Source organism: Mytilus californianus, unplaced genomic scaffold (assembly GCF_021869535.1).
Source record: "Mytilus californianus isolate M0D057914Y unplaced genomic scaffold, xbMytCali1.0.p SCAF_3, whole genome shotgun sequence".
NCBI classification, from domain to species: domain Eukaryota; kingdom Metazoa; phylum Mollusca; class Bivalvia; order Mytilida; family Mytilidae; genus Mytilus; species Mytilus californianus.
The window spans coordinates 87,796,203-87,868,291 of record NW_026262679.1 but is presented as its reverse complement, the minus strand read 5'-3'; the positions used below and the strand labels follow the sequence as shown (position 1 = coordinate 87,868,291).

The 72,089-nt window shown below is 32.2% G+C and overlaps 1 long non-coding RNA gene across 21 annotated transcripts; it reads right to left on the bottom strand.

The window, feature by feature from the left end:
• Nucleotides 1-21,201: 21,201 nt before the first annotated feature.
• Nucleotides 21,202-42,863, bottom strand: LOC127735320 (uncharacterized). Of its 21 annotated transcripts, none has more exons than XR_007998284.1 (13): nt 42,717-42,863; nt 38,192-38,396; nt 36,383-36,587; nt 32,917-33,064; nt 32,070-32,136; nt 31,154-31,518; nt 30,352-30,435; nt 29,453-29,825; nt 28,693-28,776; nt 27,642-27,728; nt 26,744-27,116; nt 25,076-25,460; nt 21,202-21,518 (listed from the first exon to the last, which is right to left on the bottom strand). It is a non-coding gene; the product is annotated as an uncharacterized LOC127735320 (long non-coding RNA). The 21 variants fall into 21 exon arrangements; XR_007998285.1 differs by lacking the exon at nt 42,717-42,863 and adding an exon at nt 41,812-41,972; XR_007998302.1 differs by lacking the exon at nt 42,717-42,863 and adding an exon at nt 40,908-41,055 and having other exon boundaries at nt 32,066-32,136; nt 32,913-33,064.
• Between the last annotated feature and the right edge of the window lie 29,226 nt (nt 42,864-72,089).

The following is a 72,089-nucleotide window of genomic DNA, read 5'->3' as shown; positions in this document are numbered from 1 at the left end:
CTCATTTGCAAATCCGGCGCCGCACTTTCTTGGACCTGCAGTGTCATGTAAATAACCAAAATGTGCGGAACGACATGGGATTTACTAAATACCAAGTTTTAAAGCTCTAGACTATAAAGTTCTTTTGCAATATGAATTTAAATAAAACTGGGATTTTATAATCCCATGGGTTTAAACATAATCCCATGGGAATCTGCATTATCCGATGGGATTTTGAATAAAACCCATGTGATATTTTTCAGTCCCATGGGACCAAAAAAATCCCATGGGACATAAAATCCCATGGAACAAATGAAATCCCATGGGACAAAATAAAATCCCATGGGATTCAAATTATCATAGTAAATATGCAGTAACATGTATGTTTCAAATGAATTCTGTTTGGTAGTAAACTAAAATATAAAATAGTTGATGAAATATCAGAAATGCAAGCCACTAAACTACAGTATAAAGTGTTGAAGGAGTCTATTGGAAGTCAATTTACTAAACTTAACTATTACTTATTTCTGAATTTTAAAACATTGCATATTAATATCTCCTTCCAAATATTTCTGTCAATAGCTACATTTGATCTTTATTCAATTTACCAAGATGGCAAAACTATATGCTAAAACTTGAGTCAAGTTCATGTCTTAAAAATAAGTCTTTAAAGGATTATTGATAGTTTTTGATAAATAACAAAGTAAAATGACTTTTTGACAGTTAGTTGCAATTTAATTTCAAAATTAAATGTTATGTATCAACAGATTTGTGAAAAGTCTGTTTAGAAATCCGTTAAATTTAAATAGATTTTCAAACTAACAAGATTGTAACTTTCTAAAATGTAGGTGTTAGAGCCATATCATATGCCCTAGAGTGTTCCATCCTTGAAGTTTAACTTATGTACTGTTATAATAACATACTGTTATTAATCTTGATTCAATATTAGAAATTGCATAAAAATAAATGTAAAAGATTGTTTTTTCATGAGTTAATAAATGATTCTGTTTATTTAATAAATTTATGTTGTCTTTCCTGTGATGCAGCATTGTTTGTTGGTGATATATTGTTTTTCCTGTGATGCCGGCAGCATTGTTTGTTGGTAATATGTTGTCTTTCCTGTGATGCAGCTTTGTTTGTTGCTAATATGTTGTCTTTCCTGTGATGCAGCATTGTTTGTTGCTAATATGTTGTCCTTCCTGTGATGCAGCATTGTTTGTTGGTAATATGTTGTCTTTCCTGTGATGCAGCATTGTTTATTGGTAATATGTTGTCTTTCCTGTGATGCAGCATTGTTTGTTGGCAATATGTAGTCCATCTTTTCATTGATTCTTCTCGTTGGGCTATTCAGCAAAGAACATTATTATAATTGTCGTTTTCATTATTTTTCGTGTCTTTTGTTATTTACAACGTCAATTCAAAACAAGAACTGATCTGACTTTTGTCTTTGAATTCATTCTGTTCTTGTTTCTGTGTTTTCTTCCTTTCTTCCAAGTGATGCACTTCAAACTTTCTCAAAAAGAACCAAACAAATTTTAATTTTGGATAATGAAAACAATTTTGCATGTAGCAACGACATATCATTTTCAATAAGATACCATGTTAGTATAAACCCGGTAAATAGTCTAATTCGGTAGGTCACATTCGTGAAAAGGGAACGGGATTGTAATTACGACATTAGGAACATATCCGCTATCATCTCTGAAACGGTTATTCCATATCGGTCAACCAACTCGTGATGGCGTCCGTAAAATTTACTAAGGGATGATTTCAACTTCACCATTTGGAACTCTTTGTTTGATAGCTTCCTTGTGAGCTGCAACCCTCTATCAAGGAAATCATGACAGGAAATACAAGCCCGGGAATTTCGTATCAATTTGGAGATATATACTCTGTATGCAGGCGCTGCGGGAATGTTGCTACATAGAAATGGAAAGTTCACAATTGGGAAGCTGAAATCATCTCTTTTGTTGTAAAGTTTTGTTTTCAACCGACCCTCGATCATTGTCAATTTCTAGATGTAAGTCAAGATATGAGACAGACTTAACTGTATCTGTTGTATCCTTTATCTCTAGTTTGATGGGATGCGTTCAACATAGTCACCAAACTTTGAATTATTAAGTGAGAGAACATCATCTATATAGCGGAAAGTAAAGTTAAAGGATACTGTTAACTTCTTTTCTTTCTTCCTAAGAAGTTCCTGTATGAAGTCAGCCTCATAAGAATAAAGGAACAAGTCGGCAAGAAGAGGGCACAGTTGGTTCCCATGGGAATGCCGATAGTTTGTTGAAAACACGTCCTCCAAACGTAACAAATATGTTGTCAATCAAGAAAGCAAGAATCTTGATAATGTCAGTTTCAGAGAATTTTTTGTATGAATTAGAGTGATTTTTTTACAAAGTAAGATTTATCTATCCTCCCTAAGACAAGATACTTGTATCTACGTTGGACATTCTTTTTTTATGAAACAAAGCAATACCAACTCTTTCGATTTGTCTTTTAGTTTGGAATGAGGAATACTTGTGTAAATCGTAGAAAAGTCAAATCATTTTTATACTGTTGAAAGATGAGTCTTAAATTGTATGTACTCTAAAAGATCTTTGGATTTTTTTAGTATCCACATCTGACTCACATCATAATAGCCCAATGTGTACTTCAAGTTTTTAGCTTATAAATCTCTAACGAGAACACCTTATCATAAACACCAAAAGAAAATCTAAAACACTGAATTTTGATATATTTTTTCAAATTGTGGGTACTGACTAGCTATATGGGGGGGGGGGGGGGGGGGGGGGGGGGGGGGGATCAAAGCATACATAAAGAAGGACATCGATTAACAAAACCCAAATGAATTGTGTTAATACCTCACATTATATAGTAAATATTTGATTGGCTATTACCAGAAGTCCATTACTAGACACGAAGTGTGCAACCTGTGCTATATAGTAAGGTGATCACGATGTCCCCTTTATCAGTAGAAAGCGCCATTGGTGGTCCCCTCAAATCTCGTTTTATTTTATAACTATGGAATCACGGGTAAAAATGTTATCATCAAACAGATAGCTGTAAATTAGTCTCCATGAGCGTTTGATTAATTATCAGTATGTTGTAAATAAAGTGAGCCCGGCGACTTAGTGCGCGGTTGTTTCATATTGCCAGTTATTACACTTCTTCATTTTAATTCAACATTTATAAAATTATATAAAATTATATAAAATTTTATACACGAATTCATTGGTACCATTTTTCATCGCGCAAAGCAAAATGAAAATTTTAAAATATGCCGTGTCGGATTAAAAATGTATCGTTTATTTAAAAGATATAGTTGTTTTTGCCAAAATATAGTCATAATTGACTCTTTTTTTTAAATGGAACGTTGTGTTAACGAATTATGTCTCGGTTATTTTCGGCTTCAAGGAAGCTATATGCGGTAATGTATAAGCTTCTACCGAAATACAATAATATCCGACCATTTATTGTAAATAGCAAAATCAATAAAAAGCAAATGGAAATTAAGAAATATATGCATTATAGGGACAGAAGAATTCTGTCTACCAGAGACATATATACACATGTGTATATATGTCTCTGGGTCTACTAATACTCCAGTGTTACTTGTACTGAATATGGATACACAATTTTCCGACCTAATTTTTCCTTGCCAACTTTTTAATGACAATTTTTTAACTATAAAACTAAACGTTTAATGTACTAAGAAGTGAGCTTTTTTCGTTTGACAATTTTTCTACGGTTATAGTCCCAGGGTTATAATTGTAGTTTTTAAATTGATAAATTATACAAACATTTTTATCGTTTAAGGTAGATAGGGTGTCTTCCTCCATCTTGGATTTTGAAATACCAGAAAATAATCGGTCTAGACCTTTAATAAAATGTGCAAATTTTGAGAGTAGTGGGTAATTCATGTGTAAGAATTTACATTTCAATATAGAAAATGACATGTTTAATTATATTTATGGTTGTATTTTACAAAAAACAGAATACTTTTGTTTGATTCAATTTTTTCCAACTTTGCCACATAAGGGGAGGCAACTCAAATGTAAGGGCAGATAATTCAAATATTGTTACTTTTACAATAGAATGTGTTAGGAATTTTTCTATTTTATTATGTAGCAAGAAAACGGGCCCGGTGACGCCATTTTTTCTTTTTCTTATCTGAAAGTATAATATTAGAGCTATCTTCTCATATTTTATCTCAAAATTCTATGGTGCAGTTTTCGTTTTATGGCAGAAAATTGCGTTTTCCATGCATAATCTATACAAAATCTGTCAATTTTGCACAACCTGTAGCGTGAAAATAAGCCCCGTGACCCATTCTTTTTATTATTTTTTCCAAAAAAGCATGATATAAACTACATTTTGGCAAATTATTAAAAAATTCTATGGATTATAATTTAGACACATCATCTACCTTAATATTGAAACCATCATAATGACTCATGACACTGATATATTATGGCATCTATAGGATCTGTTATTCATTAACACGTCGATGGTCAAACATTATTTTCAACTGTGTGCTAATTTTAAAAGTTATAGGGTGTTTTTTGCATAAATTATCTCTACCCAGAATGCATCATTAAAAATTTGGCCATTGATTTTTGTTACTATTAATAGCAATCTCGCTCAAATCCCGTTTCAATCACAGTTGGAAGTACGGGGACAACGTGATCGCCATACTATATAGCGGGTTGCACACTTCGTCTAGTAATGGACGTCTGCTATTACGGAATAACGTGTCATAGTTTAATTTCGATGTTTTTTCCCAAAAATGGCAGGAGTGGTGAATAACCCCGACATTGAACAACCCTATTAATTATTCCCCGGTGAAAAACCTTTTCAGCCCCTTGGTTTTTGCACTAGTTATCTCCCATAAAAAATGACGTCATTTACGCCTGTAAACAAAATGGCAACGACCAGCAGGTAATTAAGAAGCCCACCAAGTGACAAGGTAAATAAAACAAAATTAAACAAGGCTTGGAAAATCATATGGTACAAACGTTCCTTTTTAGGGCCATCATCTATTTACATAGTTTTAATTCTATATATAGAGAGAGAACGTTTTAATTTGTTACATCGAGTCGGTACATATCCAAAATTGCTAACCCGAGTAAGCGTTTCCTGAATCAAAGTAAGCGTTACATAGATATAGGAAGATGTGATATTAGTGCCAATGAGACAACTCTCCATCCAAGTTACAATTTATAAAAGTAAACCATTATAGGTCAACATATAGGTCAAGGTACGGCCTTCAACACGGAGCATTGGCTCACACCGAACAACAAGCTATAAGCACAGGGGTTTGTTACAATTTGCCGGGTTTACTATTGTAACAAACCCCTGTGCTATAAGGGCCCCAAAAAATTACTAGTGTAATTAAACCATTCAAAATGAAAAACCAACGGTTACATGTCGATTTTCAGAAAAAAAGGTGAATAGATCTGATATCAATACAATATTCGTGGTCTTATATTTTGTATAAAAAGGAAACTTTTGTTGATAATTGTGGATAAGATTGTTAACCCTCTTACTGCCAGTAGTTTTTATACGCCCGTTTACGGGACGTATTATGTTATACCATTGTCCGTCCGTCCTTCTGTCCGTCGTCAACATGTCGGACATTAACTCAAAAATGCTTTCACCAACTTGCATAAAACTTTGGTGAATTGTTTATATCTATTGACGTGAGCTCCCTTTCATTTTTTTTTAAATTTAGATTTTACGTTCCGAGTTATGGTGTTTTATTCATAAAAAAAAAGGGGATTTTCCAGTTTTCGGACAATAACTCAAGAATGCTTTCACCAACTTGCAAGAAATTGTGGTGAATTGTTTATATCTATTGACATGAGCTCCCTTTTGATTTTTATAAATTTTAGATTTTACGTTTCCGAGTTAATGTTTTATTCATAAAAAAAGGGGGATCTTCCAGTTTTTCGCAAAAAACTAAAAAATGCTTTCAGCAGTTCTTATGGAACTTTGGTGAATTGTTAACATCTATTGATGTAAGCTCCCTTTAGAATTTTATAAATTTTACATTTTACATTTCTGAGTTATGGGTTTTTTTTATATATATAGTAAATATTTGATTGGCTAATACAGAATTACGTGTTATAGTTTACTTTTCAAAAAATTTGCAGGAGCGGTGAATAACCCGACATGTTGAAGCCTCCATTGACAGGGATTGAAGTTAAAATTTTGGCATGGTAGCCCACAGCTTAAATTTTGTAATCCACATATATAGTCCTATACAAGAAAAGCAAAAATTTAAGTAGCCCACACCACATTTTAGGGGCCATTGGCGAGTGGGCCCCTGCTAATTTCAAACCGTGATTGAACAACCCTATTATTCCTCGGTGAATAATATTTTCGGCCCCTTGGTTTTTGCACGAGTTATCTCCCATAAAAAATGACATCATTGACGCCTGTAAACAAAATGGCAAACGGCCGGCAGATAAGAAGCCCATTGAGTGACAGGGAAAACAAGATTAAAAACAAGACTTGGAAAATCATGGTTCAGAGGATATCTCTTGTAAACGGTCCTTTTCAGGGCCATCAATATTTTAAAGGAAGAGTCTACCTTTGTTGTACCAGAAATTCTAGGGGCTAGGATGAAAAATTTGGTCTTGCATTTTTATACGACTGCAAAAAAATTTTGTGGTCGTATATTGGTATGACGTTGTCGTTGTCGTTTGAAGACACATTGGTTTTCGCACTCTAACTTTAGTTTAAGTGAATGGATCTCTATGAAATTTTACCATAAGGTTCAATACCACAAAAGGAAGGTGGGGATTGATTTTGGGGGTTATGGTACCAACAGTTAAGGAATAAGGGGCCAAAAAGGGGCCAAAAATAAGCAGTTTTCTAGTTTCATGACAATAACTTGTGTGTAAGTGTATGGATCTCTCTGACATAATACCACAAGGTTCCATATCACAAAGGGAATGCTGGGATTGATTTTGGGGGTAATTGCCTCCAAATTTTAGGAATTAGGGGCCAAAAAGGGGCAAAAAACAAACAGTTTTCTAGTTTCATGACAATAACTTGTGTGTAAGTGTATGGATCTTTATGAAATTGTACTACAAGGTTCCATATCACAAAGGGAAAGCTGGAATTGAGTTTGGGGGTAATTGCCTAAAACGTTTAGGAATAAGGGGCCAAAAATAAGCATTTTTCTAGTTTTTAGACAATAACTTGTGTTCAAGTGTATGGATCTCTCTGACATAGTACCACAAGGTTCTATATCACAAAGGGAATGCTGGGATTGATTTTGGGGGTAATTGCCTCAAAATTTTAGGAATTAGGGGCCATAAAGGGGCAAAAAAACAAGCATTTTTCTAGTTTCAGGACAATAATTTGTGTGTAAGTGTATGGATCTTTATGAAATTGTACTACAAGGTTCCATATCACAAAGGGAAAGCTGGTTTTGAGTTTGGGGGTAATTGCCCTAAAGGTTTAGGAATTTGATGCCAAAAAGGGGCCAAAAAACAAGCATTTTTCTAGTTTCCAGACAATAACTTGTGTTCTTGTGTATGGATCTCTCTGAAATTGTACTGCAAGTAACATACCACAAAGGGAAGGCTGGGATTGAGTTTGGGTGTGATGAATCATAAGGGGGTTCAAAAAATTGTGGGGGGGGAGGGTTTCCTTTTTTTTCTTTAAAATTTTCCATTGTAAATTGGTTATTTCTGATTTATATATAAAAGCAAATAATAACGATATGATTTAAATAGGTAAATTAAAAAATTTTAAGTTCTTAGACCACATTCATTCTGTGTCAGAAACCTATGCTGTGTCAAATATTTAATTACAATCCAAATTCAGTGCTGTATCAAGCTTGAATGTTGTGTCCATACTTGCCCCAACTGTTCAGGGTTTGACCTCTGCGGTCGTATCAAGCTGCGCCCCAGCGGAGTTTTTTATTTTTAGTTGTAATCTGTGTCATGCCTTTTTATTTTTCACTCTATTCCATCCTCCCTTTATTTTTATTAGTTTATCCTGACTTATTTTACATAAATGAATTTTTAAATTGTCATCCTGCCTTTTTTTGCCAAGTCCTGTCCTACCTTTTGTTTCAAATTGCATCCTAGCCCCCCCTCCCCCCTTCCCATATTCATGGTCTTATATTTTGTATAAAAAGGAAACTTTTGTTGAGAAAGTTGATAATTGTGGATCAGATTGTTAAAATTTGGATATGTTTGGCTGCAAAGTTTGTCACTAGTTAGACAATGCAATTTTTGGTGTAAACGAAATAACTTTCATTATCATTCGAAGAAACAATAAATTATGAAATGGATACCTGGTAGTCCAAATAATTATAACGCCTTGCAAGGCAAGTTTATTTTTTGCTTTGACGGCGTCACAGCCAAAAAATAAAATAGCCTTGCAAGACGTCATAATTATTTGAACTTTAGGTAGCAATACACAGTAGAAAAACTTAAAATTGACACTCATAATTTTTAACCACCCTCTTTCCCTTGCTTTCTAACAAATAAGGCTTTATGTTTGTGTTATTCATGTGCATATATATGGAATCAGCATATTCCATAGATTTGATTTCCAATAGTTATAATGGTGAATTTGGTGTAACCATGGAAACAATCTGCATTTATTTGATACAAAATATTGCATAAAGGGAGGGTAAAAATGTCCCAAAAGTCCCCAAAATTTGGTTCAAAGGAGAATTTCAATCCATTAAAGTGATACCTTTCCTGAAACCATAGACATTTATCTATCAAGAGGCCCAAAAAGAAAATCATATGCATTTCTGCTCATTTTTCCATAGATTGAATTGAAAAGTTTGAGGTTGAAAAACACTACAATAATTTCTGGATCTATGGGCGGTACGGATGTGAAAATACGGAGTGTCAAACAGAAAAATGGCCTATAAAACATGCAAAAACAATATTGATGTTCATATAAACCCACTTGGAAAGCTTTAATTTAAAATAAATTTTATTGTACAAAAACTTTCATATTTAAAAAATTCACCATGGCCAAAATGCAGAACTAAACTTCTAACTGTGTATTGCTACCTTACACCATGACTATACGGTAGTGTTTATAATTTTGATAATATTTTGTATATAACATAAAGATGATGCACACAATATTGGTGTCTCTTTGGAAAATGCGGGTAACATTGCCAATAGGACTAAATGTGGCATTAAACACCAAAAATTCAATCAACAAATCTGCTGTGTGTAAATGTTCAATTTTTGTGCATATTAGATCTAAAATTTTGTTCCATCTGTGCAGGACGTCAAAAAAAAAAAATGGCTGGAATATTGCTTTTTGTACTTGTTATTTAAAACAAAATTAAAAACACTGAAAAAAAACCCTGAAAATAACCCGTTTGAAATGGACGGCCTAAAAATGTCAAAGAAAATTTAGTGTAAACCGATACCCAGTTATATGTTGTAATTGGAAGCGATAAAACAAAAACAACTTAAAGTATGAAAAATACACCAAATGCATTTACTTTGCTAATAAAGTGTCTGTGGATCAAGACTTTTTTTTTATCCATCTGATGAGTTAAGCCTCTTTCAACTGATTTTTATAGTTCTTTCTTATGTTGTACTGTTACACCACTGTCCCAGGTTAGGGGGAGGGTTGGGGTCCTGCTAACATGTTTTACCCCACCACATTCTGAATGTATGTGTCTGTCCCAAGTCAGGAGCCTGTAATTCAGTGGTTGTTGTTTGTTTATGTGTTACATATTTGTTTTGTACATAAATTAGGCCATTAATTTTCTTGTTTAAATTGTTTTACATTTGTCATTCTGGGTCCCTTTTACAGCTGAATATGCGGTATGGGCTTTGCTCATTGTTGAAGGCTGTACGGTGACCAATAGTTGTCTCATTGACAATCATACTACATCTTCTTTTTAATATGAACAAATATATCCCTCTATATAGGGATAATTGTATCCCTCTTGAGAAGGGTTATTCCTCTATACAGGTATGAACACCATATAGAGATTTGTTCCCAACCTGTCCATAATATGTCTTTGCAGAAAACATTGAACCATGTATTTTTAGGAAAAAAATTACTTATCTTTTTTTTTATCTTGTTTCTACATAATGAGTGTATTTAAGAGCTAATCTGCCAGAAAACAATGCAAAAGGTTCCAAATGCAATGTTGTCATATTGACCTGAAATTTTGCATACATGATACTTTCATAGCAACTACTTTCTGTGCAAAATATTTTTAAAAAGTATTCAATGTTATTATGTTACTCTCTATATGGAGCTCCATCTATAAATAGCCATTTATGGTCCAAAAAAAGATGAAAATTAGCCAATTTCAGCAGTTTTAAGCTGAAATTACCAGTGTTTAGCAGCATGTAACTGTTTTAATTGGTAATAATTAAATATGTTGTAATACTGTATTTTAACTGCCAAATATGTTAATACCTGAGGTTAATTTTTTTTCCTATATTTTGCTCAATTCTGGTCCAAATATCCGAGGTTTTATGAAACGGTTAAAATGGTGAAAAAGTCTATATTTTCTAAAGTGGCAAAAATATTTTAATGCCATTTATTTTTTCTTAAACCCTAATCATATATATCTACAAAATATAAAAAATCTAATTTCTGCAAATGATCTTAGTACTCAATGTAAATTTATTAGTTTGGAAGGAATTGTGGTGTAGCAGGTGTTATCTATATTAATGATACTTCTCTTAGGGAGCTACCATTTGATTTTTATGATTTTATGGGGGGCTAGGATCAAATTTGAAAAAAATAGGCAGGACAGGAGTTTTGAGTAAAAAAAAAAGACAGGATGAGACACTTGCTAATAAAAAAAAAGTCAGATGACAATTTAGGTAAAAAAAGTCAGGACCGAATAGAGTGAAAAATAAAAAGACAGGACAGAGATTACAACTAAAAAAAAATGCAGGACAGAATTTTTCAGCCTAGCCTCCCCCCCCCCCCCCCCATAAAAATCAAATGGTAGCTCCCCTTATTTAGAAAATAAATATATGACTTACTAGTTTAATAAAACTAAAATATTTAATTAGTATCTCATACAACTTTCACATTAAACCCTTTAGTGGTTGTAGAGGAGTTGCGGACTGCAGGTAGTTACACTACACCAATATTGATTATCCAAAGTTTCCCCCATATACCCTCAATGGGAAAAAAAACATATGGTGCACAATTTCACAACCCTCACAAAACATATCATTAGTTGGATTTATATATATTCTGTTCTTTGAGAGGACATAAGGATTGTAGATATATTACAAACAAACGGACAGACAGACCGACCGACATTATGAATATTATATATCCCCCAGCTATCAATAGCATGGGTATAATAAGTCTCTTTATAAAAGGATCAAATGGATTCTGCACAGCCAATAATTACAGGTCAAGCTAGCCCTACTGGCCTGTTAAATAATTTATTAAAAGAAGAACGCTTAGGGGATATGGTTGGGTCACTACTGTGGATATGCGTATGAATCTTTCCAATGGAATAAGACATGTACAGAAAGTTTATCAAATCACCAATTAATATATATATCTAAATTAAAAAGGAGGGATATGTTGTATATATTCATGATATTACTTGATAAAATCCCAGCAAACTAACAGAGCTATTATTGCTGTTCTTCCTCTAAAAGTCACAGTGATGCTTTCAACATGTACAAAAAGCTCACAGTAAGTTCAAAATGACCCCTTAGCAATTTTTAACTTCATTTAGACTTAAACTGTCAGATTCTTATGTACATAAAATTAAAATACCATGTTTCAATCATTTTCATTTTATATTTATTCAAAATACATGTATCAAGGGAATTAATACAGGAAAGTAAAACACTAAATTGACTAATACAATGACGGTGGCATTTTTTTGTTGTTACACTGTACTGTTTTTGCAACAAGAATCAATATTAAGTTGAAATGTCTATGCTATCTGTATGTAATATATGTTGCCAAGTCTGTAGAAACAGCATGTACCAGTATGTCATCACTTGACATTTTGCTTTGCAAATCTTTGTCATCAACTATATTCAAATTCTCAATTTTAACTAATGACGACTTTGCTGGACCTCTAGTTCCTCAATAGTTTAGTTTATAAAAAGTTTGATTAAAAATTGGTCTTTTTTCTGTTGCACTGCATTCTATGTATATATCATGTAAAAATTCCATAGCCCTACTATTAAAACGTTTCAATGGCTAATAGAAACTGTAAAAGACCATCATTCTGCAATATTCAAATTTGTTGTCAAAACTGATTGTAGAGAAACCTTTGTGCTCATGACACATGTCTCAGCCTAGAGAAGTTTCACTATGTAGTTACTATTTTCTTTGTTGGCATACACACCCTTGCCTATGCATATATGATATTTTTCTAAGACATGAGGTTTTTGTATAAACCTTTATGCAATTTCACTCAGGACAAGCAAAGAAAGATTCATCATCTGAAATATCATCAGCTATTACATGTACATTTGCTTTTGGAAAATATTCTGTTTCTGCTGTTAGAAAAACCAGGGGGGGGGGCTTTGGACACATGTATCATTGGTCTGCTCAAGACTTTTTTATTTTTGTTTGACAATTCTATTATAATGTACAGTTTGACATGTGACTGCTTCCATTGGCAATTTGTTACAATTTCATGTGATCATTCATAACAACATGCAGGTATTTGATAAACCATATCAAATTCATGAACGTGTGCTAGTAAATTTCATTTAGCCAATGTCACAGTACTGACCTGGACCTGAAAATAACCAAAGATAAAAATCATCAAGAATTTGGTCCACCAAGACAATGCATACTGAATGGTGGCATCATTTTTACCATTCTTGAGTTATGCCCCTTTTTAAACATAAAAATTGCTGAATTTTTGGTTTCCGTTCTCTTATTATAATATTAAACTTTAGTTTTCTCAACCAAATGTTATGAAACTTATACACAATGCTTATAATCACCAAAGTTCAGAATACGAAGGGGGGTATAAGTTTTTATACGACCGCAAAAAACTTTTGAAGTCGTATATTGGTATGACATTGGCGTCATCGACGTCAGCGTTGTCGTCGTCGTCCGAAGACACATTGGTTTTCGCACTCTAACTTTAGTTTAAGTGAATGGATCTCTATGAAATTTTACCATAAGGTTCAATACTACAAAAGGAAGGTGGAGATTGATTTTGGGGGTTATGGTACCAACAGTAAAGGAAAAAGGGGCCAAAAAAAAGCATTTTTGTAACTTCCAGACATAACTTGTGTGTTAGTGTATGGATCTCTCTGACATTGTACCACAAGGTTCCATATCACAAAGGGAATGCTGGGATTGAGTTTGGGGGTAATTGCCTCCAAATTTTAGGAATTAGGGGCCAAAAAGGGGCAAAAAACAAGCATTTTTCTAGTTTCATGACAATAACTTGTGTGTAAGTGTATGGATCTCTCTGACATTGTACCACAAGGTTCCATATCACAAAGGGAATGCTAGGATTGATTTTGGGGGTAATTGCCTCCAAATTTTAGGAATTAGGGGCAAAAAAGGGGCAAAAAACAAGCTTTTTTCTAGTTTCATGACAATAACTTGTGTGTAAGTGTATGGATCTCTCTGACATTGTAACACAAGGTTCCATATCACAAAGGAAATGCTGGGATTGATTTTGGGGGTAATTGCCTCCAAATTGTAGGAATTAGGGGCCAAAAAGGGCCAAAAAACAAGCATTTTTTCTAGTTTCATGACAATAACTTGTGTGTAAGTGTATGGATCTTTATGAAATTGTAATACAAGGTTCCATATTACAAAGGGAAAGCTGGAATTGAGTTTGGGGGTAATTGCCCAAAACGATTAGGAATAAGGGGCCAAAAAGGGGCCAAAAATAAGCATTTTTCTAGTTTCCAGACAATAACTTGTGTTCAAGTGTATGGATCTCTCTGAAATTGTACTGCAAGGTACCATACCAAAAAGGGAAGGCTGGGATTGAGTTTGGGGGTGATGAATCATAAGGGGGTTCAAAAAATTTGGGGGGGGGATTTTTTTTTCCTTTTTTTTCTTTAAAATTTTCCATTTTAAATTGGTTATTTCTGATTTGTATATAAAAGCAAATAATAATGATATGGTTTGAATAGGTAAATTAAAAATTTTAAGTTCTTAGACCACATTCATTCTGTGTCAGAAACCTATGCTGTGTCAAATATTTAATTACAATCCAAATTCAGTGCTGTATCAAGCTTGAATGTTGTATCCATACTTGCCCCAACTGTTCAGGGTTCGACCTCTGTGGTCGTATCAAGCTGCGCCCCAGCGAAGCATTTTATTATTACATTGATCTTTTGATGTGGTCTTTTCATAGATTCATGACGAGGTCAAGGTCAGATGAAATCTGCCAGACAGACATGTACACTTTACACCAAATATAGTGACCCTCATGCTTATAGTTCCTGAGAAACAGATAAAACCATGTAAACTTATTTAAGGATCTGGTCTTGCTAATCATTTTTGGTATATAAATTTTCTATCTATTATAGTTTTCAGGCTAATAGGCATAACGGAAAAAAATTGGTGTCATTTTCTCTATCTATAGTGGTTTTCAAGATAATAGACAAATTCTCCTTTATCCTTATGTTCTATATTAAACCCATGTTGCCCTTGTTGGTCATCGGACACATTTTAGTGATTAATCAAATTTGGCCTAGAAGTTTCAGAGGTGAATATTTGTGTAAAAGATAATGGACGGTGACAAATGCCAAGTGAGGAGAAAAGCTCACTTGAACCTTTGGGACATGCGAGGTAAAAAATTAGAAAACTGACGTAGGAAACCTCTCGCACATAAACAAAAATAAATTCAGATACAAACTAAGCAATATATTTAATCGGGTTTCAAGTTTCGGGAATTTTGTCACAGGATAAAATTTAGGATATATGTCCTATGTAAATATAAAGTGTCTTACAAAAAACCTAACTACTTGATGAAAAACACAGCACAAACTTATTTTTATGCCCCACCTACGATAGAAGAGGGGCATTACGTTTTTCAGTCTATGCGTCCCTTCGTTTGTTTGTTCGTTCGTTCGTTCGTCTGTCCCGCTTCAGGTTAAAGTTTTTGGTCAATGTAGTTTTTGATGAAGTTGAAGTCCAATCAACTTGAAATTTAGTACACATATTCCCTATGGTATGATCTTTCTTATTGTAAATGCCAAATAAGAGTTTTGACCCCAATTTCACGTGACAGTCCACTGAACATAGAAAATGAGTGGAGCATCCATGTATTATGGACACATTCTTGTTTGTTGACTAGCTTGAGTACTGCATTTTGTGAGCTGCCAGGTTAATAAGACAAAAAAATAATATAAAGATATTGAATTGATATTGTATAGTGTATAGTGTATATCTTTAGGTGTAATACCACCAAATCATAGCAAGTCACATCCGGTTGCATACAAAAATAGGTTGAAAAAAAATATTCCCTTAAACATTTCTGGGTCATAAACATATACCTTGGGTATTTCAAAGCACCATTATTTTTTTATTTGGGGTTTCTATAGAATATTTTGGAAACTTAAGTGGATTGATTCTCCAAAACACATTTTATAAGAAAATTTCCTTGAAATAGGACTTTACCATGAATATTAGTTGACAGAACAAGCCATACTTAGAGTTTTGGGGAGCTTTTTCTCCCTATTTCTTGTATTCTGCTATACTAGAAAATTTTTCCTAAGAAATACTTTTATAAATATATAGTTTTAAGTAAATGAAATTATTTTTAAAGCAGTAACAACAAATTATTCACCAAAAGAGGAGCTTTTTATGTCCCTCTCTGGAACGCGGTGTAAATTTAAGTTTTATGTAAGGACTTATTGAAACCTCCTTGGAGACAGTAAACTTTTATACGGATAGTTCATTCAGCTTGAATACTTCAATTAATCATTTATTATAACATTTCTATCATAAATGAGTGAAAGTTACCAAAATTTTTATTTATTGGCCTAAAAAGTAGAAATTTTGAGGAAATGAGAGGTATGAATCGACCAAAAGAGACCTTATAAGGAAGACAAAGAGGTCCATTAGTAATATTTATCATCCTAAAGTCATCTTTTGTATCATGTTCAACTGTTTGTAGGCAGATGAGATAAATATTTGATCATTTATTGGTCCACACTATATTCTATCATGATGCGGCTTGGTTTGGATTTTTCAAAGAAAGCTGTAGATGTCGTCTTACATTATACTAGATTTTTCTCAAACTATTGAACTGATTATGACAGAACTTGACAGGAATGCTTGAAATAACCAGTATTACAAAAGAAAAAAGTCACATTCAGTTTATTTAACAAAAAAGTCTTCTTTAGGTGTAGTACCACCAAATCATAGTACGTCACATCCGGTTGCATATGAAAATAGGTCGAAAAAAAATATTCCCTTGAATTTGACAGTTGTAGGTAATTGATCCTACATTTCATTGCAGTAAAACATTTCTGGGTCATAAACATATATCTTGGGTATTTCAAAGCACCATTATTTTTTTATTTGGGGTTTCTATAGAATATTTTGGAAACTTGAGGTTACATGGTTACTAAAGCTTGTATATATACACAGGTTAAAAAAGTGAAAATTTAATTAATTAACTTCCAGTGTTGGTTATTTTTTTATATGCCATGAAATGTTATGTGAAATATTTTTTATAATACTGGAAAGGATAAAACTTTACTCATGCCAAGTATTTCTTTATTTGAAACAGATAAATTCTGCACAATTTTTTTAAAAGTGCAAATTTAACAAAGACTAATATGGGAAAATCAATGGTGGTATTACACCTTTATATTATTTATATACACTATACAGTATATATAATACACTATACAATATCAATTCAATAACTCATACTATAAAAATAATCTCATCTTAACCTTATGTATTTCATTTTGAAAAACTAAATAACTACATTCCAATGATTCGTGGCTGACCAGGTAAAAACCCACTTTTAGGAACCTGAGTCATTTTGTCAATGCCAGCTAAATTCTAGGGTAGGACCTTACTAGGGAATGAGAAAGACAAAAGATGATTTTGTGCATTAACTACAAATATAACACAACACAAACATAATCTTACTTTGCTGACAGCCTGTTATGCTCGATGGATGCCAGATTGTATTATATAAATATTCACAAATACTATTATTGCAATGCATACATAATTCAAAATCATACAATTCCTATGTATATTTATTATCCTAAATACAACCAAACCAACTTTGACTAAATACACCCCTTCATAGACGGTCATGGCCGGCCAGGAACAACTAGAGATAAAAAAAAACCCCGATATAATCGATCAGAAAAAAAAGGTCTCCAGGGTCAGGTGCTTGACCTACACCTTGAATCTTGATTACAGTTACAGAATTGATCACACAATTATTTTATGCAGGCACAGGAATTGTTATCTGAAAATGAAATAGACACTTTTCAATTTCTCTGCCTTATTTTATGAAATTGAAAAAGGAAAACACTAATTAACTGGGAATTACAATTAAAGATTAACTCTTTTATTATTCTTATTAAAGCAGAGACATATATACATGTATATATGTCTCTGATTAATGTGATTCATTGTCATACATTTTAAACTGCAAACAAGGAATTATTGGAATCTGAAATAAATTTGAATTCTGGAAAATTGATAAGAAATGTATGATGAAAACTAACCATAAGTAGATATAAGATGTGGTATGAGTGCCAATGAGACAACTCTCCATCCAAGTCACAATTGTAAAAGTAAACCATTATAGGTCAAAGTACGGCCTTCAACATGTAGCCTTGGCTCACACTGAACAGCAAGCTATAAAGAGCCGCAAAAATGACTAGTGTAAAACCATTCAAACAGGAAAACCAATGTTCTAATCATATAAAAACTGAGAAACTAGAAACACTTATGAACCACATCAACAACGACAACCACTGAACATCAGGTTCCTGACTTAGGACAGGTGCAAACAAATGCAGCGGGTTTAAACGTTTTAATAGGCGCCAACTTTCACCATACCTGAAACAATAGTGTAACATCACAACATAGAAACACACTATAAAATGTCAATTGCAATGGCTTAACTCAATCAAAAGACATATCAAGGGGGTTAGATGTAAAACAATATCCGAAAGACAACGCTAACCTTGGACAAAATGCCACCAAATAAAATAACGTACACAGGTAAATAAAAATAATTTTGTTGTAAGTTATACATAAGGTTCATTTTACTATCACTGATATTTCAATATGAACTAACTAAGCCCACTCAGCCTTGTATGCATGGCCAACCGTCCTTAATAGGGTTAGTTTTCATCATACATTCCTTATCAATTTTGCAGAATTCAGAACTATTCCAGATTCCAATAATTCCCAGACACCTAGCTCCTTATGGCTATATGCCAACATGCAGTTGCGTGCACATCGGCATGCTGAAAAAAGGGCAAAACAAAATATGAATAAATATGAGGAGGCCATGTGGTCGACAGACTACCAGAGCCAATCACCCTGCAAACACGCCAAAACAGTATTGGAAAGTTTCATTATATTTTGCGTTCATAGACCACATGATAATGAAACTGGAGTCGCGTTTGATATCTTCAGAAAATCGCTTCTTCGCGCAGTATCTGCTTTCTCGTGTTGTAGGAAATATAACCAATGAACAAATCGCAACATTGTTTGAGACATACAAGACTAACCTGGCATGTAATTTAGAAGAATTCAATCGGGAGGTCATTCAATGGCGAACATGCTCGATTGCGAAAAAAATGTCCTGATTTTCAAGAATTTAGAAGAATTCATTCGGGAGGTTGCCCGATGGCGAACATGCTGCCGCTGGTGTATAACACCTCACGATCAGATGCCAACCTTCGCTGCGCTACTCGCGATGTGGTAAGCCCAGTGCTGTATTCTTCTTTATATAGATACTATTTTGAGTATTATGATGACAATGCCGCTAGTTTTCTGTGTTGCAGATTTTGAGACTTCATATGCATGATTCAGGATATAAAACTACTTTTGGCAATTTTTTCCCGTATGATTTATAAAGAAACTAATTCCTATCATAGAATTTAACCAAATGCCAGCTTCTTAGTCAAAATTTATTGGTTTTAAAGTAAATTTTACATTGAAATGTAATGTGTCGCTCAGGGTGTCATATTTTGCATCTCTGAAGGGGAGGCATTTATATAAACAAGGATAGATTTATCTTTAATTCGGTCCTTATCCGATAATTTGAAATTCAAGCAGAAAAAAAAGATATCTTCAGAAAATCGCTTCTTTGCACAGTATCTGCTTTTTCATGTTGTAGGAAATATAACCAACAAACAAATCGCAACATTGTTTGAGACATACAAGACTGACCTGGCATGTAATTTAGAAGAATTCAATCGGGAGGTCATTCAATGGGGCGAACATGCTCGATGGCGAAAAAAATGTCCTGATTTTCAAGATGTAAGCCATTTAAATTTGGCAAGAAATGATTCTGTAGAATTTTCATACATTTAACATTGGCACCTTTTTTCTTTTATCAAAGGCGTGACATTTTTCAATGTACCTCTTTAGTTTATTTTACACAGGCATATTAAGGAAATGTAGTCCAGCAGAGTTCTCAATAAGTGGTGGTAAGAAGGTTTTGCCCTCCACCATATTCAAAGGACTGACTATTTTGTTGTTTTTCTATAGCAGTCTTCACAATGAACTTTTAAATCTACAGGCCCGGAACTCAATTTTTGGCAAATTTTAGTTAGATTCTGTTGGCCTGTAGAGATGATTTTTACAGGCCCGAGAGCAATTTTACAAGCCTGGGCTGCTGGGCCTGTGGTTCAGTGTTAAGACTGCTATAGTGAGGATCAGCAGATTATCTTCAAGGACTCTCTGATGAAAACCAAACGTAATATGTTGATATTTATATTTTCATGCAGACAACATTGATTTATTCAAACATTTCTTAGATTTCTGACGTTATTCCCATGACTTTTGTATGTGATCATGTATGTTGAACAAAAAATATTAGACACTGTGACTCTGAAAAGAAACTATCTCTGAACTAAAGATATTTGTAAACAATTTTTATTGTAATGAGCATGGTCTTGACTAGAATAAAAACTACATATAAATTATATTGAGTTATCATATGATTTGTGTATTCCTAGTACAATACATAATTTTACGTATGTATTAATTGGTGTAATTCTGAATTTTACAAGTTGGTTCTACAATATCATTAAAACTATATGATGGTTCACTCTGCATTAAAAGCCACAATAAATCTAAAATTAAAACTATATGATGGTTCACTCTGCATTAAAAGCCACAATAAATCCATGATTTAAATATATGTTAAAAGTTTAAAATTTGTATCCCCCCTTTTTTACTAGTATGACACATACTGTACAACAAGAATGTACAATTTGTTCCAGAATATTTTGTTTACCTGGAGTACATTTGTATATGGGAAACACTGTGAAGGCAATTAATTAAGGGTTTGTATATCGAGACTATGAAAAAGGGTAGGTACATGTAACTAAACATGCTATAGAATATATTGACCTAATTGAAAGGAAATGAAAAAACTATGAGTGACAAGCATATAATAGCAAAACAAGTTGTGAACAGTCCTGTTTAAACTAACTTAATTCTTGATATTCTAATGTGGCTCTTTATTCCAGGCTTGTGACTGGCAAGTTGTACTGTATTCATGATAATAAGCACCTTGGTTTTATTTAGAAATTAAAAATGGGGTATCTTATATCAATAAAAATGATAAAAGATGTAAATATTGGTCTGCTCTAGATGATGATTGTAAAGATAATTTTTAAAATAGATTTTCTGAATGATGAGGTTATATTATTGAATCACAAATTTTTTAGGCAAATCTAAGAGTACTATCACGATTGTGGGTGTTATGGTGCATGAAAATTGGCGAATACAGTATTACTTGGCTGCATTACCCACCTCCCTCCTCAAATATTTTTTTCTTTCTTTTTTTTTTATTTTCCTTTCTTTTTTTCTCTTTTTTTTCATTTTGTTTATTTCTATTTTCTTTTCTTTTTTTCTTTCTTTTCTATTTTTTTCTTTCTTTTCTATTTTTTTTTTCTTTCATTTTGTTTTCATTTTGTTTTCTTTCATTTTTTCTATTCATTACATGTACCGGTATGTACACAAGTTTCAAGCACATGCATTATTTTTTAATTTGTTTTCCCTTTTCTTATATAAATATAAATATAAATATATACATGTATGTACAGTCTTCTAAACCTTGTAGAAGATTTTGAACAATGTTTTTAGAAACAGAACTAGGTACTGATGCCCCAACGTTCCATTAGTTGTTTTGTTTGTTGATGCATTTTTTGTCTTCATTTGGTTGTATTTTCCAAGCGGTTTAAATCCAACAATCATCTTGGCTCTCTCATACTGTTCAGTAAAAGACCTGTTTCCTGGATTTTCCGTTGCAAGTCTTCTGTATTTTGTAAAACTTTTAACTTCTTCGCCGGTTCCTAGAATTGTATCAACCAGTGTTGATGTTATTTTGTCTGGAAAAAAAGATTTATTAATTTATAACATTAAAGAAGACTAATGATAAGACTCATCAATGATTTGTAGATCAAACAGAATTTTTTTTTTTATATATTTTATTGTTTAAAGTTGATTATCTACATAGGGAATCATTTAAATTATATTGGGATATTATGACCAAAAGGCTAGTTTAGCTAGTGCATTCTCAGATAGTAGCCTGGAAACTCCAGACCAGTTTAACAAAAAAGTTTTTGGAGCAATGCTTCATTTAAACCCAATTCACATTCAGCTGTGCATATGTTTGTGTACATGTACTTTAATACAGGGCACACATGGGCACTCACCTAGAATGTAATTGGGCTTGCATGCACTTTCTTGCAATCTCTTGAAAAATTGGTAAGGGTTCCACGGAACCCAGTGTCTCGCCTACTTTTGCTGTTAATCGCAGGCTCAACAAAAATGAGGGAAAAAAATCAATAAAAATATTCCTTTAGATACTATCTTTTGATTGTAAGAAGCTTCTGTCAAAGTTTGGTATAAATCCAGGATAGTTTATGAATCTAATAAATGTTTTAAAAACTTTAACTGCAGACTGTATTTAATGTTAACTGGAAGAAAAACTAAGTCCATTTATAAGTAAAATACAGATAAACAGGTACAAATTTGAACAAAATTTTCTTCTTGATACTAGCTTTTGATCATAAACAAGCTTCTGTCCACATTTGGTACAAATCCAGGATAGTTTTAGAAAGTTATTAAAATTTTAAAAACCAGAGTGAAAATATTGTTTCCTGGCATAAAAACTAAGTCCATTTATAAGTAAAATACGGAAAAAATGAAATTTTTTTTTTAACCAATTTACTTCTGGATACTATCTTATGATCATAAACAAGCTTCTGTTCAAGTTTGGTACAAATCCTGGATAGTTTAAGAAAGTTAAAAAACTTTAACCACAGAGTGAATGTATTGTTTCCTTGCAGAACAACTAAGTCCATTTATAAGTAAAATACGGAAAAAATAAAAAAAATTTTTTAACAAATTTACTTCTGGATACTATCTTATGATCATCAACAAGCTTCTGTCCAAGTTTGGTACAAGTCCAGGATAATTTAAGAAAGTTATTAAAATTTTAAAAACTTTAACCACAGAGTGAATGTAATGTTTCCTGGCAGAAAAACTAAGTCCATTTACAAGTAAAATACGGAAAAACAGGAATTTTATTTTTACAAAATTTACTTCTGGATACTATCTTATGATCATAAACAAGCTTCTGTCCAAGTTTGGTAGAAATCCAGGATAGTTTAAGAAAGTTATTAAAATTTCAAAAACTTTAACCACAGAGTGAATATTTGTGGACGCCGCCAACGACGACAACGACGCTGACGGAATGTAGGATCGATATGTCTCGCCTTTTTGACTTAAAGTCGAAGGCTCGACAAAAATCATACATACTGTGGATTCATTATTTATAGTTGGATAACAATTTTTGTGGATTTCGTGGTTTACCTTTTCGTGGTTATAGGTTTACCTTGAAATGAAATTTTCAAAGAATGGCAAATTCGTAAGGGCTCCGCGGAACCAAGTGTCTCGCCTACTTTTGCTGTTAGTCGCAGGCTCAACAAAAATGGGCTTCTGTCCAAGTTTGGTTGAAATGCAGGATAGTTTAAGAAAGTTATTAAAATTTGAAAAACTTTAACCAAAGTGTGAATATTTGTGGACGCCGCTGCCGACGGAATGTAGGATCGCTATGTCTCGCTTTGCGACAAAAGTCGCAGGCTCGACAAAAACAACAAAATTAAATATCCACGAACATGCAAGTTTTCCTTAATCCATGAAAATCGGTACCCACGAAAATAAATGAATCCACAGTAAACATTTAGAATTAGTAGAATTTAGTGCTTTCAGATTGTGGTAAAAAGTACCCCCATCTTTCCTTAAAATACATAATACATTAATGGAACAGTAATTTTGCACACTGTTGAAGCATGTTTTGTTTAAATACTACATACAGCATACCTGCCAACATTTCAAAATGCCCATGGGGGTTTTCTGTGTGAGATGGGTCTTAATAGTCCAACAAAACCTTCAATGGGTCCTTCAAATGTATTTTAATGTTGTTTTTTTTGCTTCTTCATACTTTTACTATCCTATAACCATGGTAAAAATGATTGTTTTGTTTTAAATTGTTGACAAAATTGCTCTTTCAAAATTTCCATTTGGGAACTGTCATGGGGGAAATCCCCCACAAATAGTGACAGTTGGCAGGTATGCATACAGATATATATCTACCTGTTAGTGTACATATGTTTATAATGAATTCAGTTTCTTCATGTTCCTGACAATCTTTCAAGCCAAAAAGATCCAAATCTTTAGGCCACACCAATTTGATTTTTAGTTCTTCGGACAAAAGCTCCAAAAAATATGGGGCGAGCGAGCGAAATTTTTTTGATTGTATTTATTTCTTGAAAATGAGTTTTTGTTGAGGCGGGTGCTCTACAAGTGGAGCGAGCGGTATAATATTTTTTTTAAATTGTGCGATTTAGAATTTTATGTACATGTAAAACTGGTTACTTCAAAGAAAAAGGAAGATAAACATGCTCTTATTCATATAATTTGATGTATTTGTGCCTGTAGTACAGTCTGTACCATACACAACTCTCTGGTTCGCTTTGGTTTAGTGTAATTTTGATTATTTTTCGTCAAATAAGCTTTGACTGCCGCTCTGCGTGAATTTTCATTAACAATTAAATTCATACATGTGCATATATTAAGGAAGCATAGCAGATGCAGTTAAGCAAGAGGAATTATGTTAGTGAGGTAAATTTAAATGAAATGTGTTGAATACAATTAAAATATGTGTATATATTACAAAACTGAATGCCCTAGAAAATATTAATTATCTTTTAATTTGATATAGTTGTTTTTATTATATGGTAATGATTGTTTAATTGGCTGCTTGACATCCAGTTGGAACTATTTATCCATAATAGGATCAACATAATATGTAAGGTGAATAGTTCAACAACATCCTCAGTAAGATAGTTATATTGCATGTAGATCTCAATTTATTAAAAAATTCCCTTAAAATACACATGCATTATTCTGACTTAGCAAAATACTTTTTCCTTTTGACCCTGAAACCTGCAATGTATTTTAAACTGTAAGTGGTTGCACCAATAACACATCCCTAATTATTATTAGCATGCCAATCCCAATACCACCACTTTGGTCTCAAATGTTGGAACTTTTAAATTTTCCCTTACAAAAGAGTTCTGATTGCATGTCAATAGACTAACAAGGGGATATGAGGTTTTCATCAAAATAAGATAAATCTGTCATTTTTTTAAAACTCGTGTGAATTTAATATTAATTTCATCCAAGACTTCTACTTCTACTTCTACTTTTTATAATTTTTGTTTCTGATTGTTGTTAACATATAGTTAATTTTTTATGCCAGCACCGAAGCTGAGGGGGCATTAAGTGTTGTCCATCTGTATGTACATCCCAAAAGTGGTTACCATTTTTAACTTTGCCTCAACCAAATGTTTTGAAACTTATACACAATGCTAATTACCACAAAACACTGTTCAGCTTTGAATTGAAATGGCGTCAATTTTACTGTTTGTCCCTTTATAATGTTATATGCAAGCAAAGGCATCATCTGTGTCCCATGGACACATTCTCCATTTATTTTGAACAATTGTTTTTAGTATCAGAACTATGTACTGATGCCCCAATGTTCCAATAGTTGATTTGTTTGTTGATGCAGTGCATTTTTGTTTTCATTTGGTTGTATTTTCCAAGCATTTTAAATCCAACAATCATCTTGGCTCTCTCATACTGTTCAGTAAAAGACCTGTTTCCTGGATTTTCCATTGCAAGTCTTCTGTATTTTGTAAAACTTTTAACTTCTCCACCTGTTCCTAGAATTGTATCAACCAGTGTTGTTGTTATTTTGTCTGGAAAAAACGATTTATTGATTTATAACATTAAAGAAGACTCTGATAAGACTAATGATTTGTAGATCAAACAGAGGTTTTTTTTTTAATATTTTATTGTTTAATGTTGATTATCTGCATAGGGAATCATTTATATTGGGATATTATGACAAAAAAAGCTAGTTTAGCTAGTGCATTCTCAGATAGTAGCCTGGAGACTCCAGACCAATTTAACAAAAAAATGTTTTGGAGAATGCTTCATTTAAACCCAATTCACATTCAGCTGTGCATATATTTGTGACTGCATGTACTTTAATACAGGGCACACATAGGCACTAGACTAGGATGTAATTGGACTTGCATGTACTTTCTTGCAATCTCTTGAAAAATCATACATAAACATTTAGAATTAGTAGAAATTAGTGCTTTCAGACTGTGGTTAAAAGTGCCCAAATCTTTCCTTTAAATACATAACACATTATTGGAACAGTAATTTTGCACACTGTTGAAGCATGTTTTGTTTGAATACTATATACAAATATATATCTACCTGTTTATGTACATATGTTTATAATGGATTCAGTTTCTTCATGTTCCTGACAACCTTTGAAGCCAAAAGGATTCATATTTTCGTCTGCATATTAAAAAAAAACATCAGCCAAATAAAAATGTATGTTAATTCCAGTTACATATTCTCGAGAAAAAAAAATTGTCAGTATATCTGTATTTTTTTTTTTTGGATTGTCAAAATCAGGAAAAAATATCGTTCTTTCACTGAGTCTGATTCTGGTATTATACACGCCCCTACCACAAGTTTGCCATTTTCTATATGTTTAGTTGTAAAATAAACAGACATGTTACATTTTTAGTTAATTTAGTTGCATTCTGTTATGAATTTGTGGCATTTTTAGCATTAGTAGATACTTTTATGGGAAATTCATATGACAGAAGCCTGTGAATTCAATTGTTGAAATTCACATTCAATAAAATGGGATCGTTCAAAATCTATTTTACAGAATTAAAAAAAAAGTTCTAGGGTAGGTCTGGTAACTGGAACCACACATATATTTTTATTTTGCCACTCTAACAGTAATTATGGCAATTGGTCATATTTTAATCGAGGTAGATTTTGAAAATTAGTATCAAAATGCAGGCAATCATATAGTTCATTTTTTATGCCACCACCGAAGCTGAGGGGGCATGAAGTGTTGTCCATCTGTATGTACGTCCCAAAAGTGGTTATCGTTTTTAACTTTAAGTTGCCTCGACAAAATGTTTTGAAACTTATATAAAATGCTAATTACCACAAAACACTGTTCAGCTTTGAATTTAAACTGCATCAATTTACTGTTTGTCCCTTTATAATGTTAATATATGCAAGCAGGGTCATCATCTGTGTCACATTCTCCATTTATTTTGAACAATTGCTTTTAGAATCAGAACTAGGTACTGATGCCCCAACGTTCCATTAGTTGATTTGTTTGTTGATGCATTTTTTATCTTCATTTGGTTGTACTTTTCAAGCAGTTTAAATCCAACAATCATCTTGACTCTCTCATACTGTTCAGTAAAAGACCTCCTTCCGGGATTTTCCGTTGCAAGTCTTCTGTATTTTGTAAAACTTAACTTCTCCACCAGTACCTAGAATTGTATCAACCAGTGTTGTTGCTATTTTGTCTGGAAAAAACGATTTATTGATTTATAACATTAAAGAAGACTAATGATCAGACTCAATGATTTGTAGATCAAACAGAGAGTTTTTTTTTATATTTTATTGTTTAATGTTGATTATCTGCATAGGGAATCAATTATATTGGGATATTATGACCAAAAGGCTAGTTTAGTTAGTGCATTCTCAGAAAGTAGCCTGGAAACTCCAGACCAATTTAACAAACAAATTTTTTGGAGCAATGCTTCATTTAAACCCAATTTACATTCAGCTGTGCATATATTTGTGTACATGTACTTTAATACAGGGCACGCAGAGGCACTCAACTAGGATGTAATTGGGCTTGCATGCACTTTCTTGCAAAAATCATACATACTAGTTAACATTTAGAATTAGTAAAATTTAGTGCTTTCAGATTGTGGTTAAAAGTACCCCCATCTTTCCTTGAAATACATAATACATTAATGGAACAGTAATTTTGCACACTGTTGAAGCATGTTTTGTTTAAATACTATATACAGATATATATCTACCTATTTGTGTACATATGTTCATAATGGATTCAGTTTCTTCATGTTCCTGACAATGATCTTTCAAGCCAAAAGGATCCAAATCTTCATCTGCATAATGAAAAAAAACTTAGGCCAAATAAAAATATATGCGTGGTTCCAGTTACATTCTCAAAAAAAGTTACGGTCCATAGGTTGGCATTGTTTTTTTGGGATTATCAAAATCCAGAAACAAAATCATGTGTTCACAGAGTCCAATTCTGGTATTGTACACGCCCCTACAGCAAGTTTTCCATTTTCTATATTTTTCGGTTTTAAAATAAACAGACATGTTACGTTTTTTAGTTAATTTTGTTGCATTCTGTTTAGAATTTGTTGCATTTTAAGCCTTAGTGGATAATTTTATTGAAACTTCATATGACAGAAGTCTGTGAATTTAATTATTGAAATTCACATTCCATAAAATGGGATCGTTCAAAATTTATTTTACAGAATTAAAAAAAAAAGTTCTAGGGTGGGTCTGGTAACTGGAACCACACATATATATTTTTTTATTTTGCCTTGTTATTCTAACAGCAATCGACATGGCAATTGGTCATATTTTAATCGAGGTAGGTTTTGAAAATTAGAATCAAAATGAAGGCAATAGTATGTGATTTAAAAAGAATTTTTGTTTCTGATTGTTGTTAACATATAGTTCATTTTTTATGCCAGCACCGAAGCTGAGGGGGCATTAAGTGTTGTCCATCTGTATGTACATCCCAAAAGTGGTAACCATTTTTAACTTTGCCTCAACCAAATGTTTTAAAACTTATACACAATGCTAATTACCACAAAACACTGTTCAGCTTTGAATTTAAACGGCATCAATTTTACTGTTTGCATGTACTTTCTTGCAATCTCTTGAAAAATCATACATAAACATTTAGAATTAGTAGAAATTAGTGCTTTCAGACTGTTTGTTAAAAGTACCCCCATCTTTCCTTTAAATACATAACACATTATTGGAACAGTAATTTTGCACACTGTTGAAGCATGTTTTGTTTGAATACTATATATACAAATATATATCTACCTGTTTATGTACATATGTTTATAATGGATTCAGTTTCTTCATGTTCCTGACAACCTTTCAAGCCAAAAGGATTCATATTTTCATCTGCATATTAAAAAAAAACATCAGCCAAATAAAAATGTATGTGTGATTCCAGTTACATATTCTCGAAAAAAGACAGGGTCAGTATATCTGCATTTTTTTTTTTGGATTGTCGAAATCCGGAAGAAATATCGTTCTTTCACTGAGTCTGATTCTGGTATTATACACGCCCCTACCACAAGTTTGCTATTTTTTATATGTTTAGTTGTAAAATAAACAGACATGTTACATTTTTAGTTAATTTTGTTGCATTCTGTTATGAATTTGTTGCATTTTTAGCATTAGTAGATACTTTTATGGGAAATTCATATGACAGAAGCTTGTGAATTCAATTGTTGAAATTCACATTCAATAAAATGGGATCGTTCAAAATCTATTTTACAGAATTCAAAAAAAAGTTCTAGGATAGGTCTGGTAACTGGAACCACACATATATTTTTATTTTGCCTTAACTCTAACGGTAATCATGGCAATTGGTCATATTTTAATTGAGGTAGGTTTTGAAAATTAGTGTCAAAATGCAGGCAATCATATAGTTCATTTTTTATGCCACCACCGAAGCTGAGGGGGCATGAAGTGTTGTCCATCTGTATGTATGTACGTCCCAAAAGTGGTTGTCGTTTTTGAATTTAAGTTGCCTCGACAAAATGTTTTGAAACTTATATAAAATGCTAATTACCACAAAACACTGTTCAGCTTTGAATTTAAACTGCATCAATTAACTGTTTGTCCCTTTATAATGTTAATATATGCAAGCAGGGTCATCATCTGTGTCACATTCTCCATTTGTTTTTAACAATTGCTTTACAAGTCAGAACTAGGTACTGATGCCCAAACATTCCATTAGTTGATTTGTTTGTTGATGCATTTTTTGTCTTCATTTGGTTGTATTTTTCAAGCAGTTTAAATCCAACAATCATCTTGGCTCTCTCATACTGTTCAGTAAATGACCTGTTTCCTGGATTTTCCGTTGCAAGTCTTCTGTGTTTTGTAAAACTTAACTTCTTCACCAGTTCCTAGAATTGTATCAACCAGTGTTGTTGTTATTTTGTCTGGAAAAAACGATTTATTGATTTATAACATTAAAGAAGACTAATGATCAGACTCAATGATTTGTAGATCAAACAGAGAGTTTTTTTTATATTTTATTGTTCAATGTTGATTATCTGCATAGGGAATCAATTATATTAGGGTATTTTATGACCAAAAGGCTAGTTTAGCTTGTGCATTCTCAGAAAGTAGCCTGGAAACTCCAGACCAATTTAACAAACAAATTTTTTGGAGCAATGCTTCATTTAAACCCAATTTACATTCAGCTGTGCATATATTTGTGTACATGTACTTTAATACAGGGCACGCATAGGCACTCAACTAGGATGCAATTGGGCTTGTATGCACTTTCTTGCAAAAATCATACATACTAGTTAACATTTAGAATTAGTAAAATTTAGTGCTTTCAGATTGTGGTTAAAAGTACCCCCATCTTTCCTTAAAATACATAATACATTAATGGAACAGTAATTTTGCACACTGTTGAAGCATGTTTTGTTTAAATACTATATACAGATATATATCTACCTGTTTGTGTACATATGTTCATAATGGATTCAGTTTCTTCATGTTCCTGACAATCTTTCAAGCCAAAATGATCCAAATCTTCATCTGCATAATAAAAAAAAAACTTAGGCAAAATAAAAATATATGCGTGGTTCCAGTTACATTTTAAAAAAAGATACGGTCCGTAGGTTGGCATTGTTTTTTGGGATTATCAAAATCCAGGAAAAAAAAATGTGTTCACAGAGTCCGATTCTGGTATTGTACACGCCCCTACAGCAAGTTTTCCATTTTCTATATTTTTCGGTTTTAAAATACACAGACATGTTATGTATTTTAGTTAATTTTGTTGCATTCTGTTAAGAATTTGTTGCATTTTAAGCCTTAGTGGATAATTTTATTGGAAATTCATATGACAGAAGTCTGTGAATTTAATTATTGAAATTCACATTCCATAAAATGGGATTGTTCAAAATTTATTTTACAGAATTAAAAAAAAAAGTTCTAGGGTGGGTCTGGTAACTGGAACCACACATATATATTTTTTTATTTTGCCTTGTTATTCTAACAGCAATCGACATGGCAATTGGTCATATTTTAATCGAGGTAGGTTTTGAAAATTAGAATCAAAATGAAGGCAATAGTATGTGATTTAAAAAGAATTTTTGTTTCTGATTGTTGTTAACATATAGTTCATTTTTTATGCCAGCACCGAAGCTGATGGGGCATTAAGTGTTGTCCACCTGTTTGTACATCCCAAAAGTGGTTACCATTTTTAACTTTGCCTCAACCAAATGTTTTAAAACTGATACACAAGGCTAGTTACCACAAAACACTGTTCAGCTTTGAATTTAAATGGCATCAATTTTACTGTTTGTCACTTTATAATGTTATATGCAAGCAGGGTCATCATCTGTGTCACATTCTCCATTTATTTTGAACAAATGTTTTTAGAATCAGAACTAGGTACTGATGCCCTGACATTCCAGTAGTTGATTTGTTTGTTGATGCAGTGCATTTTTTGTCTTCATTTGGTGGTATTTTCCAAGCAGTTTAAATCCAACAATCATCTTGGCTCTCTCATACTGTTCAGTAAAAGACCTGTTTCCTGGATTTTCCGTCGCAAGTCTTCACTTTTAATTTCTTCACTGGTTCCTAGAATTGAATCCACCAGTCGTGTTGTTATTTTGTCTGGAAAAAACGATTTATTTATTTATAACATTAAAGAAGACTAATGATAAGACTCAATGATTTGTAGATCAAATCGAGTTTTTGTTTTATATATTTTTATGTTTCATGTTGATTATCTGGATAAGGAATTATTGTCTCATGGACACATTCTCCATTTATTTATTCTATAGCAAATTAGAACTATCAAAAAATAACAAGGATTTTATAAGATTTTCAAACATGGCTTTTTAAACTATATGTTATAAAATTATGAAAAGATAAGTAGGGGTTAGTGGGCAAAATTGTAATGGCACTTCATGGATAAAACCAGAGGATTCTGAATATCTGACAAAAAGTAAAAAAAAAAAAAAGACCAACAATCCATTAGTATTAGTGTGTTTATGACACTTGGACAAAGACCATAACCATATATCCCCTGTGGTGCAAAGTAGACAAAAAAAATTCTGACCAATCTCTTAAAACTTTCAAGCCTAATGCACATTATATTCCTGTCAACTTTTATTTTAAGATGAAAATAAAATTTGTTTTCAACAGAGGAATTATATACCTACTAATTTATGAAAAGTATTAGACAACCCAGTTTTACTCCCCATCCATGAAAACAGTCGCTGTAATAACCTAAAAAGGAATTAAAATTGACACAAATTATATATTTTACGAAAGTGTTAAATTGTCAGCTAAAAAAAAATAGTTTTCTGACTTAAGATTTAGCATAGCATCAATACCAGTTTAATATCTAAAAAAGCTGGAAAAACAAAACATGTTTTGATTTTGTTTCAACATAAATTTTTTTCTCAATAATCTATGAGTTATCTCCCATTGAATGACACATTCTTGCTGTTTGTTGTACTAGCCTCCCCCTGAAGGTGAAATCTGTCTCAGAATTTACTTTTCAAATGATATATTATTTTATTCATGTTACTGGAAACCAAATATCAAACTGATAAAATAACTTTCTTGGTACTTTGAATGTGGAAAATAAATGTTTGTTGTCGTATTTTCATAAAATTCTATGAAGATTTGACAAAGTAATTGATAACTGTAATATTTTAACCTTAAAATTATCTTAGTTGAAAACTGCGAAAAAAAGTCCATATATTACATCGGTTGCAATGAAGGACTGTGATTTCCAAGTTAAATAAAAATTGATAATTTCCCTACTCTGATTTTATATACAGCAATGAGTATGGCCAAAGACATTGTGGATGATGCCTGCATCAAAACAAAATTGAAATATGTAGAAAAAAATATTTCTTGTATTTTATTCTTAGAAAAATAAAAAATGATATTATGTTCATTCTGTATAAAAAAAAAGCACAAGTTCATAAATATAAACGTTTTATTCCCCTAGATGAGAATTCAGCATCGATTTTACAATTGTAAAAACTAAATACCTACATCATCATTATCTGGCAACTTCAGGTCTAGGACTGTATGTTCCTCTGGGCTCCATCCGTCTGTAATGTTCCTCTGGGCTTCATCCGTCTGTAATATAAACACGTCCACGGGACAGCCTGGCACAATGTAAATTACCTGCTCCTGGAATCTGTTACAAAAACAAAATAAGTTCAAAAATATTAAACCAAATATAAAACTTTTGAAAAATTTGCTTCTTTAGTTTTTACTTTTATTTTTGGCAGCTATCATCATTGATCAATTGTACTTTTTGACTATATTTCATTAACTATTTTCATTTTAAATCTATATTTCAATCAGTAATGAAGACTGTTTAATGATATAATCATTATTTGCGAAATTAATGTGCGTGTCAAATTATCAGAAGTTGGTGGCTAACCAAAACAATCTGATGTATACATTTTGAACAGAAATGATTAAAACTCAACTGAATTTCAAACAATCTAAATCAAGTCATATTTTCCAAATTACTTTAAAATCCAAATTGACAATCGGAAACTTTACTTTCGTACAGGTGAGACTATTAGAGAAAGGGTTTCCAAATTGTCAATGTTAAGAGACTATTTGCTGTTATAATTAATTCAGAAATTAATGTGATGCATGTTTTAATTCAAATCCTAAATTGGAGTACAAGTATACTTTTTTCATTAGGGTATAAATTTGAAAAGAAATTTTGGACTAATTTGTAATAAATTTTCAAGCTGTTTCTCCAGGGAAAACTGATTTTATTACCTTGCAACTATTAACAGTTTAAGTACAATTGTAACGACAAAATACCTACATCATCATCTAGGCATCTATAATTTAATCATCTCCCTGTCTAGGACTGTACTGTCTTCTTCTTCTCTCTTGGCTGCTGTCTATCTGTAATACATATTCAAATTATTTTAATATCTATCAGACAACTATTAATAAATAAAAAAAAATATACTTACTTTCCAATGCATATGTTACCTGTCCTGACGTAAATATCCTGGGGCTGGTATCTGAAACAAAAACAAAATAAGTTCAAAAATATTGAACCAAATATAAAACTTAAAAAATTTGCTACTTTAATTTTTAGTTCTTTCAAAATATCTATAAAGATAAACTGGCATTATTTACTTATTTTCATTTTAAATCTATATTTCAATCAGTAATGAAGACGGTTTAATGATATAATCATTATTTCCGAAATTAATGTGCATGTCAAATTATCAGAAGTTGGTGGCTAACCAAAACAATCTGATGTATACATTTTGACAGAAATTATTAAAATTCAACTGAATTTCAAACAATCTAAATCAAGTCATATTTTCCAAATTACTTTAAAAAAAATCGACTAAATATGTAGATATCCAAATTGACAATCGGAAACTTTACTTTCGTACAGGTGAGACTATTAGAGAAAGGGTTTCCAAATTGTCAATGTTAAGAGACTATTTGCTGTTATAATTAATTCAGAAATTAATGTGATGCATGTTTTAATTCAAATCCTAAATTGGAGTACAAGTATACTTTTTTCATTAGAGTATAAATTTGAAAAGAAACTTTGGACTAATTTGTAATAAATTTTTAAGCTGTTTCTCCAGGGAAAACTGATTTTATTACCTTACAACTATTAACAGTTTAGTACAATTGTAACGACAAAATACCTACATCTTCATCTAGGCATCTTCAATTTAATCATCTCCATGTCTAGGACTGTTCAGTCTTCTTCTTCTCTCTTGGCTGCCGTCTATCTGTAATACATATTCAAATTATTTTAATATCTATCAGACAACTATTGATAAATAAAAAAAAATATACTTACTTTTCAATGCATATGTTACCTGTCCTGATGTAAATATCCTGGGGCTGGTATCTGAAACAAAAACAAAATAAGTTCAAAATATTGAACCAAATATAAAACTTTAAAAATTTGCTACTTTAATTTTTTTTTCCTTCAAAATATCTATAAAGAAAAACTGGCATTAATGGCAGCCATCATCATTGGTCAATTGCTCTTTTTGACTGTATATCATTAACTTATTTTCATTTTAAATCTATATTTCAATCAGTAATGAAGACGGTTTAATGATATAATCATTATTTGCGAAATTAATGTGCGTGTCAAATTATCAGAAGTTGGTGGCTAACCAAAACAATCTGATGTATACATTTTGAACAGAGATGATTAAAATTCAACTGAATTTCAAACAATTTAAATCAAGTCCTATTTTCCAAATTACTTAAAAAAAAAATCGACTAAATATGTAGATATCCAAATTGACAATCGGAAACTTTACTTTCGTACAGGTGAGACTATTAGAGAAAGGGTTTCCAAATTGTCAATGTTAAGAGACTATTTGCTGTTATAATTAATTCAGAAATTAATGTAATGCATGTTTTAATTCAAATCCTAAATTGGAGTACAAGTATACTTTTTTCATTAGAGTATAAATTTGAAAAGAAATTTTGGACTAATTTGTAATAAATTTTTAAGCTGTTTCTCAAGGGAAAACTTATTTTATTACCTTACAACTATTAACAGTTTAAGTACAATTGTAACGACAAAATACCTACATCTTCATCTAGGCATCTACAATTTAATCATCTCCATGTCTAGGACGCTAATGTCTTCTTCTTCTCTCTTGGCTGCCGTCTATCTGTAATACATATTCAAATTATTTTAATATCTATCAGACAACTATTAATAAATAAAAAAAAATATACTTACTTTCCGATGCATATGTTACCTGTCCTGACGTAAATATCCTGGGGCTGGTATCTGAAACAAAAACAAAATAAGTTCAAAAATATTGAACCAAATACAAAACTTAAAAAATTTGCTACTTTAATTTTTTTTCCTTCAAAATATCTATAAAGAAAAACTGGCATTAATGGCAGCCATCATCATTGGTCAATTGCTCTTTTTGACTGTATATCATTAACTTATTTTCATTTTAAATCTATATTTCAATCAGTAATGAAGACGGTTTAATGATATAATCATTATTTCCGAAATTAATGTGCGTGTCAAATTATCAGAAGTTGGTGGCTAACCAAAACAATCTGATGTATACATTTTGAACAGAAATGATTAAAATTCAACTGAATTTCAAACAATCTAAATCAAGTCCTATTTTCCAAATTACTTTAAAAAAAATCAACTAAATATGTAGATATCCAAATTGACAATCGGAAACTTTACTTTCGTACAGGTAAGACTATTAGAGAAAGGGTTTCCAAATTGTCAATGTTAAGAGACTATTTGCTGTTATAATTAATTCAGAAATTAATGTGATGCATGTTTTAATTCAAATCCTAAATTGGAGTACAAGTATACTTTTTTCATTAGAGTATAAATTTGAAAAGAAATTTTGACTAATTTGTAATAAATTTTTAAGCTGTTTCTCCAGGGAAAACTTATTTTATTACCTAACAACTATTAACAGTTTAAGTACAATTGTAACAACAAAATACCTACATCATCATCTAGGCATCTATACTTTAATCATCTCCATGTCTAGGACTGTTCTGTCTTCTTCTTCTCTCTTGGCTCCCGTCTATCTGTAATACATATTCAAATTATTTTAATATCTATCAGACAACTATTAATAAATAAAAAAAAATATACTTACTTTCCGATGCATATGTTACCTGTCCTGATGTAAATATCCTGGGGCTGGTATCTGAAACAAAAACAAAATAAGTTCAAAAATATTGAACCAAATACAAAACTTAAAAAATTTGCTACTTTAATTTTTTTTTCCTTCAAAATATCTATAAAGAAAAACTGGCATTAATGGCAGCCATCATCATTGGTCAATTGCTCTTTTTGACTGTATATCATTAACTTATTTTCATTTTTAATCTATATTTCAATCAGTAATGAAGACGGTTTAATGATATAATCATTATTTGCGAAATTAATGTGCGTGTCAAATTATCAGAAGTTGGTGGCTAACCAAAACAATCTGATGTATACATTTTGAACAGAAATGATTAAAATTCAACTGAATTTCAAACAATCTAAATCAAGTCATATTTTCCAAATTACTTTAAAAAAAATCGACTAAATATGTAGATATCCAAATTGACAATCGGAAACTTTACTTTCGTACAGGTGAGACTATTAGAGAAAGGGTTTCCAAATTGTCAATGTTAAGAGACTATTTGCTGTTATAATTAATTCAGAAATTAATGTGATGCATGTTTTAATTCCAATCCTAAATTGGAGTACAAGTATACTTTTTTCATTAGAGTATAAATTTGAAAAGAAATTTTGGACTAATTTGTAATAAATTTTTAAGCTGTTTCTCCAGGGAAAACTGATTTTATTACCTTACAACTATTAACAGTTTAGTACAATTGTAACGACAAAATACCTACATCTTCATCTAGGCATCTTCAATTTAATCATCTCCATGTCTAGGACTGTTCTGTCTTCTTCTTCTCTCTTGGCTGCCGTCTATCTGTAATACATATTCAAATTATTTTAATATCTATCAGACAACTATTGATAAATAAAAAAAAATATACTTACTTTTCGATGCATATGTTACCTGTCCTGATGTAAATATCCTGGGGCTGGTATCTGAAACAAAAACAAAATAAGTTCAAAATATTGAACCAAATATAAAACTTTTAAAAATTTGCTACTTTAATTTTGTTTTCTTTCAAAATATCTATAAAGAAAAACTGGCATTAATGGCAGCCATCATCATTGGTCAATTGCTCTTTTTGACTGTATATCATTAACTTATTTTGATTTTAAATCTATATTTCAATCAGTAACGAAGAAGGTTTAATGATATAATCATTATTTCCGAAATTAATGTGCGTGTCAAATTATCAGAAGTTGGTGGCTAACCAAAACAATCTGATGTATACATTTTGAACAGAAATGATTAAAATTCAACTGAATTTCAAACAATCTAAATCAAGTCCTATTTTCCAAATTACTTTAAAAAAAATCAACTAAATATGTAGATATCCAAATTGACAATCGGAAACTTTACTTTCGTACAGGTAAGACTATTAGAGAAAGGGTTTCCAAATTGTCAATGTTAAGAGACTATTTGCTGTTATAATTAATTCAGAAATTAATGTGATGCGTTTTTTAATTCAAATCCTAAATTGGAGTACAAGTATACTTTTTTCATTAGAGTATAAATTTGAAAAAAAATTTTGACTAATTTGTAATAAATTTTTAAGCTGTTTCTCCAGGGAAAACTTATTTTATTACCTAACAACTATTAACAGTTTAAGTCGATTGTAACAACAAAATACCTACATCATCATCTAGGCATCTATACTTTAATCATCTCCATGTCTAGGACTGTTCTGTCTTCTTCTTCTCTCTTGGCTCCCGTCTATCTGTAATACATATTCAAATTATTTTAATATCTATCAGACAACTATTAATAAATAAAAAAAAATATACTTACTTTCCGATGCATATGTTACCTGTCCTGATGTAAATATCCTGGGGCTGGTATCTGAAACAAAAACAAAATAAGTTCAAAAATATTGAACCAAATACAAAACTTAAAAAATTTGCTACTTTAATTTTTTTTTCCTTCAAAATATCTATAAAGAAAAACTGGCATTAATGGCAGCCATCATCATTGGTCAATTGCTCTTTTTGACTGTATATCATTAACTTATTTTCATTTTTAATCTATATTTCAATCAGTAATGAAGACGGTTTAATGATATAATCATTATTTGCGAAATTAATGTGCGTGTCAAATTATCAGAAGTTGGTGGCTAACCAAAACAATCTGATGTATACATTTTGAACAGAAATGATTAAAATTCAACTGAATTTCAAACAATCTAAATCAAGTCATATTTTCCAAATTACTTTAAAAAAAATCGACTAAATATGTAGATATCCAAATTGACAATCGGAAACTTTACTTTCGTACAGGTGAGACTATTAGAGAAAGGGTTTCCAAATTGTCAATGTTAAGAGACTATTTGCTGTTATAATTAATTCAGAAATTAATGTGATGCATGTTTTAATTCAAATCCTAAATTGGAGTACAAGTATACTTTTTTCATTAGAGTATAAATTTGAAAAGAAATTTTGGACTAATTTGTAATAAATTTTTAAGCTGTTTCTCCAGGGAAAACTGATTTTATTACCTTACAACTATTAACAGTTTAGTACAATTGTAACGACAAAATACCTACATCTTCATCTAGGCATCTTCAATTTAATCATCTCCATGTCTAGGACTGTTCTGTCTTCTTCTTCTCTCTTGGCTGCCGTCTATCTGTAATACATATTCAAATTATTTTAATATCTATCAGACAACTATTGATAAATAAAAAAAAATATACTTACTTTTCGATGCATATGTTACCTGTCCTGATGTAAATATCCTGGGGCTGGTATCTGAAACAAAAACAAAATAAGTTCAAATATTGAACCAAATATAAAACTTTTAAAAATTTGCTACTTTAATTTTGTTTTCTTTCAAAATATCTATAAAGAAAAACTGGCATTAATGGCAGCCATCATCATTGGTCAATTGCTCTTTTTGACTGTATATCATTAACTTATTTTCATTTTAAATCTATATTTCAATCAGTAACGAAGAAGGTTTAATGATATAATCATTATTTGCGAAATTAATGTGCGTGTCAAATTATCAGAAGTTGGTGGCTAACCAAAACAATCTGATGTATACATTTTGAACAGAGATGATTAAAATTCAACTGAATTTCAAACAATCTAAATCTAGTCATATTTTCTAAATTACTTTATAAAAAAAATCAACTAAATATGTAGATATCCAAATTGACAATCGGAAACTTTACTTTCGTACAGGTGAGACTATTAGAGAAAGGGTTTCCAAATTGTCAATGTTAAGAGACTATTTGCTGTTATAATTAATTCAGAAATTAATGTGATGCATGTTTTAATTCAAATCCTAAATTGGAGTACAAGTATACTTTTTTCATTAGAGTATAAATTTGAAAAGAAATTTTGGACTAATTTGTAATAAATTTTTAAGCTGTTTCTCCAGGGAAAACTGATTTTATTACCTTACAACTATTAACAGTTTAAGTACAATTGTAACGACAAAATACCTTCATCTTCATCTAGGCATCTACAATTTAATCATCTCCATGTCTAGGACTGTTCTGTCTTCTTCTTCTCTCTTGGCTCCCGTCTATCTGTAATACATATTCAAATTATTTTAATATCTATCAGACAACTATTAATAAATAAAAAAAAATATACTTACTTTCCGATGCATATGTTACCTGTCCTGATGTAAATATCCTGGGGCTGGTATCTGAAACAAAAACAAAATAAGTTCAAAATATTGAACCAAATATAAAACTTTAAAAATTTGCTACTTTAATTTTGTTTTCTTTCAAAATATCTATAAAAAAAAACTGGCATTAATGGCAGCCATCATCATTGGTCAATTGCTCTTTTTGACTGTATATCATTAACTTATTTTCATTTTTAATCTATATTTCAATCAGTAATGAAGACGGTTTTATGATATAATCATTATTTGCGAAATTAATGTGCGTGTCAAATTATCAGAAGTTGGTGGCTAACCAAAACAATCTGATGTATACATTTTGAACAGAAATGATTAAAATTCAACTGAATTTCAAACAATCTAAATCAAGTCATATTTTCCAAATTACTTTAAAAAAAATCGACTAAATATGTAGATATCCAAATTGACAATCGGAAACTTTACTTTCGTACAGGTGAGACTATTAGAGAAAGGGTTTCCAAATTGTCAATGTTAAGAGACTATTTGCTGTTATAATTAATTCAGAAATTAATGTGATGCATGTTTTAATTCAAATCCTAAATTGGAGTACAAGTATACTTTTTTCATTAGAGTATAAATTTGAAAAGAAATTTTGGACTAATTTGTAATAAATTTTTAAGCTGTTTCTCCAGGGAAAACTGATTTTATTACCTTACAACTATTAACAGTTTAGTACAATTGTAACGACAAAATACCTACATCTTCATCTAGGCATCTACAATTTAATCATCTCCATGTCTAGGACTGTTCTGTCTTCTTCTTCTCTCTTGGCTGCCGTCTATCTGTAATACATATTCAAATTATTTTAATATCTATCAGACAACTATTGATAAATAAAAAAAAATATACTTACTTTTCGATGCATATGTTACCTGTCCTGATGTAAATATCCTGGGGCTGGTATCTGAAACAAAAACAAAATAAGTTCAAAATATTGAACCAAATATTAAACTTTAAAAATTTGCTACTTTAATTTTTTTTTCCTTCAAAATATCTATAAAGAAAAACTGGCATTAATGGCAGCCATCATCATTGGTCAATTGCTCTTTTTGACTGTATATCATTAACTTATTTTCATTTTTAATCTATATTTCAATCAGTAATGAAGACGGTTTAATGATATAATCATTATTTCCGAAATTAATGTGCATGTCAAATTATCAGAAGTTGGTGGCTAACCAAAACAATCTGATGTATACATTTTGAACAGAAATGATTAAAATTCAACTGAATTTCAAACAATCTAAATCAAGTCATATTTTCCAAATTACTTTAAAAAAAATCGACTAAATATGTAGATATCCAAATTGACAATCGGAAACTTTACTTTCGTACAGGTAAGACTATTAGAGAAAGGGTTTCCAAATTGTCAATGTTAAGAGACTATTTGCTGTTATAATTAATTCAGAAATTAATGTGATGCATGTTTTAATTCAAATCCTAAATTGGAGTACAAGTATACTTTTTTCATTAGAGTATAAATTTGAAAAGAAATTTTGGACTAATTTGTAATAAATTTTTAAGCTGTTTCTCCAGGGAAAACTGATTTTATTACCTTACAACTATTAACAGTTTAGTACAATTGTAACGACAAAATACCTACATCTTCATCTAGGCATCTTCAATTTAATCATCTCCATGTCTAGGACTGTTCTGTCTTCTTCTTCTCTCTTGGCTCCCGTCTATCTGTAATACATATTCAAAATTATTTTAATATCTATCAGACAACTATTAATAAATTAAAAAAAATATACTTACTTTCTGATGCATATGTTACCTGTCCTGATGTAAATATCCTGGGGCTGGTATCTGAAACAAAAACAAAATAAGTTCAAAAATATTGAACCAAATACAAAACTTAAAAAATTTGCTACTTTAATTTTTTTTCCTTCAAAATATCTATAAAGAAAAACTGGCATTAATGGCAGCCATCATCATTGGTCAATTGCTCTTTTTGACTGTATATCATTAACTTATTTTCATTTTTAATCTATATTTCAATCAGTAATGAAGACGGTTTAATGATATAATCATTATTTGCGAAATTAATGTGCGTGTCAAATTATCAGAAGTTGGTGGCTAACCAAAACAATCTGATGTATACATTTTGAACAGAAATGATTAAAATTCAACTGAATTTCAAACAATCTAAATCAAGTCATATTTTCCAAATTACTTTAAAAAAAATCGACTAAATATGTAGATATCCAAATTGACAATCGGAAACTTTACTTTCGTACAGGTGAGACTATTAGAGAAAGGGTTTCCAAATTGTCAATGTTAAGAGACTATTTGCTGTTATAATTAATTCAGAAATTAATGTGATGCATGTTTTAATTCAAATCCTAAATTGGAGTACAAGTATACTTTTTTCATTAGAGTATAAATTTGAAAAGAAATTTTGGACTAATTTGTAATAAATTTTTAAGCTGTTTCTCCAGGGAAAACTTATTTTATTACCTTACAACTATTAAAAGTTTAGTACAATTGTAACGACAAAATACCTACATCTTCATCTAGGCATCTTCAATTTAATCATCTCCATGTCTAGGACTGTTCTGTCTTCTTCTTCTCTCTTGGCTGCCGTCTATCTGTAATACATATTCAAATTATTTTAATATCTATCAGACAACTATTGATAAATAAAAAAAAATATACTTACTTTTCGATGCATATGTTACCTGTCCTGATGTAAATATCCTGGGGCTGGTATCTGAAACAAAAACAAAATAAGTTCAAAATATTGAACCAAATATAAAACTTTTAAAAATTTGCTACTTTAATTTTGTTTTCTTTCAAAATATCTATAAAGAAAAACTGGCATTAATGGCAGCCATCATCATTGGTCAATTGCTCTTTTTGACTGTATATCATTAACTTATTTTCATTTTAAATCTATATTTCAATCAGTAACGAAGAAGGTTTAATGATATAATCATTATTTGCGAAATTAATGTGCGTGTCAAATTATCAGAAGTTGGTGGCTAACCAAAACAATCTGATGTATACATTTTGAACAGAGATGATTAAAATTCAACTGAATTTCAAACAATCTAAATCTAGTCATATTTTCTAAATTACTTTATAAAAAAAATCAACTAAATATAGATATCCAAATTGACAATCGGAAACTTTACTTTCGTACAGGTGAGACTATTAGAGAAAGGGTATCCAAATTGTCAATGTTAAGAGACTATTTGCTGTTATAATTAATTCAGAAATTAATGTGATGCATGTTTTAATTCAAATTCTTAATTGGAGTACAAGGATACTTTTTTCATTAGAGTATGAATTTGAAAAGAAATTTTGGACTAATTTGTAATAAATTTTCAAGCTGTTTCTCCAGGGAAAACTGATTTTATTACCTTACAACTATTAACAGTTTAAGTACAATTGTAACGACAAAATACCTTCATCATCATCTTGTAAAATTTATATGTTTAATGTTATTATGAAAATATTAATAACTTCAAATTACTAAAAAAAAAAATAAACAATATCAAAGCAATGCAAAAAAAAAGAAGAAAAATGTTTTAAAATAAAAAATAACCTAAATTTTTATCTTTCTGAACCGGAGGTTGGGAAGAATAGTTATTTCCAATATTCTGATAAAATGATAAAAAAAAATTAAGAAAAACAGGAAATTGATTTAGGTTTTGAATATATTTAAACTTATAAATGCATTTTATTAGAACATTTTCCTGACATAATGAAATAGTTTTTGATTTATAAAGCTGGACCAAAATATTGGCTGTGAAATAAAATTATTTGTAACTCAAATGTATTTATTGATTTAAACTGTAAATAAAAAAAGGATAATTCCTCACTAAAATATTTCATGATTTACATTCGAAACATATACAATTCATACCTTTTCATTTTACTGTTGTGTCACCTAATGTCTATAATGCATTTTAAAAATATCTCCCAAATTATAAGACAGTCCTTACATCACTAAAACTAACCCATAAATGAAATGCTGAAAATGAAGTTATGCATCAATTATAAACATTTAATTCACACTGACAAGAGAATGATTATCCCTTACTTCATGATAAGTACTCGATAACACTTGTACTTAATCATGAAGAAAGGGATTATCATTCTCTTACATATATTTAGAAATCTGTTCATTGAGGCATAACTGAGTGGAATTTACCTGATCATCACAGCTTTCAATTAACATGAACAATATATTGTATATTCAGTCAGTTTAGCAGTAAACTAGACATGTGCATATTACATTAAGTACAACAATTTGTGCATCAAATGTTGCAGGTTACTGCCACAATAAGTAGAAAATGCACATTTGCCATGTTTTGCTTTTAATCCATCTAATAATAATAATAATAATCCTGTATCTTGGCATTGCACAAGGTCATGTTTTCCTCTGACTTTTTATGGTGTCTTTACACTAAATTCATTAGATGTTGGATGTGAACTGATTGATAATTTAGTCTTAGATGCATTGTTTTTTTTATTAGTTGTTATTGGCTTTGAACTAGCTGTCAGTAACTGCAAGTACTCTCAGATCTGTACTTAATGTCTTTTTGTTGTTGGGATGTATAAGTACCCGTCCACGTCAACTCTGTGTTTTTGTTAGATGTTTTTCTATTTGTATCCATCTGATGAGTTAAGCCTTTTTCAACTGATTTTTATTGTTTATTCTTATGTTGTACTGTTACACCACTGTCCCAGGTTAGGAGAGGGTTGGCTCCTTCAAACTAGTTTACCCCCCACCACATTTTGTATGTGCCTGTCTCAAGACTGGAGCCTGTAATTCAGTGGTTATCGTTTGTTGCTGTGTTACATATTTGTTTTTTTCGTTCATTATTTTGTATATATAAATAAGGCCATTAGTTTCTTGTTTGAATTGTTTTACATTTGTCAATTTCGGGGCCTTTTATAGCTGACTATGCAGTAAGGGCTATGCTCATTGTTGAAGGCCTAACAGTGACCTATAGTTATTAATTTCTGTGTCATTTGGACTCTTGTGGAGAGTTGTCTCATTGGCAATCATACCACACCTTCTTTTTTATACAAACAATTATATCCCTCTATAGAGGGATAATTATCCTTCTTTAGAAGAGTGATTCCTCTATACAGGTATAAACACCATATAGAGGGTTTGTTCCCAACCTTTCCACCAGAGACCAAATGGCATAGAAGTTAACAACTATAGGTTGCTGTAAGGCCTTCAACAATGAGCAAAACCCATACCGCATAGTCAGATATGAAAGGCCCCAAAATGACATGCAATGCAAAACAATTCAAATGAGAAAACAGCCCAAGTAAAAAACCATGAAAGAAAAAACAAAATGATATACAGCAAAAACCAACTGCTACTGAATTATAGGCTCCTGACGTAGGACAGACACAAACAGAATATGGCAGGGTTAAGCTAGTTTGAAGGTGCCAACCCTCCCTCTAACCTGGGATAGTGCTGTACAGTACAACATAGGAACAAGCTATAAAAATCAGTTGAAAAGGGCTCAATTCATCAGTTTACAAAAAAAAAATATCTGTTTATGATAAAAATTCAAATTTAACCCATTTGATCATTTATAGAACTATTCTTATTTCTATTTATTTCTATGCCGTGTTATTTCCAATCGATTTACACAAAATAGCATTCATACCGGTCTACTAGTCCTATATTATAATATAAGACTTCGTAGGTTCATATCGTTCGCATTCAACGTTTTTTATCGGATATTTTTTTACTATCCATGCTGAACCACGAACATTGATAGTAAACAAAAATAACCGATAAAAAAACGCTGAATGCAAACGATATGAAGTTAGAACCTACGAAGTCTCATGTAATAGGTCTAATCGGTCTACTCGATCCGAAACGTTCAGTCAATCAATTGGTAAATACAAGTCATATATAAACCAGACTAAATATCATAGTATAACAAATCTAAATAAGATTACTGAGTTATGAAATATGACCGTAAAATCTTCTTTTCTGATTGTCATTTTATAATGGATTAATTCTCCTTTTCGATAGTTACTAAAATATGAGACATATATATTTATATGTGTCTACATGTCTCCGCTAAAATAAACGTTGATTCTGTGTATAAGTAACACTTATGAATTATTACTAGACCATTTTATTAATAAAGAAAGAATAAAACTGACCTTCCAAATGAATTCCATCATGGTATGAGTTGAAAAATTAGAACAATAGAAAAACCGCCAAAACATAGTAACCAATTAAAACAGAGATTGTAATGGCAGTGTGGTCTAATGAACCGATGAACCGTTAAATCTACGATCAGAGGTGTTTTGTCGCAAAATATTAAATGCTGCCTGATTCGTAGGGCCGTAACTACTGATGAGGCAGATTATGGCAAAAAAAAAAAAATAAACAAGAAGAAGACGAAAAGAAAAGAAAATGGAGAAAGCTAGGCATGCAGAGGTAGAACACATCCTTGCATTTTCATATCAAGAATTAAGTAATGCAGACTTCGAATAGTAATTAATGTTGTTGTGTAGCTTCTGTACTTTTATTTCAACTATGTTAGGTATTGAACTCTCTGTCTGCATGTAATTAACATCGCCAGTAAACCGACATTTGGTTCTGCAATTATTTATTTCCCGCGAAAATGATAATGGATTTTTGGAAAGATTGGAACTTGTTCCAATTCTTTCTTCAGGCACCGGCCTCCAAACAGAAAGTTGACAGATTAGCTAATAAATCTATACACTCTGACATATAGTTCTCAATTGTGTTCATGTCTGTGTACATTTGCACCAGTGAACTGGAAAGAAATTTTGTTACATCTTAATTTAGAGTATTTCTTCAAAAACAATAGTCATTACTTTTTTCAATTACTGGCTTAGTTTTGTCTTTTTACTTAAGTGTATTGATACATTAACAGTATGATTGACAACTGTCATGATCAAGGTACAATTAAACACAAAGGATGTGACAATAATTGGAATTCTATATAGACTCCTCCTCCTTAATGCCAATCATAATGGACAAAATGACGTAACTTGAGTTTATACATAACATGGCAGACCACTCAATACACAAACTTTGACCTCATTAGTATCTGATATAATTTGATCTATATAGGTCAGTCTCTGTCTTCATGTTTAATTGAAACTAACAAATACTAAATAGGGATTTCTTTAATAAAATCATATACAGATGTTAGATTGTTTTTCCTTTACCTATATATATCTTTTGATTTACATTGCATTAAACAAATGATCTGTAAATCTTGTTTGAAAGATGATTAAGTAAGGATTATAACATAATGTATTTTTGAGAAAAGACCAAAATGAAAATCTGTATAAGTAAAGAATCCAAGTGGTGTCTGTTTTTCTTGCAAAATCTGTGCAACAGTTATCTGTAATTAATCCATAACTTTAATAGGTTACATTTATCAGAGAAGGTATTAGTATATTTGAATACTGTGAGGTAATATATTTTTTCAATAAAATAAATAAGAATTTGCCTAAAAAATTAATAGTCTCCATCTTAATTAGACAAAAGAATAAAAACATCATATTAAGTTTATTGATGTGAAAATTACCCTTTGTCATCCATGCATCTTCATTGTCATATATTATAGTTTAATCAAAATCAATAATGTATACTTAGCAATGTTTGAACACAGAGTAACAGACATGCACACAAAACAACCATTCGCAGGTTAATTTTGGGAGATGAAAAAGGACTAAGTTTCAAGTCTCTTTAACCATTGATCACAGGTTTACTGAGAAACTACGATAATTTTTATTAGGTAAATTCTTCTGTTTCAAAAAAATATAAACATTAAGTTGCAATCAAAAAGAAGTTATTATTTAAATTTAGGGGCAAGGAATAGCTCTATTAAGCTAACTTTATTCACTCAAAAATTGCTTATCATCAGGCGTTTCGTCACGACAAAAGACTCACCAGTGACGCTCCAATAAAAAAAAGTTAAAAAGGCCAAATAAAGTACGAAGTTGAAGAGCACTGAGAGAGACCGCTGTGGATAATAAACTTGGAAAAAATTGTACCTATGGTGAGACTCTGAAAGTGATATTGTATTTTCATTTATTCTTACTTTTTCTTTTGTTTTTAGCATATAATGTTTAATTATTAAGACAAATTTTAGTGACACCGTCGTAGAAAATGCTGTAGAAAATGTTTCTATTCTATAATATATGAGCTTCATGTGTTGTTGTTTTTGCGTGTTCATTTTAATTTCTTAATTAATTCATAATATGACTACTATAATACATGTGTTAAAGTAGTCCCAGATTTATAATATGACCGTAACTGTCGGTTTGTGAGACTCTAAAAGTTATATTGTATTTTTTTTTTTAACATATACTGTCAAATTATTCAGTTTCGGAGTTTACTACTAATCTTCAATAGACCAGCGCGAGTGTATAGCATGATTTTTTTTTAGGCTTGTTGAAATTGATTGCGTGCATTGCGTGGTCAGTTACGTACATGTGTTTAGATTGATTTACTGATGTACAACACAGGTAGAAAAAAAGTCAATTCGATTAAGTTCTATGGACTGCCACAAAGGTGAAGTGTGCAATGCTTGCTTAACACAATTCTAAAAAAAGCTTAGATTCGGATGAGTTTTTTGTTTCTTTAATTGTGCTTGTTTTGTAATGGAAAACATAATTGAACTTGAGAGACTACCTTAGAAATACATCATGTACACATGGGTTACAAATACATAATTAATTTATCTAAAGGATATATTCATATGAATATATTGATGATACTTATTTGAGAGCCTTCCTAAGTATATTAGTTTCCTGTAAATAGTAACGCACAGGACTAAAAGTAAAATGTAAACTTTTAGCTATTTTTTTTGGAAAGAAGAATAATTGTGTTTAACAAATAAGGGCTGTTTTAACCAAACAATACACATGCATCAGGTACTAGCATAATTAATTCATTCAAAATTACTGAAATCTTCACAATTTTAGCATTTGTGCTTATTTTGGACGTTTTTTTTGTGTCTGAAATGGAAGTGACCGCACTTGTGTTCAATCTTAAGATTTAAATGTAATATATTATGTTGTATTTGATGGTGATACGTAACGTATATATAAAGGTTGAGACTGAACACAAATGCGGTCACATCCAAAAACTATCTGAAAAGTGACGTTTTGTGGCAAATGATAGAATTTTCATATTTAAGCTTGAATTCAGACGTCTTTAAGGCTCATTATAACAAATGGACAAAAATGGCTATATTTACACATCAAAAACTACTCTGAGTACAGACTAACGTGTGTAGTTGGAAAAGTTTTAAGGCCTGGCATCCACTAGATATATAAAAGTTAAATGCATTTTGTGTTTCAGAAAGATAAAATCATTTTTGGATTTTGATTGGCATTTTTTTTTTCGTTCCTGCTGTTGATGTAAAAATGAACAAACACCTGAATTGCATTTGATACTGTCCACTCTGTTACACCCTTTAACTCACCTATAGTTGTGTAGATATCTATTGTCTGTCTATTGTCTATGGTGTACCATTTGGTCAAACGGTATTTTTATCGGTTAACCGCTATTTATATGTCGGTTAACCGCTATTTTTATCGGTTAATCGCTAATTATATGTCGGTATCCGCTATTTTTATCGGTTAACCGCTTTTTTATCTGTTAATCGCTATTTATATATTTTATTTTGCACTTTTAATATATGACAAAATGTATTGGATTGCATGGATTAGAGCTTTTCTCCTAATTGCTTGTAATTTAAAGGTTTGGTTGGCTTGCTTTCATTATTTGACTTTTGTATAAATGTTTGCTCAAGCAATGTAATTAAGATTGACATCTGCAATCAATAGATAGGCGGGGCTTCAGCTTGAATACATTATACTTATTGATGCCAATCTTAATTACATATTTCTCCCGGACATCAAATCAATGATACATTTTCGATATAATCGAATGAAACTGTTGATGTTATTCAAAAACTCAATGCTTTAATTCAATATTTTTTGATAAATCACTTGAACAATGTTATTTTCCTTTTAATTGTATTATTAAGTCTCACTGTTGTCTGTTCTATGGTCGGGTTGTTGTCTCTTTGACACATTCCCCATTTCCATTCTCAATTTTGTTTGGGAAGACTTATTGGTTTTGCTCAGTTCTTATTATTATTATTATTATTCTTCTTCTTCTTCCGCCGCTTTTAAATTTGAACTTGTCCGCACCCGTTCTCCAAAACCGCTTGTCAGATTAACTTTAGGTTTCACAATATGTTAGACTAACATGTCTAGTGGTGCAATCAGGGTTTTGTTTGTGCAATGGGGTTTATAAAGGGGTACTTTGAGGGGCAAAAAGAAAGGAGGGTTTTACCATAGAACCTTACGGGATTATATTTTTTAAAATTTTCAAATGATTATAAATTGAAAACCGTTTGTGATAGATACAATCTTTTTAATTGAAAATGTTCTAAATGATAAAGCACATTAAATGAAATACAGGGTTAGTCCCCAGGGGTCAACCCCACCCCCTGCCATTTAAGAAAGTTCTAATATCTTGTAAATGGTCGAGATCCCCACCCCTAAACCATATATATTCTGGTTTGTCATGCTAAGATGGTTTGAATGATATACAGGGTTAGTCCCCAGGGATCATCCCGACCCCCTGCCATTTGAGAAAGTTCTAATATCTTGTAAATGGTCAAGATCCCCACCCCTAAACCATATATATTCTGGTTTGTCATGATAAAGCACATCAGATGATATACAAGGTTAGTCCCAGGGGTCACCCCGACCCCCTGCCATTTGAGAAAGTTCTAATATCTTGTAAATGGTCGAGATCCCCACCCCTAAACCATATATATTCTGGTTTGTTATGATAAAGCACATCAAATGAAATACAGGGTTAGTCCCCAGGGGTCACCCTGATCCCCTGCCATTTGAGAAAGTTCTAATATCTTGTAAGTGGTCAAGATCCCCACCCCTAAACATATATATTCTGGTTTGTCATAACAAGATGGTTTGAATGATATACAGGGTTAGTCCCCAGGGGTCATCCCGACCCCCTGCCATGTGAGAAAGTTGTAATATCTTGTAAATTGTCGAGATCCCCACCCCTAAACCATATATATTCCTGTTCATCATGTCTCGAACATTTGAATGATGTATACTGCCAGTCCCCAGGAGTGCCCCCCACCCCCAATGTTCTAATATCTTGTAAATGGTCGAGATCCCCACCCCTAAACCATATATATTCCTGTTTTTCATGTCTTGAACATTTGAATGACGTATAGGGTCAGTCCCCAGGGGTTCCCCCCACCCCTAATGTTCTAGTATCTTGTAAATGGTCGAGATCCCCACCCCTAAACCATATATATTCTGGTTTGTCATGCCAAGATGATTTGAATGATATACAGGATTAGTCCCCAGGCATCACTAATGCATATAACTTTACTGGACCAAACCAATTTTCACTGGACTTTGTCCAATGTCAGGCGACCCTCGGAATTACGAATTATGGGAGCTTCGTTTGGGAGACTTCGTAACAGCATCCTGTTACAATCATTTCTTGTTGCAAATGTTAGTGAAATTTAAAAAGAGGGGGGAATCAGCATCCCCTTCCGATTTATGACCGATACATGTTACAAGTTGTGGTGGTATAAAGTAATGAAGAGAGTTATTTAGTTAAAAAGTATATATTGTTTTATCGAGAAAAAAAGTATTATGAATATTCGTTAAGATTCCCTTATACAATAATCGATGTTTTATACCAGGTTTGGGGAGGGTGAGCTAGCACTTTTAAAGTCCGACTTGGAGTGAAAGTCTTATTCATACCCTATTAATATGTATTGTTCTGAATATGCATTTTTTGCCCGATTCAGTGGCGGATCCAGAACTTTCTGTTAGGGGGGCCCACTGACTGATCTTAGGGGGGGGGGGCTCCATGCTCCAGTCATGCTTCAGTGATTCCCTATATAATCAACCAAATTTTTCCCACAAAATTATGTTAATACACAAATTAACAATAAATCATTTTACTCATAAACAAAGTTTCAAGGGCGCAAAAAAACCCAAACTGGTAAGTAAGACAACAAAAATAGATAAGCTTAGAAACACATAAAGTAGCTGGTGAAATTCTGATTAATATCAAGACCAATACGTACCGGGTTTGGACCTGCGTCGCTGCATGTAATTGATTGACGTTGCATGTATACTCAAGCATATAACTGATCATTCCCTTTCATTGAAGACAAGAAAACGTTCTTTGTACACTGAGTGTTGTAAAATTTCCTACTATCCACAAATAGTAAGTTGCCAGATGTAAAATTTGTTAACTCGCTACAACGCAACACTATCAAGCTGTAGACCAAATATAAAATCATTCCCTTCAATAGGAGCCATGGAAAGTTTGATGAAAATGTTCCTTGTATGACTATGATATATTAGTGTTGTCAAATTTCAAATTATCGGCAAACAGGAAGTGGCTGCACAGTGGATGTACAAATTGCTTACTCGCTTTAACGAGGCTCCTTTAACTCAACATCGTCAAGCTGATTACCAAATAATAAATGTATTAAACCATTCCCCTTTATAGAAGCCAAGAAAACTTTCACAAAATTTTCCTAACCAAGGTCTTTCGGACGGACAGACAGACAGCTAGACAGATGTATTTCTACATGCATTTGTCAGTTTTTATATTTGAAAAAAAAAATCATGAAATAAAAACAATATTATCTAATACACTCAGGGTTTTCTTAAAAGTATAATAAAACTGAAAAATGTTGACCGTCACTCAATCAGCTGCATAAGAAACAACACAAAGAAAAGGGAAGGTCATGATGTAACTTCAGGACAACTTCCTCCCTCGGGATATCACTTACTAATGACAGAATTAGTTAATTTTATCAAATTGATCATTTCCAGCTACTTAAATAAAGGTAGAGTTTATATTCTTCAAAAAAATCGCCGTCTTGAAAGGGAGAAGATTAAACAAATACAACAGGCTGGATTAAAGAACTAAAATGTAATTTCACCTGGCAGACCAATCATATCAAAGTACGGTATAGAGAAAAAAATATATTGTACGCTCAATATACATTTTGTGTGTTCAATATGATTATATGTTGCGTATAAATTATTATTTTTTTCGCTCAATGAAAATATATGGTACGCACAAATAGTGCGCACAAATAATTATTTTGTGCGATCTATTTAATATCATGTGCGCTTGATATAGCTATATTGTGCGCACTATATAACACATTGTGCGCTCAAATTCATAAAATTTTCACGAGCTATGCCGCTCTTATGTATACTGTTCAGTCAGAATGGATATACAATATATGTCAGAAAATATAAAATTTGTATGAGCTTTAGAAACAGGACAAAAAGCGAGGCTCGCCGAGCTTTTCTCCTGTTTCGCAGCGAGTACAAATAAATTTTATATTTTCCGACAATGTACATATATTGTTTTTATCCTGAAATTTACACCCAACACTTGAAACTTTAGTTGTTAAAATCTAAATCATTGTCTCAAATTTTTCAAAGAAATCGACATAGTTTAAACGCGGACCGCGAAGAGGACCCCAAAATGAACTGGTACGCAAAAAGAAATATCCACATTACCGCTTGCTCAACATGGAAGAGGGGCAACAGGAGACTTTATTTGTACAAGTACAAATAAAGCAAAAAATATTATTTGTGTACCTGTTATTTGTACAATAGTTGGCTGATTGCAGTATTTTATGAGGTTTTATTTTGACGTTGGATTAGATTACAGCAACATTAAACGTATTTCACTAAAAAATAGCACATAACGAAATAGTACAGGGATGTAATTTATCGCTTATACTTGGGCATATATTTTAATAGGAAAATCCTTTACTCAGGTCTTCAGTACAATGAAATCTACACATAGGAAGGCGACAACGAATGCGCAGCAGTTTGAGGATAATGTCTAATGGTATTTTAAATAATGTCGTATGGGTGGCGGACATTTGTGTGTTATGGATTGTTGTTGAAATGAGACTTTGAAGATTTTGTTTGAGATCACCTGTCACAAAAAAGAAAATCATTTGGCATATGTGTCAAATATGTTATTCCGTCCATTGTTCGCCCCTTTTGCATATATTTTCAAAACTTCTTCCTCTTATTAATACTATTGCTACCAGGTCTCACTATTAAACATAACACCTTATGCAATTTTCACAAACAACGCTCAGAATAGATATTTGAAAGTTAAGGATATATATACACAAATCATCCAAAATACCAAAAAAAAAGATATTAAAAGGATAGCCAAAACATCTTTGTGTCTGTGTTTTGTACTTTTTACCAATCAGACGAGTCCAACTGATTTTTACAGTTTTTACATTTTGTACTTGTGCTGTTAAACCATAATTCCAGGTTAAGCAGAAGGTTAAGCACTCGCAAACATGTATAAACATGTTTAACCCCGCCGCATTTTTGCGTCTGTCCCAAGTCAGGAGCCTCTAGCCTTTGTTAGTCTTGTATTATTTTTAATTTTAGTTTCTTGTGTACAATTTGGAGTTTAGTATGGCGTTCATTATCACTGAACTAGTATATATATTTGTTTAGGGGCCAGCTGAAGGACGCCTCCGGGTGCGGGAATTTCTCGCTGCATTGAAGACCTGTTGGTGACCTTCTTCTGTTGTCTGTTCTATGGTCGGGTTGTTGTCTCTTTGACACATTCCCCATTTCCATTATCAATTTTATTAATCCCGCCACATTCTGCGTGCATGTCCCAAGTCAGGGGCCTCTAACTCAGTGGTTGTCGTTGGTTGCTGCCTGTCATATTTGTTTTTCGTTTATTGATCCAGCATGAATGAAGCTGTAAGTTTCCTCCGTTGAACTGTTTCCACTATGTCATGTCGGGACCATTTATAGCTTACTTCACGATATTTTTAAGCCCGTACAATGATCTATTGTTGATCACATCAAATTTCTTCAGTTTCCTATGAATAGGCATTGGCAATCATATCACATCTCTACTTACTAGTATTTGTATAAGGTTAACTTTGTCTAAGGAAATTAGATTTTTATTTTCTTAATCATTTCAATATTGATCGAAGAAAAAAATGAATGTTATAACTAATGTTATTGACTACTTGGTCTTATGACAACCTAATGATTAACATTTCATAAGCAGCGGCAACGACCAATTGGTATAGACTAGTTTGTAAAATAGCACAATACGGGGTGTCCGAAGCGTTTTACCCGGGTTGGCCATCATCAGGAACATCAATATAAAAGTAAAAATGAGAATGGAAATGGGGAATATGACAAAGAGACAACAACCCGACCAAAGAGCAGACAACAGCCGAAGGCTACCAATGGGTCTTCAATGCAGCGAGAAAATCCTGCACCCAAAGGTGGTCCTCAGCTTGCCCCTAAATAAAATTGTGTGCTAGTTTAGTGAAAATGGACGTCACACTAAACTCCAAAACATATAAATGAACTAAAATTAAAAAAATACTTATAGCAAGTGTTCTACGACTAATCTTTCTGTGCTGTTAAATAGTTCCCTTACTTCTGTTAATGAACTATTATCAATTTTGTGTAACAAAGCATACGAAAAAAAATGGAATTAACTATTTTTGGTGTGTCAAAAAAATCTTTGGATGTTTTGGATACTGATGGTCCGTTCAATTCAATTGACATTTATGATTTTTCGACTCTGAACACTACATTACCACACAATTTTATTAAACAGTAGTTCTCTCATTTAATTGAATGAGCCTTTGAAAACTCATATAAATCCTTCTTCTGTAATGAAAAAGGTAAATTTTCTAGTTATATTTACTGTAACTGTGATGAGGGGATTAATGCTTTAAATTTTGTTCTGGACTACATTTATGTACGCTTCAGCAATCAAGTTTTTTCGATAGGTTGTAGGTATTCCTTAAGACACCAATTGCACACATTTTCTAGGAGACTTCTAAATTATATTTAATTGATAAATTTAAAATCACTTACCGTTACCGTTTGGTTATATTTTTGCTACAAATAATCAAGACTTTTCGCATTTTCGATGGAAATTTACCAAAAGGAACTTGCTTAAAATAAATCTAATACAGACATTAATGATGGTCTTTTTCTAGATTTGCATATTTCAGTTTCACACAGGAAACTCTATAAAAAAGAGACGATTTTTTGTTCTAAATTGTAAATTTTCCTTTTGTGGACGTTGATGTTCCTTTTGACCCTTCTTACGGTGTGTATTTTCCACAAATTGTTCGCTATATGCCGGCTGTTGTCGCATTTTAGATTTCAAATAACGTAGGTTATGTATAATTGATAATTATTAAGTTAGGGATTTCGTAACCACTAATAATTAAAAAAAACCTTCACCAAATTCATTCAAAGATACAACGATTTGGTTAGGAAGTTTGGCTGTGCCTGTAGACTTCTTATCACAAACGGAAAATCACATCCTATGTTTAACGGTGATGTTGTTTATAAAGCCCGGAAATTAAGCTACTATCCATGTTAACTAATTGATACTTTGCATTAATATTTTCTCAAATGTTATCAATTTAACATAGTAGTAGGATCCTTAAATATTGATTTTATTGGTACTAACATTGATTTTGTTTTTGAAAAATTAAAACCTAGTAACTAAATATATATTGCTATAAATATACAACTATGAGAACTCATTATCCTACATCCTGTCGATACTGTTTACATATATTTTGGCATTGCACAAGGTCACGCGTTGAACTTGGACTGTTTCTTTACACTAAATCCGTTGGATGTGTACTGATTGACACTTTAGTCAGGGAGAACACGATTGAGTTATTTGTAATTGGCTTTGAACTAGCTTTCAGTAACTGCGAGTACTCTACTTTTTATCGGTGATTTGTTTCTATTGTTTTTATGTTAGTTGTTTTTGTGCCTCGTACCGATCTGTTGAGTAAAGCCAATTGCTACTGATTTTGCAGTTTGTTCTTGTGTCGTGCCGTCCCAGGTTGTGGAGGGTTGATTGCCCACACACATTTTATATGTACCTGACCCAAGTCAAGAGCCTGTAGTTCAGTGGTTGTTGTTTTTTCATGTCTATCATATTTGTTTTATGGTTTTTGTTTTGTTATAAATAAGGCCGTTGGTTTTCTCGTTTGAATTGTTTCACGTTTTTCATGTCGGGGTCTTTAATAGCCGACTATAAGGTATGGGTTTTTCTCATTGTTGAAGGCCGTACAGTTGCCTATCATTGTTTACATCTACTTAATTTGAACTCTGGTGGGTATATAGTTGTCTCATTGGCGATCATACCACATCTCCTTATTTTTTATTTAAGAAATAGGAAATAGGTGAAAACTTTAGGTTTCAGTTAATAAAAATATAAAAAGACTAGATATAACTCCAACAAATCTGCCAGAGTTGAAGTGATAAACATGTCATTGACATTATCCATAATCATCAATATTGCCCTTTAAAACACAATTTTTTGTTGTTTTTTTTCACATTTATATCCTGTTTGAAACCTATAAGCAAATTTTAACCAAACTGGATAGAACTGATTTCAACCTTGTTAAAAAAATAGGTGATTTTGATATTTTATTGGTTGAAACTTTACAGCTAGGCAGTATTTACATGACTGAAGCCCAACTATGTAGATTTATATTATGTTATTAACTAGATGTGGCCCGTCTGTCTTTCACTCAAAATGCATCTGTCAAAGACAGTGATGTTGGTGACACCTATTGTTGATCACATCAAATTTCTTTGGTTTCAGATGAATAGTTGTCTCATTGGCAATCATACCACACCTCTCCTTATGTGTATAAGGTTTACTTTGTCTGAGGAAATTGGAACTTTATTTTTTTAATCATTTCAATATTTGTCGACGTAAATAAAAACAATGTATGTTATTACATCCGCCACTGAGAATATCTTATTATAAATGTTCATGTGGCTGCTTCTTGTTGAATATAGAGACACTGTCTTAATGGATAAGCTACATGTCTGTCTGAAAGCCGGTTTAATCCATGTTTCTCATATAACAGTCAATGCGAGGCCTTCAACATATGTTGAAAAACCATAAAAACATAAACATTTAGACCAAATACCGAAATTGAGTTTATTTGGTTTCTTATCGACGTACACTCCACATCTCCCTTATATTCATACCCCCCCCCTAAACCACCACCACCAAAAAAATCAAAACACTAAGACGACATAGCATGTAAATAAATTGTTAAAACATGTGGTCGTTTGTCAAACAATTCTATAACTTGGTTGGGAATGATCGACCAAAAATAGAAATATGGAAGGAGTACGCAATCCAAAACTACATCCATTTTGTATGTGCCTGACCCAAGTCAGGAGCCTGTAGTTCAGTGGTTGTTGTTTTTTCGTGTCTATCATATTTGTTTTTGGTTTTTGTTTTGTTATAAATAAGGCCGTTGGTTTTCTCGTTTGAATTTTTTCACGTTTTTCATGTCGGGGTCTTTAATAGCCGACTATAAGGTATGGGTTTTTCTCATTGTTGAAGGCCGTACAGTTGCCTATCATTGTTTACATCTACTTCATTTGAACTCTGGTGGGTATATAGTTGTCTCATTGGCGAACTTACTCATTTCAAATAAGTTGTTTTGCGCATAGTCGATAAATAAGAAGTGATTAACATATCAAAATAGCGATTGTAATTAGATCATTAAATATTGTTTTTATTGGTACTGATATTGATTTTGTTATCAGTAAATTAAAAGCAAACTAAATATTATTGTTATAAACATATACACATTCATGGATCTACATTCTGTCGATACCTGTATCTTGGCATTGCACAAGGTCATGTTTTTTCTCTGACTGTTTATGACGTCTTTACACTAAATCCATTGGATGTTGGATGTGTACGGATTGATAATTTAGTCTTAGATGCATGATTTTTTTTATTAGTTGTTAGTTGCTTTGAACTAGATGTCAGTAACTGCGAGTACTCTGAGATCTGTACTTAGTGTCTTTTTGTTGTTTGGATGTACAAGTACCCGGCCACGTCCACTTGTAATTGTAGTATTTGTATTTTTATCCATCTGATGAGTTAAGTCTCTTTCAACTGATTTTTATACGACCGCAAAAATTAAAAATTTTTTGGTCGTATATTGGTATGACGTTGGCGTCGTCGTCGTTGTCGTCGTCCGAAGACACATTGGTTTTCGCACTCTAACTTTAGTTTAAGTGAATGGATCTCTATGAAATTTTACCACAAGGTTCCATATCACAAAGGGAAGGCTGGGATTGATTTTGGGGGTATTTGCCTCAAAATTTTAGGAATTAGGGGCCAAAAAAGGGGCAAAAACAAGCATTTTTCTAGTTTCATGATAATAACTTGTGTGTAAGTTTATGGATCTTTATGAAATTGTACTACAAGGTTCCAAATCACAAAGGGAAAGCTGGAATTGAGTTTGGGGGTAATTGCCTTAAACGTTTAGGAATAAGGGGCCAAAAATAAGCATTTTTCTAGTTTCCAGACAATAACTTGTGTTCAAGTGTATGGATCTCTCTAAGATTGTACTGCAAGGTACTATACCACAAAGGGAAGGCTGGGATTGATTTTGGGGGTAATTGCCTCAAAATTTTAGGAATTAGGGGCCAAAAAGGGGCAAAAAACAAGCATTTTTCTAGTTACAGGACAATTACTTGTGTGTAGGTGTATGGATCTTTATGAAATTGTACTACAAAGTTCCATATCACAAAGGGAAAGCTGGGTTAGAGTTTGGGGGTAATTGCCCTAAATGTTTAGGAATTTGGGGCCAAAAAGGGGCCTAAAAACAAGCATTTTCTAGTTTCCAGACAATAACTTGTGTTCAAGTGTATGGATCTCTCTGAAATTGTACAGCAAGGTACCATACCACAAAGGGAGGGCTGGGATTGATTTTGGGGGTTATTGCCTCAAAATTTTAGGAATAAGTGGCCAAAAAGGGGCAAAAAACAAGCATATTTCTAGTTTCAGGACAATAACTTGTGTGTGAGTGTATGGATCTTTATGAAATTGTACTACAAGGTTCCATATCAGAAAGGGAAGCTGGAATTCAATTTTGGGGTAATTGCCTCAAAATTTTAGGAATAAGGGGCCAAAAAGGGGCCAAAAAGGGGCCAAAAATAAGCATTTTTCTAGTTTCCAGACAATAACTTGTGTTCAAGAGTATGGATCTCTCTGAAATTGTACTGCAAGGTACCATACCACAAAGGGAAGGCTGGGATTAAGTTTGGGGGTGATGAATCATAAGGGGGTTCAAAAAAATTTTTTGGGGGGGGGATTTTTTTTTCTTTAAAATTTTCCATTTTAAATTGGTTATTTCTGATTTATATATAAAAGCAAATAATAATGATATGGTTTGAATAGGTAAATTAAAAAATTTTAAGTTCTTAGACCACATTCATTCTGTGTCAGAAACCTATGCTGTGTCAAATATTTAATTACAATCCAAATTCAGTGCTGTATTAAGCTTGAATGTTGTGTCCATACTTGCCCCAACTGTTCAGGGTTCGACCTCTGCGGTCATATCAAGCTGCGCCCCAGCGGAGCATTTTATTATAGTTCGTTCTAATGTTGTACTGTTACACCACTGTCCCAGGTTAGGGGGAGGGTTGGGATCCCGCTAACATGTTAATCCCACCACATTCTGTATGTATGTGCCTGTCCTAAGTCAGGAGCCTGTAATTCAGTGGTTGTCGTTTGTTTAAGTGTTACATATTTGTTTTCGTTCATTTTTTGTACATAAATTAGGCCGTTAGTTTTCTCGTTTGAATTGTTTTACATTGTCATTTCGGGGCCATTTATAGCTGACTGTGCGGAATGGGCTTTGCTAACTGTTGAAGGCCGTACGGTGACCTATAGTTGTTAATTTCTGTGTCATTTGGTCTCTTGTGGAGAGTTGTCTCATTGGCAATCATACACATCTTCTTTTTTATATTGACCGATAAACATAGTGGTTAACCGATATTCAAATAGCAATTAACCGATAAAAATAGTGGTTTACCGATAAAATAGCGATTGACCGGTAAAAACAGCGGTTAACCAGTATATAAATAGCAATAAACCAATAAAAATACCTTTTGAACCAAATGGTACACCATAATTGTCCATGTCATTCAAGGACAATCAGTACAATACAATACAGTTGTTACCTGAGAGGTTGTATCTCAACTTAGTTTATTTTTACATCTTCTGAAGGAACGAAACAAAAATGCCTTTCAAAATCCATTTTTATCTTTATCTTTCTGAAACACAAAATGCATTTAACTTTTATATCTCTAGTGTATGTCAGGCAAATTTTACGGTTGTATATTGATATCACATAGTCGTCGTCGTCGTCGTCAGTGTCGTCCAAAGACAGTTGGTTTCCGGACAATAACTTTAGCATAATTAAAAAGAAATCTATCAAATTTAAACACAAGGTTTTTAACCACAAAAGGAAGGTTGGGATTGATTTTGGGGATTATGGTCCTAACAGTTTAGGAATTGGGGGCCCAAATAAGCATTTTTCTACTTTCCAGACAATAATTTGTGGAACGGTGTATGGATCTCTCTGAAATTATACCACACGTTTCCATACCACAAAGGGATGGTTAGGATTTGCTTTGGGGGTTATGGCTCAAACCGTTTAGGAATTAGGGGCAACAAAGGGGGGAAAACAAGGGTTTCTTGGTTAATGGACAATTACTTAAGACAATTTAAAAGCAGTGTAAAGGAGGTAATCCAAACACAACGTTTTGATTACCTCCCTTACGCTGCTTTTACCTTATGTATAAAGAAATGTTGTATTGTCTTGAGATGATTAGCTGTCAATTTATTTTTAGAAGTTACTTTTAAGGAATATTAATTTTAGCCATGATTATGTGTGTCATGATGTATTTAAATGGGTAATTATGGTTGCAAACTCCATTTGAAATTTGAATTGAGATTATGACCATATCTTGAGGAAACTAAAGCAAGAATTAAAGACCTCAATATTGTCGAAGCATATATCATACATAATTTACGTGAAAAGAACAACCAATGATTATTCATATCAAAGGAGTCTATCGCCACTGGCACTCGCCCCAGGTCGGATAATGGCTCCTTTATCTACCGACAGCATGGGTTCCTAGTTTTGATATTAATATGAATAACCAAATGATTGAAAGTCCTCGAAAGTTTGAAGTTGTCTCCTGTACTGGTATGGTGTACTGACTGAGGGCAATACCATGTAGCTTACAATGGAGAGGGAGTGCCATGTGGTATGCCCCGCTATAGTCAGGAAGACCTCTCCAACCCAAGCCTTTGCAGCCTCGAAACCGAGGACAGATCCGCATTGTAGTGATATAGAGCGTTGATGGTGGTGACTTCTTTGGCGAAAGCCCTAATCAAACATTCTTGAACATCAATCATTTAGTTATTCATATTTCATGATTTTCGGAATAAAATATGATGAAAAAAATTTGGGGCCCAGGATAGATGCAAACAAGAAAGGAGTTTCTAACAATGTTCCTTTTTCATTTAAAATAGCAAAAATGGAATTATTATTATAAGTCCATTTCTTTAATTGGTAAAATATCGGAACAAGCTTTCCTTTGTCGTTTTTAAGATTTAAGAAAAACAAACTGAAATTAGAATCGTTGAGATGTGTAAAATGCAGATATAAGATGCCCCAACGAAACTTTTTAAGTTATAAAAATATTTTTAGCTGTATGATGACGATTGTGAAAGATTAAATGTTTGGGTGTGAGGTCTGATATCATGCATATGCAACAGTAGTGGTGACATAATAATACAGGGTCGCTAGTTAAGAAAGCAATTCTGGGAAGAGTACCAATATACAGTCAGGCAATGAATTAAGAACTTACAGAAAATTTTTAAATATTTTCATGTTTGAACCATATTTAACAATTAATTAAAAAAAAAAAGAATTACAAGATTTAGAACTAGCTGTCATGCCATTGAAATTGAAAGATGGAGGTATATTGGTATAAAAACCGATGATAAAAAGTGTAAGCTATGTTAGAATGTAGTTGAAGATGAACTACATTTTCTTTTAAAATGTCCTGTTCTAAAAGATGCAAGATCTCAACATCTATCTAATTTAAATTCTAAATTCAAAAAATTTTCAACGTTATCTGATGAAATGAAATTTGTTTGGATTCTTTCATCTGAAGATTTGTTTGTTACATCAATCTTAACTTAATTATTGCACTCCCTTTTTGAAGAACGAAAGAATTAAACATCTAGAAAATATCAATGTAGTCTGAAAAGTAGGAAAATTAAAAAGTCGACCAGGAGTTGTCTCTCAAAGGCATATGTCTATCAATTGATTAAGAAACGTTATTTCTCCAAACCAATGACTTAGTGTTTTGTTTATGACATTGTTTTTAATTATGTTATGAAAATAAGGAGATGTGGTATGATTGCCATTGAGACAAATATCCACCAAAGTTCAAATGAAGTGGATGTAAACAATTATAGACAACCGTACGGCCTTCAACAATGAGAAAAACCCATACCGTATGGTCAGCTATAAAAGGCCCCGACATTAAATATGCAACAATTCAATTGAGAAAACTAACGGCAAAATGTATAACAAAACAATTTACGAAATACAAATATGACAGACATGAACCAACGACAACCACTGATCTACAGGCTTCTTACTTGGGACAGGTACATAAAGAATGTTTACTTTGTTTAAATGTGTATGCATGTTTTTTTTTAAATATACTATAACCACTCTAATCATTTACTGTGCTTTATTTTGTAATTCATTTGATTGTATAGCTCAAATTTTGGGCACCAAATATTTTGTATCTTGTATCTTGAGTCAGAGATAACAAAAAAAAAACAACAAAAAACAAAAAACAAAACAAATGTATTTTATAGAGATTGGGTGATGACAGATACAGTCAGAGATACTATAATGAACTTTTATTTATAGTAATTTAAAAGGCTCTATATTTTTATCAAGAAACAAAAGCAATAACAAACAACAATTCGATGACATTAGGCAGTTAGTTTTCTCGTATGAATTACTTTACATCACAACAAATGGAAGTTTTTAACGACCTTACTTTACATTTGTCATTTCGCGGCCTTATATAGCTAACTATAGGGTATGGATTTTGCTCATTTATGAAGGCCGTACTGTGACATATAGTTGTTTACTTCAGTTCTTCGTCATTTGGTCTCTGGTGGAGAACTGTCTCACTGGCAATCATAACACATCTTTCTCTTTTTATATATATAAAAAAAATACTTAATCTTATAAAAAAATGCAAATTAATCCTGGAAATTGCAACAAAATTTTCAAGGCATCTTTGAGGTGTGTTAAATACATAAATTATCGAAACAGTCCATTAATGACTGCGTTTGAGTCCTTAGAATAATTCTATTAATATGAACGATTTTCAGACACACTGAGTGATATTCTTTGTGGTATTTGACTCCCCCACCCAACACATACACAAAATATAAGACTAAAAGTAAAAGTAGCAGGTGCAGGTGCACAACTTCATGTCCAACCTGAGAAAGTTAGTATCAGTGCAAGTTTCTGGGAATTCCATCAATTTGTTTTCAAGGAGTTGAGGAAATCTGTATTTAAAAGCGAATTTAGAGGATATATATGTTTATATGACAATAAAGATATTATTATATAAAAATAAGGAGATGTGGTATAATTGCAAAGGAGACAACTATCCACCAAAGTTAAAAAGAAGTGGATGTAAGCAATTATAGGCAACCGTACGGCCTTCAACAATGAGAAAATCCCATACCGTATAGTCGGCTATAAAAGGCCCCGATATGAAAAATATGAAACAATTCAATTGAGAAAACTAACGGCCTAACTTATAACAAAACAATTTACCAAAAAATATATGACAGACATGAACCAACGACAACAACTGAACTGCAGGCTCCTGACTTGGGACAGGCACAAAAAGAATGTGGCGGGGTTAAACATGTTTGTGTGCGCTCAACCCTCCCCTAAACTGGGTATTTATCGATCCTCATCCATAACAACTAAGAGGCCTAGAGAGTTTTTGGCAAAACAATAGGACGATATCTTTACAAATTAGTCGATACAAAAACGTTTTTATTCATTAACAATTAGGAAAATAGCTCTACAAATTATTTTTCTTAGAATCAATACCCGTATTCAACGGACACGCGATTGCAAAAAATAGGATTTTTAAATTGCGTACTGGACATGAGCAATACTGAATTGGCACTGTTATTCCTTCTTTCCTCTGTCTGTCGTATAAAAACAACAAATCAACTACTTCATTTCATTTTAGCTAATTTACAAAAGGACAAGTTATGAAATGAAAAAGTGAAATTTGTTTGAACAAACTAATTTAAGTATAAAGTTGATATTTCAAATTGTTTCTACTCTAAAAGTCTGATTGAAGTTTGTTGCCTTGGATATAAGTAAATTGAGATCAAGCATATCTTGAATTTGATAGTCAATGACCAAACCATACAAATCAGTGTAATTGGTTTTCCAGAACGGTTTTAGTACGAAATTAACAATTAAGAATATAGTTTAGGATTTTGAACTATTTTCAAACTTGCTACAAAAACAAATAATCATGATTCATTTCTTTAAACTTCTTAAAAACAGACTGTTTTGTGATTTACATGTGAACTTTAGTCAGGAAGCTATCTATAGTTTTCAAAACAGCATCTATGAATGGAATATACAGTGGTTGCCTCCTATTTAGCATGTTGTAATGTTATAATCTATTGAAAGAGAGAGGGATGGGAGAAATGATTTCTCTAACAAAAAATATGCCCAATATTGAACAGAAGTTTCATTAAGAACCCATATCAGTTTTTCTACATCTTGTATAAAAAATTAGGTAAAACCATGCATCTGATATAACAATTTATCTAATCTTATAATTGTACCAAACAGGCATTTAGGTTCACTATTGCATTTCTTTTTTTAAAGAAAGCAACTTGTCTTAATATTCCAGACACCCAAGGGTGAACTTGTAACACTGAACACTTTAAATTTGCAAAACACTCATTTGCAAATCCGGCGCCGCACTTTCTTGGACCTGCAGTGTCATGTAAATAACCAAAATGTGCAGAACGACATGGGATTTACTAAATACCAAGTTTTAAAGCTCTAGACTATAAAGTTCTTTTGCAATATGAATTTAAATAAAACTGGGATTTTATAATCCCATGGGTTTAAGCATAATCCCATGGGAATCTGCATTATCCGATGGGATTTTGAATAAAACCCATGTGATATTTTTCAGTCCCATGGGACCAAAGAAATCCCATGGGACATAAAATCCCATGGGACAAATGAAATCCCATGGGACAAAATAAAATCCCATGGGATTCAAATTATCATTGTTGATATACAGTAACATGTATGTTTCAAATGAATTCTGTTTGGTAGTAAACTAAAATATAAAATAGTTGATGAAATATTAGAAATGCAAGCCACTAAACTACAGTATAAAGTGTTGAAGGAGTCTATTGGAAGTCAATTTACTAAACTTAACTATTACTTATTTCTGATTTTTAAAACATTGCATATTAATATCTCATTTGATCTTTATTCAATTTACCAAGATGGCAAAACTATATGCTAAAACTTGAGTCAAGTTCATGTCTTAAAAATAAGTTTTAAAGGATTATTGATAGTTTTTGATAAATAACAAAGTAAAATGACTTTTTGACAGTTAGTTGCAATTTAATTTCAAAATTAAATGTTATGTATCAACAGATTTGTGAAAAGTCTGTTTAAAAATCCGTTAAATTTAAATAGATTTTCAAACTAACAAGATTGTAACTTTCTAAAATTTAGGTGTTAGAGCCATATCATATGCCCTAGAGTGTTCCATCCTTACAGCTCTTCTATAAAAGCATGCAATGTAAACCTTTGATCATCTTGCTTGCTATGTTTGTTTGGATGTTTTTAAACAAAAGGTTGGTAGTCTGTTTCAGTCTGTTTACTATATACTGGAATTTGATTGGACAATAAACATTACCTTCATTGCATGTCAATTTGTATTGTCTAATCAAATCCCAGTATATACAAAACAGACTGAAACTCCGCCTACCTATTGTTTGCAAACATCCAAGCAAACATAGCAAGCAAGTTGATCAAAGGTTTGCTTTGCATGCTTTTATAGAAGAGCTGTAACAAGAATATATATCTTGCACCTTATACTACTTATCATATTATTAAAGACTTCATACTTGAAGTTTTGTATTGTTATAATAACATACTGTTATTAATCTTGATTCAATATTAGAAATTGCATAAAAATAAATGTAAAAGATTGTTTTTTCATGAGTTAATAAATGATTCTGTTTATTTGATAAATTTATGTTGTCTTTCCTGTGATGCAGCATTGTTTGTTGGTGATATATTGTGTTTCCTGTGATGCAGCATTGTTTGTTGGTAATATGTTGTCTTTCCTGTGATGCAGCTTTGTTTGTTGGTAATATGTTGTCTTTTCTGTGATGCAGCATTATTTGTTGCTAATATGTTGTCCTTCCTGTGATGCAGCATTGTTTGTTGGTAATATGTTGTCTTTCCTGTGATGCAGCATTGTTTATTGGTAATATGTTGTCTTTCCTGTGATGCAGCATTGTTTGTTTGCAATATGACTATATATCAACATGTCGGACATTAACTCAAAAACCCTTTAACCAATTTGCATAAAACTTTGGTGAATTGTTTATATCTATTGACGTGAGCTCCATTTCATTTTTTTTTAAATTTAGATTTTACGTTCCAAGTTATGGTGTTTTATTCATAAAAAAAAGGGGGATTTTCCAGTTTTCTGACAATAACTCAAGAATGCTTTCACCAACATGCAAGAAATTGTGGTGAATTGTTTATATCTATTGACATGAGCTCCCTTTTGATTGTTATAAATTTTAGATTTTACGTTTCCGAATTAATGTTTTATTCATAAAAAAAGAGGGATCTTCCAGTTTTTCGCAAAAAACTCAAAAATGCTTTCAGCAGTTCTTATGGAACTTTGGTGAATTATTTACATCTATTGATGTAAGCTCCCTTTAGAATTTTATAAATTTTACATTTTACATTTCTGAGTTATGTTTTTTTTTTATATATATAGTAAATATTTGATTTGCTAATACAGAATTACGTGTTATAGTTTACTTTTCAAAAAATTTGCAGGAGCGGTGAATAACCTGACATGTTGAAGCCTACATTGACAGGGATTGAAGTTAAAATTTTGGCATGGTAGCCCACAGCTTAAATTTTGTAGTCCACATATATAGTCCTATACAAGAAAAGCAGAAATTTAAGTAGCCCACACCACATTTTAGGGGCCATTGGCAAGTGGGCCCCTGCTAATTTCAAACCCTGATTGAACAACCCTATTATTCTTCGGTGAATAATATTTTCGGCCCTTTGGTTTTTGCACGAGTTATCTCCCATAAAAAATGACGTCATTGATGCCTGTAAACAAAATGGCAAACGGCCAGCAGATAAGAAGCCCATTGAATGACAAGGAAAACAAGATTAAAAACAAGACTTGGAAAATCATATGGTTCAGAGGATATCTCTTGTCACCGGTCCTTTTCAGGGCCATCAATATTTTAAAGGAAGAGTCTACCTTTGTTGTACCAGAAATTCTTAGACACAAAATAATGTTCTAACGTTATTGTTTTGAGAATCTTTTTTCTGAGTCTCTCCCGTAAATCAATATTTTAAACTTAATTGTTTGTTCGGTATAACAAAACAGTTATGGCCCATTGTGTCGGTGAATATCCAAAACAATGTCAACCAGAGTAAGGAAGCTACCATTTGATTTTTAGGGGGGGGGGGGGGGCTAGGATGAAAAATTTGGTCTAGCATTTTTTTAGTTGTAATCTGTGTCATGCCTTTTTATTTTTCACTCTATTCCATCATCCCTTTATTTTTATTAGTTTATTCTGACTTATTTTACATAAATTAATTTTTAAATTGTCATCCTGCCTTTTTTTTTTGCCAAGTCCTGTCCTACCTTTTGTTTCAAATTGAACCCTAGCCCCCACCCCCCACCCCCCTTTCCCATATTCATGGTTTTATATTTTGTATAAAAAGGAAACTTTTGTTGAGAAAGTTGATAATTGTGGATCAGATTAAAATTTGGATATGTTTGGCTGCAAAGTTTGTCACTGGACAACGCAATTTTTGGTGTAAACGAAATAACTTTCATTATCATTCGAAGAAACAATAAATTATGAAACTGGATACCTGGTAGTCCAAATAATTATAACGCCTTGCAAGGCAAGTTAATTTTGGTTTGACGGCGTCACAGCCAAAAAATAAGATAGCCTTGCAAGACGTCATAATTATTTGAACTTTAGGTAGCAATACACAGTTAGTAGAAAAACTTAAAATTGACACTCATAATTTTTAACCACCCTCTTTCCCTTGCTTTCTAACAAATAAGGCTTTATGTTTGTGTTATGCATGTGCATATATATGGAATCAGCATCTTCCATAGATTTGATTTCCAATAGTTATAATGGTGAATTTGGTGTAACCATGGAAACAATCTGCATTTATTTGATACAAAATATTGCATAAAGGGGGGTCAAAATGTCCCAAAAGTCCCCAAAATTTGGTTCAAAGGAGAATTTCAATCCATTGAAGTGATACCTTTCCTGAAACCATAGACATTTATCTATCAAGAGGCCCAAAAAGAAAATCATATGCATTTCTGCTCATTTTTCCATAGATTGAATTGAAAAGTTTGAGGTTGAAAAACACTACAATAATTTCTGGATCTATGGGCGGTACGGATGTGAAAATACGGAGTGTCAAACAGAAAAATGGCCTATAAAACATGCAAAAACAATATTGATGTTCATATAAACCCACTTGGAAAGCTTTAATTAAGTCTCCCAAATGAAGTTTGGGAAGACTTATTGTTTTTGCTCAGTTCTTATTATTATTATTATTCTTCTTCTTCTTCTTCTTCTTCTTCTTCCGCCGCTTTTAAATTTGAACTTGTCCTCACCCGTTCTCCAAAACCGCTTGTCAGATTAACTTGGGGCTTCACAATATGTGAGACTAACATGCCTAGTGGTGCAATCAGGGTTTTGTTTGTGCAATGGGGTTTATAAAGGGCTACTTTGAGGGGCAAAAAGAAAAGAGGGTTTTACTATAGAACCCTATGGGATTTTATTTTTAAAAATTTTCAAATGATTATAAATTGAAAATCGTTTGTGATAGACACAATCTTTTTAATTGAAAATGTTCTAAATGATAAAGCCCATTAGATGAAATACAGGGTTAGTCCCCAGGGGTCAACCCCACCCCCTGCCATTTAAGAAAGTTCTAATACCTTGTAAGTGGTCAAGATCCCCACCCCTAAACCATATATATTTTGGTTTGTCATGCTAAGATGGTTTGAATGATATACAGGGTTAGTCCCCAGGGGTCATCCCGACCCCCTGCCATTTGATAAAGTTCTAATATCTTGTAAATGGTCGGAATCCCCACCCCTAAACCATATATATTCTGGTTTGTCATGATAAAGCACATCAAATGAAATACAGGGTTTGTCCCCAGGGGTCACCCCACCCCCTACCATTTAAGAAAGTTCTAATATCTTATAAATGGTCGAGATCCCCACCCCTAAACCATATATATTCTGGTTTGTCATGCGAGGATGGTTTAAATGATATACAGGTTTATTCCCAGGGGTCATCCCGACCCCCTGCCATTTGAGAAAGTTCTAATATCTTGTAAATGGTCAAGATCCCCACCCCTAAACCATATATATTCCTATTCGTCATGTCTCAAACATTTGAATGACGTATACGGTCAGTCCCCAGGGGTTCCCCCCACCCCCAGTGTTCTTATATCTTGTAAATGGTCGAGATCCCCACCCCTAAACCATATATATTCCTGTTCGACATGTCTTGAACATTTGAATTGACGTATAGGGTCAGTCCCCAGGGGTTCCCCCCACCCCCAATGTTCTAGTATCTTGTAAATGGTCGAGATCCCCACCCCTAAACCCTATATATTCTGGTTTGTCATGCGAAGATGATTTGAATGATATACAGGGTTAGTCCCCAGGGGTCATCCCGACCCCCTGCCATTTGAGAAAGTTCTAATATCTTGTAAATGGTCGAGATCCCCACCCCTAAACCATATAAATTCCTGTTCGACATGTCTCTTACATTTGAATGACGGATAGGGTCAGTCCCCAGGGGTTCCTCCCACCCCCAATGTTCTAGTATCTTGTAAATGGTCGAGATCCCCACCCCTAAACCATATATATTCTGGTTTGTCATGCCAAGATGAATTGAATGATATACAGGGTTAGTCCCCAGGCATCACTAATGCATATAACTTTACTGGACCAAACCAATTTTCACTGGACTTTGCCCAATGTCAGGCGACCCTGGGAATTACGAATTATGGGAGCTTCGTTTGGGAGACTTCGTAACAGCATCCTGTTACAATCATTTCTTGTTTAAAATAAATTTCATTGTACAAAAACTTTCATATTTAAAAAATTCACCATGGCAAAAATGCGGAACTAAACTTCTAACTGTGTATTGCTACCTTACACTGTGACTATACGGTAGTGTTTATAATTTTGATAATATTTTGTAGATAACATAAAGATGATGCGCACAATATTGGTGTCTCTTTGGAAAATGCGGTAACATTGCCAATAGGACTAAATGTGGCATTTAACACCAAAAATTCAATCAACAAATCTGCTGTGTGTAAATGTTCAATTTTTGTGCATATTAGATCTAATTTTTTTTCCATCTGCACAGGACGTCAAAAAAAAAATGGCTAGTATATTGCTTTTTGTACTTGTTATTTAAAACAAAATTAAAAACACTGAAAAAAAACCCTGAAAATAACCCGTTTGAAATAGACGGCCTAAAAATGTCAAAGAAAATTTAGTGTA